The sequence below is a fragment of the Cinclus cinclus genome, chromosome 10, assembly GCF_963662255.1.
Source record: "Cinclus cinclus chromosome 10, bCinCin1.1, whole genome shotgun sequence".
Taxonomy (NCBI): Eukaryota; Metazoa; Chordata; class Aves; order Passeriformes; family Cinclidae; genus Cinclus; species Cinclus cinclus.
The window spans coordinates 4,316,701-4,387,897 of NC_085055.1; the positions used below are offsets into that span (position 1 = coordinate 4,316,701).

General features: G+C 45.5%; 2 protein-coding genes across 2 annotated transcripts; one reads left to right on the forward strand and one right to left on the reverse strand.

The window, feature by feature from the left end:
• Positions 1 to 5,444: 5,444 nt before the first annotated feature.
• On the forward strand, positions 5,445 to 14,721 carry CLDN11 (claudin 11). The gene is made up of 3 exons (XM_062499398.1): positions 5,445 to 5,670; positions 8,403 to 8,567; positions 14,489 to 14,721. The coding sequence occupies exons 1-3, from the start codon at positions 5,445 to 5,447 to the stop codon at positions 14,719 to 14,721; spliced, it is 624 nt and encodes a 207-aa protein (XP_062355382.1).
• Positions 14,722 to 21,999: 7,278 nt separating this feature from the next.
• SLC7A14 (solute carrier family 7 member 14) lies at positions 22,000 to 35,065 on the reverse strand. The gene is made up of 7 exons (XM_062499091.1): positions 34,762 to 35,065; positions 29,599 to 29,835; positions 28,643 to 28,860; positions 26,620 to 26,766; positions 25,494 to 25,702; positions 24,095 to 24,972; positions 22,000 to 22,322 (listed from the first exon to the last, which is right to left on the reverse strand). Exons 1-7 carry the CDS (start codon positions 35,063 to 35,065, stop codon positions 22,000 to 22,002), a joined length of 2,316 nt encoding a protein of 771 aa, XP_062355075.1.
• Between the last annotated feature and the right edge of the window lie 36,132 nt (positions 35,066 to 71,197).

A 71,197-nucleotide genomic window follows, 5' to 3' on the forward strand; every position in this document is an offset into this window, starting at 1 on the left:
GGAAGTTGCCTAGTGCACCTTTTGGAATAAGTAGGATTCGAGGTGAATACCTAATTTGCTCCTATACTTTTATAAAAGAGATCTTTAACAGGCTTTGTACACTTTAATCAATAAAATAGGAGAGCTTAGAGGGTAAAACTCTTGTAATTTTGGCAGTCTGGAAACACCCTCACTCGTAGTGTAACCGGGTGTTCCTCAACAAAAAAAGATTTTTATCTAAGTCTCCTAACTTAGTTAAGTGTGTGATTTAGTTTTTGTACAGCATATAATTCAGTTTGAGTATTTAGATGAATGTAGTTATGTTTCACATTCTTAAACTAATTTTATTCTATATTTAATATATTGATAGCTTAGGTGTAAAACCATCTGTACATAGTAAAGGCATAATGCAATTAGTGATGTAGGAAAAGTTGGGTGGGAGCATAAGGCTACTGGTGGCCTGAAAACAAATAAGTCTTGGCCCATATTTTAGAAGTCACAATGTTTTATTCATACATTCTTGTTTTGTACTGGGGGAGGGGATAGCTAGAATGTGTTATGAAATTTTTGGAAACCTTTCCTAGCATTAGTTGGGAAGTTGGCCTTGAAACGCTGTCGTGGTCAGCTTCCTAAGATTCACTTGTTTGTAGAGTATATATTTTGATTGTCAGTAAAGATAACAACTTTGTATTTTTTCTGCACTTAATTCGTGTAATTAATCCACACAACAGAGTTTTCTATAACATGGTGAAGTCGACAAAAGACGTAATTTCTCCTACCTATTACTCTGTGCTTGCAATATTTTGGTAATTTTATTTAAGCCATTGATAGTAAGCAGCAGAAAGCTGCAAATTTTAATTTTCTTTTTGCTCATTGCATTTGTAGTGTGAGTGTTCATTGGTTTTCTTTACAGAAAGCTCGTAGAATTTTTGCTGCATATATCTATTTAAAAAATACAGTCATATTTTAGCTTTTTTGAAAGCAGTTACTGCTTACAAATTGCACGAAGATTTTATAGTGTGTCTCCATTACTTAGCAAATTGCTTTTTTCAGGGTTAGTGGTTCAGTTGGAAAATGCTTGAAAAATGAGTTTTAAGCACTTCATCAAGCACAGCAAACACAGTTTAAAATTTTGCTATTTGAAAATTAATTAAGTGTAACAATATCAATTGAATTTTTTTTCTTCCAAGAGATACCTCACTTAAAGGAAAGCACAGCTGTACTGTATTTAAACGAATTCTAGGGAATAATAAAAAGTTGGTCTGAAATATTTCGTTGCCATCACGTTGCTTTCTGTGATTGACAGAACATTTTTTGTGTTTTCATCCTCACTCTCTAAAGTATTTATTGCTGTTGATATGCCAGTATAATTCTCTCAAATGACAGAAAGTAGCTGCAAAACAACCAAGTCCATGTTAGCTCAAGGCAACAGATTGAGTGACTGTTCTAAAACCATAGGAAAAGCCTGTGAAAAAGGATCAGTGCATTCAACAATTTTTAGTACTTTGCCAATGATGTACAGTCTTATTATCAGCATTGCTGTGGTTGCATTACATGACACACAAAACTGTCCTCTACCTCACGTGAGATTTAACAGATATTTTATATGGTTTTAGTAGACAAGATGCATCTATCTGGTCACTTAGTTTACAAATTTTGAATTATATTTATTGAAACATGACATACTGTGCTCTTAGCTTATACCTCAATTGTATTTTGTGCTGTTATCCATTTCCATGCCTTGTAAATACCTGTATAGATCGTGGACTCAAAAACAAATAAAAAACTGTAATGTCAGAACCCTTGTTTCTGTTGTATTTTTGAACGCTGACTTCTAAACTTGGCTCTTTGAAGGTGTTTAACTCTGTGCTTTTCTAAGGGGGACAGAGCCTTCCTTACTTTGATTACAGTAAATTAAAATCTGATTAGACCAAAACTTGTTAGCAGAACTCCCATGGCCTGCAGCAGGTCCCCAGTTCTCTAAAATGTATTTTAAGCAAAATCTACAAGGTCAAAGCCATCCCTCCCCATGGATCTACTTTCTAAAGCTCTTAAGATTCTGTAAAGCTTTCTGTGTATCTTGGCACAAATTTGGTGTTTATACCTGAAAATAGAACTCCTTGCATACTTGGCAAGTTCTCTGGTGCCCAGCTTTGCTGCTGCTCGACTGCTCAAGCAATGTGTGAGTTGTTCACAACTCTTCCATTAGCTCAATAATAAATGAGATTGAAAACACACATTACCAGATAAAGTGCTGAGATTTTTTTAGAAGTTAAAACTGCAAATGAGAATTTTAATCTATTTGCTGAAAAAATAGTTAAAGGCTGATGGTGAGTGACTCTCAGGAGTTCTTAGTTTTTGTAAACCATGTGATTGTATTACCTTAACATTTTTGCGTAGCATCAGGGAGCTTAAATGGCAGAAAAATCAGAGTAGGAGAGGGAAGGGCAATGGAGGAGAAAAGGGAGCGGTTTCTCTAAGTTTCATGTTCTTCCACAAGTCTCATTTACACTGAATTTCCACCACTTACAACAATCAACTGTTTTGTTGGTCACTTAAACACCCCCTATATGTAGTAAAATATAACTTCTGCTATGTTGGAGATTTTCTGGAGGATTTTATTCATACTGAGAAGTTTTTCTTGATGCACAAGAAAGCACATTCACAGACATTCTGGTGTCTTTTTCTTCCCCTCAAATCAGTGCAAAAATACTTTGTCCTTGTATTAAGGAGCTGCTCTCCCATACAGGAGATCCTGATGATGTTTCAGATAATTGCAAACCCTGAATGCTACCATGGGGTTGCCTGTGTTTTACAGATAAAGAGAAAAAGAAAGCAGTGTGAACCAGAATAAAGATGAAAATTACAATGATGAGCTCAGCCTGCAGTATAGAACAAAATTAAGAAATTATTGTAGCACTTAAACTTGTTTATTTCTGCATGCCATCTTGCTTTTTTTATACTGCTGTATTTCCAAACAGGGAAGAAACAATGAGGCTGAAAATGTAAAGAAAAAGTTCAAGGTGAGTCATTTGGATGAGAAAGCCCTGGGGTGTTGATAGCTTGGGTAGCTATGACTAATTGCAATGCCTGTCTTTTGTCAGAGAGAACAATGCAGATCAAGGAAAAACTGGGAGTGAAGGGTAAGAAGATTGATTATTTTTAAGCAGCTCACACTGTTGCTGCAATAAATGACTATGTAGCACTTGCTTTTAATAAGGCAGTTTTTAAGACTCGCACAAAGTGTATCTGTTTATTTGGCATATAGCTGGCAAGTTGTCCTTGTTCCTTATTTTATTGGTCTTGTAAATCATTGTCCACTTGCCTCATACAAATTTATATTCACTTAACTGTTGGTGGTGTGATTTGTAACACTGACAAAATGGTAAATGTCTCCTGTCTCTATTGACATTAATGAAATAATTCACACTGTGCCCTGTGGGCACCACCTCGAGTTCTGTTGAACAGTGCTGGTTACCAAAGTGTCAAATTTACTCCTTGCTCCTGCACAATCCTTGATAAATACAATTAGGAAGGAAAACATGGAGTTAAGAAGATTTTGTGGTTAAGGAAACCGAAAATATAGGAGACTGAATTACAGAAGGATGTGTATGCCAATTAATACCTTGCAGCATTTTAAAAATACTAACATTGTGCATTAGATGTGGCTGCAGTATCACTGTAAAATTATTCCAAACCTCAGCTTTGGGATGAAATCTGTCATCTCCTTTTGAATTCAGGAGGTGACACATGATCTGTTCAATGCAATTGCTCAGTCCAAGAAGTGGAACAACATCATTTTCACTCAAGAGATGACAAGTTTATCTCCTGAATAATAAATAAGCAGGAATATATTTTAGGGGAAGATTAAATCCATCTAGAATTGAGCCCTAGACAATGTAAATTTGTGTTTGGTTATCAGTAACAGCACATTCCACCTGTGGTGGGTGCAGTGGAAGGATAAGCCATGCAGGAAGATGGAATCACATCAGGAAATTTCATGGAAGGCCAGCAGGCAGCTTGGCTTCACAGAAATACCACAAACCAGGTGTAGAAAAAACCCAGGAATAAACAACAATATCAAACAAATGTGAAAACAGCTATTAAATTTATATTTATTATAAAAAAGCTTCTCTTGAAAAAAAAAAAAATACAGCTATACTGGTAGCGCTCCAGTGTTCACATCAAGCTGACAGAAAACTGTGACCTCACGTCCTTGAATTTTGGATGTAAGGAGCAGGTGACAAATGAAGCTCGGGATGCTTTCGTTCGTGTTTTTCGTTTTATTTGTTAAAGAATGGCAGAAAATACCCTTGGATGAGGAGTAGGATATATTTCCAGTATTTCTTTCTCACTGACAGCTCTAGGGGTGAAAGAAATTCATTGTTGTGTCACTTTCTTGTCCCTTTTCCCTTCCCGTGCACCGCAGACAGCTCTCCACTAGTGGTCTCTCCAGGCACGCAGCATCCACATCGTCCTAAACCTTCTCTTCGCAAAACCAGCAGCGCTGGAGGAGGACACACAGCCGTGAGACACCCTCAGGGATGTGTCGGCACACGAGAACATACATATGTGCTGCGGGAAAAAAAACCAAATATATATATTAGCGAAGTTAGGAAATTGTCCCACCCGCCCGTTTCTCCTGATGCAGAACAGGAAGATGTGGAATTTCTCCACCTCTGGTGTTTTAAAGTGGGCCGTTCGTGCTTTATCAAGTGTACTAAAATTCGCATAGTAAATTTACTCAGGCTAAAAGGCTGAGTTTAAAGCTGCTTACTTTAATTTGAGGATTCGAATGTGGTACTATGGTGCTGTTAAATACGTATTTAAGACTCAGTGAGTGCTAATTAATACTCCTGAAAGCCCAGGCACAGCAGAGATAAAAGCAGTGACGGGTCTTTTATACTTTTACAATTACTAGAAACATCAGGAAAGACCCAAGAGTGATTTTGTCCCTTTACTGCAGCTGTGCTGATGGCTTTGATGAGGTGATCAATTCCACCTCTCGATTAACTCTGCCCATCCCATTTCTCCCCTTATCTTTCCATGAGAAAGTACCAGTGTGACTATTAAAGTTCAGCCCACAAACACAGCCTTAATTCTTCTCCCTCTATCCTAAATTTCGGATAGTCGGTCTCTTTGCATTTGAATAAACCCCTCTGACTTGTTCTCAAGCGCGGTTGGGTGTGATCGCCATCTCCCCCTGTCCCCACCCTCCTTCCTCTGGGATGCTCCGGCAGATGTTGGGGCTCCCCCCTTGCTCCTCCCATGCGCTGTGGGGCTGGAGGCAGCTCTGACCCCTCCCAGGGAGGGAGCTGGGCAGAGACAGCCGAGTTCTTGCAGCAGAGCCTGAGCAGGGACCTCGTCCTGCCAAACCCCATCCCTCCTGCTCCAGCAGCCGGGAATCTCACCGGGCTGACCCCGCGGGCACTGTCCTGTCCAGCCCTCCCCACCAAAGGACAGAGATGGTGGCCACCTGCCTGCACCTGGCTGGATTTGTCTGCAGTTTTGTAGGGTGGATCGGGGTGGTTGTGGCCACGGCCACCAACGACTGGGTGGTGACTTGCGGCTACACCATTACCACCTGCAGGAAAATGGATGAGCTGGGATCCAAGGGGCTGTGGGCAGACTGTGTCATGGCAACAGGTCTCTATCACTGCAAGCCCCTCGTGGACATCCTCATACTGCCAGGTGAGTGTGTCCCGTCCTCCCCTTCCACCCCGACGGAGAGCTGAAGCCTTGCCCAGAGCAGCACAGGTGCTGCTGCAGCAGGAGGGGATGGTGAAGCTTCCTCAGCACAGGAGATGGTTCATTAAATGCGCTAAAGAAGGTGAATGACCGCTCTTCACATGATTCTCGTTGATTTACACCTGGTTTTAATCGTACCCAGGTCTTGAGTTTTCTGTGGCTGACTAAAATCCAGTTAATGTTTAATCATTGCTCATAGTAAAATCTCACTGCTCCTTTCACATCGTGTCTCTGGATCGCACTGCAAAATATACAGAGCACACTGAGGTGTAATAGAGCATTTCAAGGGGGTGGAGAACTATTACAAATGTTAAGGCTTGGTTCCTTAAAGTGATTAGGAGCATAATGAATCTTTCAGCATCTGTTATGAATGTAGGAATGGCTTTTAATCTTTCAGAAGATCCTCATTAGTTTTGATGGTCTTGTGCTTCCCACAGGTTCAGAGGCTAGACAGAACTTTTACACAGCAAACTGATTTAACTATATTTAACTTGATGTTTTTAAATGATATTGTAACTTTCATCTAGTTTACTGCAAAGCAAAAATTAAGCAAGGTGTTTAATCAGTCTTAATATATTGTTTGAGCTAAAGTCTTGTGAGGTCTGGTCCCTGTAAGTTTGGTTTGTGAGATTGCCAGTTTCAATCACTGTTCACTCTGTAGCACTCCATTCTGCTGTGTTTTAGATTGCAGCTCCTCTACCATGTCAAAGGTGCCTCTCTCAAAGCTGGCAGGGCAGAAATGACCATTCCTTGTCATTTTCTTTCATGTTTCCTTATTTACTGGCTTAAATTGTTGTGAAAATAATTTCACAAGAGGTTAAAAAGATAATTCCTGAATTTCTCTCTGTTACAGAGCTTGGTCTGTGTCACACAGCACTTAGCAATGTTGGGTCTCTCATTCTCCCTTTCTCTGTGTGTGCTTACTTTTATTTTAGTTAATTTGCGTTCCTTACGGCTACTGTTGTTAAATCTGATCCAGCAGAGAAGACAGAGGAAAGTTTTACCCCAAAGAAACAATGCAACTTAATAAATAAGTGAATGGGTCTTGCAGTACCAGAGACCAAAACTTCCCTCAAGCAGAAGCAAATCACAAACCAGGATGTTTCTGCTTGTAGCCTGCTTGATACCCACAGTTTGGCATGAGAGGGAAATTTATCCTGGTGTGACCAATAGCTGAAATATATTCAGAACCTTTCATTGTCTGAGTAAAGTCCTTTAAATTAATTATTTGTACTGTCATTTACTTGGGATTGATTGCACAGAATTCACACTGGGTGCAGCAATCTCCTCTGTTTGGGGTCTCTTTTTATGCCCAGAACTCATCAAGTAAAAACAAATAAAAAAATTACATTTCCTCTTGAAAAAATAAAGCTAATATTCAATACACGCAGTGTCTGCATTTCCAGAAACAGTAAAATCCTTATTCCTGGTGTTGTACCTGTGTGTCAGTGGGATGTGCTTGAGGCCCCTCTTTGCTGATGCTGGTTGAAGCATCTCGAAATTCCAGGTCTGCATCTGACAGCTTCTTTTTGTCAATAAGAGGGGACAGAGAGCCAGCATACTCACTGTGCTGACACTGTCCTGAAAACTGGGGGAGGTCACCAGTCACTGGGGCAAATCTAACATTTGTCCTTTTCATTTTGCCTGCTAGTAATGACCTGGTATAATTTACTTATATGTAATTTTTGTGTAGTACATATACATTGCATATGAAATATATATTGCAAAATTTAGATATACATATTTATATAAATGTTTTTAAAATCATATATTATGATACAGACACACTCCCAGAGTGGCAGAAATGTGATGGTCCTGCCCAGCACCCCCACAGCCCCTGGTGCCTGTTGTTTCCTGTTGCCTTGTGCACAGGGACAGGTAGGAGAGGAATGGGAGCTGATGAAGTGCCAGGGGATCCTGTGATGTCCATAGGGATCCAGAGGGATAACGTGGCCCTTGGTCATGGCAGCTCAAGCAGCTGTGCAAGGTACAGTCTTCTCCCTAAGGAAGGGCTGTGCCAGTACTCAGCTCAAGCCATGGATTTCCTCTGAGACCCCTCAGCCAGGCTGAGCTCCTGGGATGGAGTGCTGAGGTGTAGCTGTGGGTGAGCAGTGTCCCTCCTTCTCCTCCTTCTCTTCCTCCTCCTTCCAGGTCACCAGTGCTCATTGCCTTGGGGCAGCTGCTGGCAGCATCCCATGGACCTGCACTGTCTGTAGTGGGTCTTCAGTTATTCAACCTTCTAAATGATGGGAGAGTCTTTGAGACTTTAAATTACTGTACTTTAATTTCAAAGATTTAAAATTCTTGCTCTTCAATCAAACTCTCACTATGAAAACATATAGGGAAATCCCTTCCTAGAGAAAATTTCTCCTACTTTCCCTTCCCATATTTTCCAGCCCCATGATTTCTCAGGGTTCCTCTGGGAAGAGCTTGTTTTCCAGGCAGTGCTGTTTGTTTGTTGGAAAACTGAGCCTGCACATCCCATGTTCACACACTCCCCACTGCACTGCAACCTCACTGCCTTATGCCTGGTGCAGACTGAATGTTTACGCAGGGATTAACCCATTTCCCGTACTCCGTGCAAGTCTTGGGTTCTAATCAAACGGGAGCTTTTGTCCAAAGTCTCCTCTTCTTGTGCCAAATAATGAAATCCTCATCCCTTGCCTTGCCCACAGGGTATGTCCAAGCCTGTCGAGCACTGATGATCGCCGCCTCCGTGCTGGGCCTTCCTGCCATCTTCCTGCTGATAACAGTCCTGCCCTGCATCCGCATGGGCCACGAGCCCGGGGCAGCCAAGTACCGGCGGTCCCAGCTGGGAGGGATCCTCATCATCCTCCTGGGTAAGGCACCAGGGAGGGCTGGAGCCCATCCCCTGGCCCTGGACGGTGCAGGCGGGTCGAGCGCGTTCTCCTGGAAGGATCTGTGCAGCCTGGGCAGGCCCTGGAGCTCTCCAGCATTGCTGCAGCCTGTGGGTGGACAAAAGGCGTGGACAGGAGTGGGAAGACAAGGACAGGAGGCAGGGGGTGAAGCAAGGTTGGAGGGAAGGCTGTGAATCCTTCTGGTATGCCTTGTGGAGTCCTCAGGCACGGCTCCTCTCGGAAGGCCCTCGCACACGGGCAGTGCCTGGATCGTGCTGGTTCACTGTGAAAGTGAATTTTGGGAAAGGGTCTAAACTTCCAAGCTACTTATAGGGAAGGCAGAGCCTCCGAATTTTCCCTGGACATGGAGGGAAAATAAGCTGAGGCATGTGGGAAGGGAAGCCCTTACTGAATGGGCCTGTGCAGGGAAGGAGCATGGAGGTGGCACAGACATGGGAAGAGGGATGGCGCTGGCACGGGAAGAGGACTGGCAATGCCCTCTGTGCCTCCCAGCTCCCTCTGCCAGCCTTGCCCTTGGCCTCTGAGCTCTCCTGGGAATTTCTTCCCGTCCTCAGTGCTTGTGGAGGAGATTGTTTTGAGCAGCACAGACTGTGGAGCTCATTGTCCCCCATGCAGCACCTGCATGTTCTTGAGGCCTCGTCATCTCAGAACAGCCTGCGGGGCCTTGTTTTCACCCGTCTGTGGCAGAGGAGGAGGGGAGAGGCAAAGTGGCCTCTTTGTGTGGCTCTGCTGCTTGCTGGCAGCCAGCACTGACATCATGCCCATCTTCTTTCTTCTTCTTCTTTTTTTTCAAGTGGGCACTGAATATAGCTGCACACTTGGAAGGGTTGTCCTCTGGGTGCTCCTTCCATGCAAGTCGTCCCTCCTCCATCAGCTTGTGGTTAGCACAAGTCCATACATTCCAAATCTGAAGGGGTGAGTCCAAGGGGCCCTATTGGTGCCTGCGGAGTTTAAGAACACAACTGGAAGTCCTAATATCAGCTTTATAGTGCCTGTCTAGGGCATCCCAATCGTGAACAGCCATGTTGGAATGTGATCTTCACCCCTGCCCTAGAACAGGGATCTTGAGTCATGTATTTGGGCTTGGAGAAGTGAAAAAAAAAGTGGAAGTTTTCTGTCTGTGAATGAAATTTTAGTGCCAGAGAAGTCTGCTCTGATGGGTTTGCCCTGCCCAGGATGGGGAGGCCCAGCAGAGCTGCACTTTGCCGCAAAAGCCACAAGATTTTGGTTCCAGTCAAGGAGAATTATGCTGCAGGTCAGCCCTGCTTGCATAGCTGCAGATGTGGAGGCAGGAAGACTGTCCCCAAAAATCCCAAAGTGCAAGAGGATGATAGGATCAGCTCACATATGGCAAATTGCAGTGATAGTGTTGGGTACTGTATTAGAACAAGTGAAATCCTTTATGTTGCAAAGTACCACCAGGGGTTGGTGTCCTGTGTGCCACCATCCCATCCCAGTCATGCTGCAGTGAGACATCAGGGAGAACAGATGTGAGGGGAGGATGGAGAGCTGTGGTGCTCCATAAACCAGGTTCCCCTCTGCCTCAGAACATGGTTTCCCAACTAGGTAGATCATGTGAGGAAAGGAAATGGGAGAGATCATGTCTCTCACATTCGTATCACAGAGACATTGGCAGACAAATGCTCTTTGGGTCAGATTTGGACCAGATCTTATTGATTTTTCTCCCGTGTGATCTCTGAGCACCTACAGGTGAATAATTTACTGGTGTTGCTGATGTTGCCCTGAATGATCTGGGCTGGGATCAGCAGCCTGGTCACAATGTTTTAGTCACAATTACAATAATGCTCTTTTTGTCAGATCATAAATGAAGAATAAATAAGCTTCTTTCCTCCTAGGTTGCTTTAAAAAAACTAACAAAAAAAAAAAAAAACAACCCAACAACAACAGAAAAAACAAAACTAAGAGTAAACCAACCCAGATTTACACTTACAAAGCTTATTTTTTTTCAGGCTCATCAGCAAGACAGTCCCTTTGGAAGAAGAGTAATGTAGAGAATTTAGGATTTTGACATTATTTACGCTGATTAATGATCTGTTAGTTGCAAGATGAGGTGCCACCATTCCAGAGCATTTAACAAGCATGGATCAGGCCCTGAAAGATACAATACTGAGTTCAAATCCATTATATTCTAGAAATAACATGTCCTGTCATGTTTTTATTCACCCTCTGGCCACTGAACTCTCACTCATGGTTTTCACAACCTCACAGGCTCCAGCTTTTCTTCTTAGGGAAGAGCAACACCCAGAGCTCTGGTTAAAAGAAAATGACCCCCCCAAAACACTCCCTAATGCAGCAGAAATAGGGTGTGTGGCTGCAAAAAGGGGAGCTGGCCTCATGGCAACCTTCACTTGCTGCTCAGTGAAGGGATGGCAGTTTTTCACTGAAATTTGTTATAAGGGAAAGCAGGAATTGAAACACAGCACAGAGCCAAAAAAAATTATATATATAAAAAGCTGAAAAGTTGCCAGGAAAACAATGGGCTCAGATATTCCATTGATTTTTCTGTTCACTGATAATCACAGGCTGCCAGAGTGTAACCTGTGTGCACGCCCTGCTATTCTGCTGCTGATGTGTTTATGGCTTTGCTTGATCCTATCTGACCAGAGAATTGATTTATGGCTGAAAGCAACCATCAGCAGAGGTTTGCTTTGGGCTGGTATGAAAACATTTCACACTTTGGTGTTGATGGAAAAACCCAGGCCCAGCCTGTGTTGTTGATACTGATTTGGAGGACCCCTTGCTGGTAACCAAGGGGACATTTTTCCCATGGAGGAGAAGGACTCAGACACTGGAAAATAGATTAAATACATGTTAGTGGGAATTGCTACTACAAAATAAGCCATCATGTACTAAATAAAGGATGCTAATGAGTTTTTCTGGGGACTGCATGAGGTTTAGTTGTAAAACCATAGATATCAAGATTAAAAGATTGCCTTGAACCCAGAAAAAAATATGGTATCTATTCTTTTCAACTAAATGCTTTGAAAGAGAAAATCCGTGTGACTTTGAGTCAGCAATTCGGAATAGTTAAATTTAGATGTGAAAGAAAAGTATTCTTTCTTCTGCAGAAAGCCTTTAACTTACTGTTAAGGAATTTGGCAGGGACTCACTGTCCCTTGAGTTAGAACAATCCTGTTCCCTCTCCCCCAGCTCCCCAAGTACCTTCTGTGCTTCTTGTCTCTGTGCATGTCCTTCTGACTCCAACACATCTCTAATGTTGAGTATTAAGGGTTTCAGCTCAGCAGACGTAGCTACTGCAAATCCACAATTAAAAAGACTTGGAAACACTGGGAGCTGGGATATATCCCTGTGGATTCACAGCAATCTGATGGAGCAAGGACGTTCATGCCATGCATGAATGCTGAGAGGATATTTTAGGTAGAGGCAGTGGTTTTACAAGATTGCCTACTCCAGCTGCAAAAAGCAGGCAGGATTACCATGTGTGTCCCAAAACAGGTCTGTTTTCCCAACTAAATTTGTTGCTCTAATATAAAATAATCCTTCTCTTTGCAGACCTTCCTTTATTTTTCTGCTAGACTGTATTGGATACAGCAGGTCTACTGTCAGAAAATTTCTTGTTTAGAGAGAGGTAAAGGGTGTCTCAACACTAGCACAAGAGAAGGGATAACAGCTTCTATCTACACTTCTTTTCCACGTAGGCAGCCATTTTAGAACTTGAAATTTGCCCTAAAACTCCTTTACCAATCTCTTTGTGTTTCTTGTCAAATCACCTTTTTTTCCCCAACCTTTCCCTATGGTACAAGCAGAATAAAATTTGAGCCCACTGAGAGATATTGCAGTTGCTGACTGTCCTTTTCCCATCTCCTCGGAGGATTTACAGCCCAACCTAATCTGTGCAGAGCGATGAAACCCAGTCCTGTCCCAGGGCATTCCTCTTGCTCAGCAAGAGTCACTGGTGACTGATGGCAGCTGGTGGCCTCCGAGGACAGAGAGGTCAAGTGAACCCATGCAAAGTCCTTGGCTTGTGTTTCGCAGCTTTCTGGTATTGTCAGCATTAAAATAAGGTGGTTTTACATGTAGTGGGGCCACATGCACAAGAGATGCCATTGTGTGAGCATCCCTGAGAGCTCTTCTCACCCCAGTGCAAGTGTTTTCTTCGGTCCTGTCTTGTGGGGGAGGGTCTGGAGAGATAAGGCTCTTACAGTCTATAGACAAATATATATATATATATATATATATATATATTTACTGCTGACTGAAAAAGAAAAGATGATTGTATTTTTTTGGACAACAAAGCTACTTTGTTCCCACAGCCCATCAGAATGCTTTGTGGATTCACAACTGATACATTTTTGTTTTAAAGCTTTGGAGGTTCATGAGCAGTTTGCAGGACTACTCCACACGCAGGAGAAATTCTCTTCTCTCATTCCTGCCCTCTCCAAAATTCCTTCCAAAGCTGCGGGGCCCTTCCTTTGAGGAGGCCCAAAATTATTTCTGGCTTTATAAGCATCCTTCAAATGTTCTTCTCTTTTCCATAAGAAAATATTTTCTTTCACAATAACTGCAGCTTTGGGGATGGGTTTTTTGCTGTACCGGCCAGGAGCTGCAGTTTATTCTCTGCTTTAACTAAACAATTTTACCTTTAATCTCACCCCTTTCTTTTTCCCTCTTGCAACCTTAACTTTCTGACACTGCCTCCAGATACCTTTTAACACGGTCGGTGGAAATCTGTAACGCTGCCACGGTCCTGTTATTGTTTTGCTCTGATTCTCTGATAGCCACAAGGATGGAGTTCTGCACAGCTTGTCCCGGAGGCAAGTAAATATTGACAGATTAATTCTTCTCAGATGTACAGGCCATCAAGAAGTATTGTTTTAGGACCTGCTCCTGGGAGGTGATTAACACCATCAACTCCCGTTGCCCTCAGTGCATGTGAGGACTCTTTGGGGACTGTCTCCCTCACATGTCACCTCACAGCACCACTGCAGCTGCCTTCTGGATTTTTGTGGAAAAAAATCCCTATGGAATATCAAGTAAAATGTGAAGCCTACAGTCATTTTTTTGACCCACTGTACTCTCTAGGTAGGATCCTGTTTTTGCTTCTGCAGACTCTTCAGGTCCCATTTTTATGCAATTCAGTAAATATCTGGAGAGCCTTGCTGGGTTTGTCCCCATTTCTTGATAGAAATTTTCCACAGGGAAGTAGAATTTGTTTTCCAGAGCTGAGAGACATTTCCTTTTCCATGAAAAAACTCCAGCAATGCCTAACTGCTGCTTATTTGGTCCCTGCTCATTTTCTGTTCGTATTTCATAAACCCCACGCTGTGTTAGAATGCTGGGATGTTTTAGTAATGTTTATGTGACCACTCAGTAGAAGAGTGACACGGCCTGAGGACACAGAACATAAGTCCATGTGGAAATGGCAATTTAAACCAGTTCACACTGGTCCACAGGTTTATTCTCTCACTGATCCATATGGTTTACATGGCCTTGCTTCATACCTAATCTATTCCTAATTCTACAGGTCTTCAGAACATCAGTTTCAGGGATGACTCTCATTTTTCCCTCTTAAAGGTATTTCTAGGGAACAAATCTGTTTCCCTTCTAAGAAATATATTGTACTGTGTCAGGCAGCAGATGTTTTTCCTCCTTGTTGGTTCCTGAGAGAGATGGCCGTTCTCTCTCCATCTCTCACCCCTGAGGCTCCCATGTTGCCTCCTGCATGAGATCTCTTGGACCCAGCCCCGATGCCGCTGCTTCTGGGTGCCACCATGGGACGGGAAGGGAGGAGGGATGGCTTTCCTCTCTGTCCCCAGACGCGTGTGTCCCACGGCGGGGTGACACTGGCGTCACTCCCTCCAGTTCAGAGCCCTAACACTGTCCTTTCCCTCTGTCCCCAGCCATGTGCGGTGTCGTGGCCACCATCTGGTTCCCGGTGTGCGCCCACCGCGAGACCACCATCATGAGCTTCGGCTACTCGCTGTACACGGGCTGGATCGGCTCTGCCCTCTGCCTCTTTGGTGGCTGTGTCATTGTGTGCTGCTCGGGAGACGCGCAGACCTTCGGCGAGAACCGCTTCTACTACGGCTCGGGGTCCAGCTCGCCCACCCATGCCAAGAGCGCTCACGTGTAGACGCCCCAGGGATGCCCTGCTGCTGCTGTCGGATGCTTTGGCTGGTGGGTTCATGTGCCCTGGCTTTGCTTCTGCTGTCAGGCTCCCAGGGGGAGATTTAAAAAAGCAGCACAAAAGTCTGGTAGTTTGAAGCGTTATTCTCCCCGTCTCTTCCCCTCCTTTCTCTAGAAAGACAGCTCCAGCCAGCCCTACCTCTTGGTCCTCACAATTTTGTCCCAACCACCTGCCCCATCTTCTTGCAGCCGGGATGGTTTGGGGTTGCGGTGTGTGTTTTAGGGATTTTAGTCTATCTTCTAGCTCCCCTGATTGTAGGAGAGTTTAAAGCAATAAAACAGAAATGAGAGATACTTTCCCATTGTTAGGAGGACTCTGACAGCTTCTTCCCCATCCTCACTGTTTGATTTCCCCCGCTCAAGGTCACAGCTCTGGCGGGGCTGGGGAGAGAGGATAGGGAGGACGGCTATCCTCTCCCACTGGGCAAATGTTTCTCTTTTGGAACAAGAGGAGGGGATTTTTCTGCCTTTCTCTGTAAATACTTTTGTATGAGTCTGATCATTTCAGTAACAGTATTTCCCCCACCCCCACAGTCATCAGTATGAAGGAAACTGAACCCAAAGGTCCTAATGACATGGTAGATAACAGTGCCTTTTAAAATAGTTATAAATGACTTTGGGGGCTCTAATCCCTGCCCTCTGGTTTAGTTTATTTCTTTTTTTTTTTTTTCTTTTGTACAGATCAGCTACTAAAAATGTATTTTTACATTTTTTTTAAACTTTTTTTTTCTTCCTCTAAGTTTGTGTTCCATCTTGCCTCGTAAAAGCAGCACATTTTAACATGTAGTATAATGTACCTGTTACAATACACTTCTGGTGAGTACTGATGATGCCTTTGTACTTTCAGTGAAATACTGTACAATAAATAACAGAGTACCTGCAAACCTTGACCTTTTTTTTCCCCCTTCTTTTCTGTATGTTTCCATGGCCAGTTTTTCCATTATGGGGATTTGCCAATGATTTTGAAGATTTTCTTTTCTACAGCAGTTCAGGATGAACAATTCTGCTCTGCTGTAGCACTAAATGAAGGATATTTAAAACATGAGTAATCTTCCTGCATGGGACTGTCCATTATCTTATCCTTTGGTTCTTTCAATGGTCCTAGTAGCAGCTTGTACCCGTGGTAGCCACTTGTGGGTTTCTTTATATTGGGAAGAATTAGAAAGCCCCTGAAGTGGTGGAAATGACCCTGAGCACTGTGCAGTTGAGACCTCATGTTGCTGAAAGTTCTCTCAACTAAAGCAGGAGTCTGATCTGGGATCATAGCTCTGATTAAAACTGTGTAAGATCAAGATCTAACTCAGATCTTACCAGAGGCTGTAGCAATTTAATTACACTTACACAAAATCCCATCCGTTCCCAGAGATGATAACTCAGTTCAAACAATTTGTGTGAGCCAAGAGAAGGACAAGAGGAATAGCTGCTGCTCAGACATGGGCAGAAGAAGAGCCCCAGTGGAAGGGCAGGAGAAGGGTCTGAGCAACCAAATTTTTTTGGGTGATGAATAATGGGAAATCAAGGCTGTTGGTCAAGCCTCGTGCATACTGGACTGTCCTTGGTCTGCTTCAGCTGGCAAAACCCAACTGAGAGACTCGGCCACGGGCAAGGATGCTGCAGCTCCCACCTCTCCCCTCCTGCACGTGGGAAGCTGGAGCATTTGCAAGGAGCCAGAGGGAGGCTGGCTGTGCTCCACGAGGTCCCTTTGCCTGCCTGGCTCAGGGATGGGCAGCAGCCCGAGCATCTGCCTTTCACACCGAGCAGCCTTGAACGCGGCTCTGTTGTGGGAGCTGTGCATCGCTGCGCAATGTCCCCAGGGCGGGCGGCGGGCGGTGGCAGGACACTTGTGCCCATGACATCACAGGCAGGGCACAGACAGTTGTTGTACAGCCGGAGGACGCTGTCAGTGCTGCCATTGATGTGCGGGTGCCCCGGGCGGAGGGGGGCACAGACGTGCCAGCTTGTGCAGGCTGCCCGGGGATTGTGGATTGTGCCCGCGGGTTTACCCTCCTAACCCCGGCACCGACTGCGGCGTGGGACACCTCGGAGCAGAAATCTGATGGAATGCTGCCTGCAAGCAGCCCTGGAGCAAACTGGGAGGGAAAAGCGCAGGAACGCCTGTGTCGGATGCCCGGAGGAGAGTTTTGGTGCTGCGGGAGGTGCATGACCTGACTGGGAACGAGCCCTGCCAGGAAGCGCTTAGGAGATTTTTTTATGCCCACACCTTTAGGATGCACCTTGTCCCTTCCAATCTCACCCATTCCGTGATCCTCATGTACGTGGTGCTGGGGACCCTTGGCAGGGGATGGTGCTGGGGCTCTGTGTGCTCTGCCCATAGCCACAGGTTATCAGTATCCGACCCCAAATCCAGCTCTTAAAAGGTCCTGAGGGTACTGCTTAGAGGAAGGAAGGAGTTTTATTTCAAGGAGGAAAATTAAAAACCAAACAAAGCAAAGGAACCCCGCAGCAGCTGCAGGGAAAAATGTACATCTGCAACTATGGGGTGAGAGGAGCTGGGGGGGTCAAGAATGTGATGGGGTATTAGCGCTGGCACCACAGAGCGGAAGTATTCTGAGGAAACACAAAGAACATTAAATTCTTCTAGTTGTTAAAGGTTCAGAGCTGAAACACCTGCTTTGTCCCCCGCCAAAACACCCTGCTCCCCTGTGGGGCTCTCTTGGTCTGGATTTGCCATGGCGCTGTTGGCTCATGAAAGCTTTTAGTGCTCATTTGCTGACCCAAAGCCTCAAAATAGAATCAAATATAACAAAAAACTGTTCCACACCTTTCCTAACACCAAGCATGGAGAGGTGGCTGTGAGCCATGGTGGTCACCCCAGGGTGGAGGTGATGGTCCCTGATGCCCAGCAGAGCTCTCCCCAGCTCCCCCAGCACCAGCTGGAGCTCTTCATCCCATCCCCATGATGGGATGAGTACATGGCAGGCTCCCCACTCCCCAGATAACAGGGAAAGCAGGAAGGAGCCTTTGGGGGCCACACTGGTGGCCATGAGCACCCCAAAAGGGACAGGCAGCTGTGTCTGCCTCTCCACAGCCCTGCTGTCCACTCAGGGAGGGGACAGTGCTGTGACACCCCAGTTCCCCCAAGGAAAGGTGAGTGCCAGCAGATGGGATGGCACTGGTGCACCCCAGGTCTTTGCACTACAATAGTCAACCTGTGGTCATTAGCTTTAGGTTTTTTCCTTCCTTTTTTTTTTTTTATTGTGTAAACAGATAACCATTTTCTCTCGCAACACTGCAAGTAAATAACAAATTCAGCCCGCTGAAATGGATCTTCTAAAATAGAATTTTTGAATCACTAAAAGCAAGGTTTTGTTAATCTCTAGCTTCAATTTAGCACTGAAAAAATATCAGAACTTCAGGTACTGATTGGCTTAACAAAATTTACACGGGATTCTTTTTATTATTACTTTTTGGTTTAGTCTTTCATTTAAAAGATTTACATTACTATGGAAACTAATTCTAAGACACATTTGTCTCTGGCTCTCTTTACAAATCCCTTAGTTCCTCTTTGATTTTTAAATGTAAAGGCACACAATAAAGCTTTATGCATTTATTAAAATATACAGATTTTGGTAAATTTAGATTTTCTTTTCTTAATATCTTGATTATATATATGTATTATATGTATAGTTGTCAACAACACAGTCATTTGAAAATAAAAAATCACTCCATAACATATCTGCATATTTTTTTTCTTTCTCATGACACATTACAAGACCCCATTGTACAATGCACCAATGGGTTTCTGGAAACCACCAAAAAAAAAAAAAAAGATGGATAGAACAAACAGCTTTTAACAAATACACCAACTTCATATCAGAACTGCAGAGAATTGTTACACCAGAAAGTACCATCTGTAAAAAAAAAAAAAAAAAAAAAAAGCAACATATACATCAGTAAGACCAAACAAAACAAAATGAAGGTCATTTACAAGCTGAATTTACAACATCCCATGTTGTTGGGGTGCAATTTTGCTGCCATGTGGAGGATGCCAAAGTGCTGGGCCTCGGACCAAGGGGTCGTGACCATGTAGAGTGAATTTGTGGAGGGGCTGAGATCTTACAGAGTCGGCCTGGAAGGTTTGAGGTATTTATGCTCCATCTTTGCAATGTATTTGGTGCCTCAGGGCATGTGCCCCGTGGAGGGCAGGCAGGCATGGAGGGGCTTTGTGCCTCTCACCAGAGATGGGAGCAGGATGGTCCCAGTCTGCCATGTCCCCCTGACGGCTCAGGAATGTGAAAACCTCCCTCAGGGCACTCTGGGAAAAGCTGGAGTTGGGGTTACAGCAAAACAAGCACTTGCACCCCTTCCCAGACCCCTGGCCACAATGCCCAGAGGTGATGGACACACCTGGACATTTTGCCTTCTCAACATTTGCTCATGCTCACTGAAGAGCTCAGTGCTCTTACAAGAGACATCACATGAGTTCCCAGAGGCTGAATCCACAACTCTCCCAGGAACTACCACCCAGAAGAGGGAGCAGGGGTCCTGTAAACCAGCCCTTGGCCACTGGCAAACCCCCAAGACCTGTGGCTTGGTCACCTTCTCCTTAAACACCTCTGTTGGGTGGGATGTGGTTGGCTCAGGAGGAGGGTACAGCTCCCACTCCCATCACACGAGGGCTGGCAGCAGCCCATCCACATCCAACAGTGCCATGGCACCAAACGCTGTTCCCTGGTGGTCCAGAATGGGGCACAACCATCCTGCCCCAGCACTTCCCCAGGAAGAGGAAGGAGGATGGGTGAATGGGAATGAGGGCAGCCAAAAGGCTGCTCAGACCCAATGAAGAAGTTTCTATGGACACCAAAGAGCAAGGGGTCAAGCCCTTGTCAAATTATAGAGCATGACTAGAGCGGACATGACAATAGACACTGGTACTGGTAACTGCTCCATAGCAAGAGATTAAGGCTGCAAGAAGAACGGGCTTCAACTCAGCAGGATGCTTGGGCATGAGTTTGTGGCTGGGCAGATGCCCAAATACCGTGTGGAAGCAGGACGAAAACGACTGCCTTGAATATGGTATAGTACAAGAGCTGGTAGGAAGATAGCATCAGTCTTTCTCCCCGGAAACATAAAGCCAGACCTGCAAGGTGCCATCTGTCCTGGGCACTTCTAAGGCATCAAGGAGGAGAGCAGCCAAGCATGGGTGAGTAGTGACCGTCACAAGAAGAGCTCAGCACCGCCGCAGAGATTTCCTGAGCTGGCCCGTGAGCGGTACACGTTGCAACAGCTTTTCAGTGGGACACACTCAGGATTTCTGCTTGTAGTAGCCTGGTAGGGGTGGACAGCAGGAGCTGATGCCAGAGCAAAGCTTGTAAGTCCTTTAGCCAAATCCTCACTTCCACCCTGAAGCTGCTGCAGAGGCCAAACTTCCCTTGGCTTGCCTGGAGAAGTCCAGGTTCAGATCTGCAGAACTGGATGCTCTTTTCCACAGGGAAAATGACTGTAGTTTATCACTGTTTGGGACAGGAGCTGGAGGGAAACCTTTTCAGCCCCAGGCAGAACATCTCCATCAAGCGCTTTCATCCCAGGAGCAATAGAGAAGAGCACAGGTCCTGGCACCCTTTGCACACTCTACTTGCCCACAGAGGGTGCCAGCCAGGTGTTTCAGGAGCCTGAGCCTCATCCAGTGAACCAAAGCATTAATGGTTCTATATATCCACAAGGATATTTCCATATCGGAAATCCTGCCCCTGTTGATGTTAAATTGTCCCCTGGGATGCCAGCAGCAACCCATGGTACTGGGGGTTGGCCTGGGCTGTACTGGAGCCCCTTGGATGGATCCATCTGCAGCCTTCGGCAGCTGAGAGGAGGATGGGATTTGCTGTCTGATGGGTTTTGGTTACTGTTTATTCAAAAAGATGTTCACCACAGTGTTTTACACAAAGCATGATGGGCTCCACAACTGGACCTGCTGATAATCACTGACCAAACCCCGTCACTGCTGACTGACAGTTCTGTGGGGACACTGGCAGCAGGGAGTCTGGTGGCACTTCTGGGGGTCATGGCCATGTTCAGGGGGTTTAACATCCGCCTGCTGACCACCTCTGCCTGCGAGCCACCAGCTCTGTTTGGTTTCAGACCAAAATATGGACACTTACAGAATGAGCAGCATTTCAGTGTTTTTCATACAGCACCCCCCAAACCAAGGTCAAAACCAAAGAGTATTGTACAAGGTGCAGATGGCAGTAGGGACACAGATTTCAGCCTCCAAGTCCTCTCTATTTGCTACCCATGGCTCAGCCCCACCAAGATGTGGCTGACCCATTGATGCTGCTGTTTTGTGAGGGCATGGGTGGGTGTCTGGAGCACTGAGGGCAGAGTGAGCACTGGAAGGTGCCCAGCACAGTGAGGGAATGACAGCACAGTCATTTTTGTAACAGACACAAGGTGGTGGAAGCAGTGCCCAACCTCAGACCGGTGATGCTCAGAGGAATGTGTGTACATTTGTACAAAGAGGGTTGAGCCAAGAGTGGGTCACAGACTGCACTGTGACCAGGAATGGGATGAGGCTCCCAGCCATAGATTTAGGGTGTTGGGCCATGCCATGACTTAAAGGTCGGACTGAGACATGGAGTAATTTTGAATTATAATATCAGGGTTTGGGGATGGACGTGGGGGAAGCACTGCTGTGTGCAGCACGCCAGAACAGGCCATGGAAACACTGTGTGATGGAACCAACTATGCACCTTTGAGCTACTCCCAGGGAAGAGTGTGTCCATCTCCATTTTATACCTACCCACCTTGCTGTGCCTCTGACTCAACTATCACTTCTAGGTGGTTCAAAGGAAAAAAACACACATGCCAAGAAAGTCCCAAAAACTTTAGAGTGGCATCCCACCCTCTGTGGCCATTGGGTGGACATTCCCCAGGGACAATTTGACTTGTCCCCTCATGCGGCTCCTTCCACCACTCAACACCCTTCTGGTTTGGCACATCTCCCACTCCTCTGCCTCCACTGTGCAGCTGGTGCTGGGAGATCAGCCGGTGCTGGGGGATCAGCCAGCATTCACCAGAGTGAGACCCAAATGGTGGAGCTGGGGCGGGCCACGGGTGGTTTTAGTTCAGGGTCAACAGCAATCGCAGAGCGCATCCCAGAGGTGAGCAGGGTGGTGGTAGAGGACCCAGGGAGGATAGGGCAGGATGGGGGAGCCATGGGGACCCTTCCTCATCGCCTGGGTGGCGCAGTGCCCTGCTGCCTGTCCTGCTACTCGGGTGAGTAGTCCAACTCGTCGTTGGCAATCAGAGCATCTGACGGTGGTTTGTGCCGGCCTTTGCTTTTTGACCTGCTACTTGTCCGATGGCCTTCCTTGGCGCCTGCCATTTGCTGGTATGAGAAGCTCTTGTCCTCAGAAGGACCCCAAGCTGGGTAGCTCTCGCCCTCAGGGGCGAAGGAGAAACCATCATCCACGGAGAAGGGGTCGACGTCCACATCATAGCGCTGGTAGGTGCTCTGGTGCAGGGCCTCCTCCCGGGCGCTGATCTCCAGCGTGCTGTTCCACATCCCATAGCCAAAGTAGATGAGCAGACCTGGGATGGGCAAGAGAGAGTGTTGGGCCCTATTGAAAGTGGTTAACTTATTTTCTTCTACCTTCACTCAGAGTTAGGATTAAAACACGAAGGAGACGGATTTCTCGTTCGGATTTGGTTGCTTATTAAATCTTATCTAGAGTACAGAATTTTTTAGTACTTTTAGCTACAAAGCTAAAAGTGAGAAAATGGAGGTTAATCTAGCTAGTTACAAGGTGTTTTAAAGCCTAACTATCCGATTAAGAGCTAACATCTATATTATTTATAACCAATAACGAAACACCTGTGACCCACATTACGTTTTTCTAATCCAAACAAAAACTGCTACCTAAAATTATGAAGAAGAAAGAACAAGAAGGAAAAAAGAGACAATGCCCAAGAATGTCCATACCTATTACTGTATTCTAAAACCCCAAATTCAAAACTCTTCACCATGTGAAATTACACACTTCTATTCTAACTACTCACCCGTGATTCTAACTCCATCACTCAAATTTGGAAGCCTTCTCCAAGGCCCCAAGTCAAAAACAGTGTTTCTCTGGGGGTCAGTGTCAAAAACCACAGAAAGTTCAAAACTCCCAGGCTTCTGGGAGTTCTAACAGGACCCGAACTACCCACTTGTCCCACTAGCCCTACCTGATGCCATTTTCCTGCACAAATGCTTTCACTGGCAGCAGCTATATCCAGAGATCTGATTTCCAGTGGATCATGGAATTAACTTACCCCAGATATCTGCACAGAGAAATCCAGACTCCGTATGCTGTGGACAAGCCATAGGGGACTGATGTGAGGTTAAATCAGGATCACACATGTCTGCCAGAAAAACCAATGGGATGTCCCATCCCAAATAGCCATGGATGGGCTGCCGGAGCTCATCACACCTAATGCAGTGGTTTAATTGACTTGTTGCTATTGGTGGCAGCTCAAGAGGTATTAGTTGTGCCCACAGGGCAAAGCACTTAATTACAGCAGATTAAATTGATGCTTTGGAGTCATCTTTTCTTCCAGGTAGAAGGCCTTTCCCTGGATATGCATGTATTGCCTTCAAGGGCCAAAAAAGCACTAAGTATGTCTTCTCCAGCCCAAAAATTCATATGGCAGCTCCTGCCCAATTGCTCCGCTTGGAGGAACTATGAGAGCTGCTTTATTTCCCTTCAGTTTGTAGATTAAGTGGGTTAGAATGTAAAGCACTATGAATAGGCTGGGCTCTCGATTTTGTGTCAGAAACCTTAAATTTGGGGGGAAAAGGGTCCACAAGTCTGTGAGTCCTAAGATGTCCTGACGCTGAAGTTAAGAACCTGGGCTAAAAGGGGATACAGTCTACAGATCTGACTTTCCCAGGGCTTCTGGGATTGGGCAACTCTGGGCTTTGGAAAAGCAGTGCTGAAATACTGGTGTGGGCTGCTGAAGAGCTCAAGTGGGTGACATAGCAAGAAATCAGGCTTATTTCTATACAAAACCTGCCTGTGAGGCAATTTTCAGAGCCCACCTACTTTGCATCAAAAAAGCGATCAAAATAGTCACCTTTGCATGGAGCCATTCTCTTCCATGAAACTGATGTTTTCTGGAGGTGTAATTTTCCATTTAGCTGTGGTTCAGGGGCTGGATAAAATGAGATTTCTAAAAACTTCAGGATGGCAAGGGGCTGGTTAGAAGGACTTGGTGTGTCCCAGGCATCAGCCTGTGCACTTTAATTAGGGAAGCTGTTATTATCAACACCCTTCCAAAAGAGTGTCAGTGAAAAAGTTAAAATAAATGAACCTGGGACTCACCTACAAAACACCAGACAGCAAATCGGATCCATGTGACTGTGGAGAGCTTCAGCATGAGATAGATATTCACCAGCATGGCAAAGGCAGGGACAAAGGGCAGACACGGAGCCATGTAGGGTAGCTTCTTGGGGTTTTCTGGCTGCTGCAAGATCACAAACACCAGCACAGCGATGAGCAGGACCATCAGCACGACCAGGAGGACAGCCCACCAGCTCTTCTCAGAGATGTAGTCTGACCCAAAAATGATGAAGGAGCAGAAGATGAACATCAGGACAAAGAGCAGGAGCACACAGGTGGTAACTGTGTGGCCGGTGGCTGCTGTTGGGCGATCCATTTTACCCGGCAGCCCGAGGTGGATCCGCATCGTGTAGTACCGGGGGCCAATCAGCTTCTTCAGCTTGATGAGATAGATGTTCTCAGACTCATCTGCCTCTATCCCGGAGGTCATGTCGACGGTGCCATAGTTGGGGTGATTCACATTGTAGGCAGATTTATCAGATTTCCCAATTAGCATCTCGTTATCTCCTAGCGACGGCAGATTTTTTGCCCCGCACGTGTTGGTCGGTGGGCCGGAGAACTCCTCTCCTTCACTCCCAGGGGAGCAAGCTTCCTTCTCACAGTCAGCCAGGATGCCCTCTTTCTTCTTGGTGTGCTCCTCGGAGAGAAATTTGACGAAGCCATCGATGTCGCTCTCGGGCTGGTACCGGAGGAGCAGGACACAGACGGACACCAGCGTGTAGGCGAGCAGGGTACCAATGGACATCATTTCAATCAGATCCCTCAGGCTGACCAGCAAGGAGAGCAGAGCTGCCAGGAACCCAGACACGATACAAGCCACAACAGGTGTTTCCGTATAAGAACTGACATGGGACAAAAACCTGGAGCGCAGAACAGCCACAGAAAGTTAAAATCACAGAAGTTCCCTGTTGCAATAACCCTTCCCTGATTGCAGGGGACACTCGGGGATCCCTTCAGCTCTTGTTGCTTTTTTGAACTTTGATTTCAGGTGGGGACTGGCAACACTACTGAAGTTGAATCTGGAGTTAGATCTGGGTCTGGCCTGCTCTTCAGTGAGCACTTGAATACTTGCAAATAAGTACCCAGATTTTATCCCTGTAAACTCTTATCCTTTGCAGGTAGCTCTTGAATTAAACACTCATCCTCACGTAACCAGAATCTCTAGCACCAGCACCAAATGAGAAACTGTAGGGTAGGCTTTTCCTGATATTTTCCCCCCAGGATATTGCATTTGCTTGTGCCCTGTTCTGTACCCACCATGTCTGTGTGTGCTCCCTGCAGTGACAGCACTGTCGGGGTGTTAGAAGTCCCAAAACCCCAGCAAAATTCCCCCTCAGATCCCAAGAGGCCAAAAATAAACGTCAGCATGGGCATGACTGACCTGAAGAGCAACCCATCACCAGCCATGGCATAAATGACTCTGGGCATTGGGAAGAGGGAGCCCAGCAAGCTGACAGTGAGGCCGGCCACGGACCCGATGGCAACGATGAATTTGGCTGCATAGAAGCCATGGACTACAAACATTTCCATCAGTGGGGACTCGGTGTCAATGGCATCGTAGGGCACCATCAGTGTGAGGATCATGCTCACCTGGGCAAGGAGAGAGGAGCAGGACAGGGGTGTCAGCATCAGCACTGGGGGCTGCTGGGGATTCTCAGGGTGGAGGGGATATACAATGGTGGTTAGGTCTGTTTGCACTTTTCTGTAGTGTGGTTAATCCAGAAAACTTTGGGGTCTTAATATCTGCTACCCAAAGACAAGAAGGGGATGCTTGAACCTTGATTCCAGGGTAATGCAGGAGTCAAGAGGGACTGGTGAGACTGGTGAGGCTGGTGGAACTGGCAAGGTTAGTAACACTCACTTTGGCTGTATTCCTGTGTGAGAGATAATGCTGGGGTAGAACCCAAATCCTGATTACATTGCTTGGAGCAACACTCTGGCCCTATTTGAGCAGAATAATTTGTTTTCATGAGAAGCCCACTCCCATGCAGGAGAGATAGTAGGTGAGTTTCTTTGAAATGATCCGGACAGTGTTTTTTCTCCTTCATAACTATTTTTTTGCTCTTTTGCAAGGAAAATCTATGAGCACAGGCATGCTTTTCTTGGGGTGCAGAGCAGTGCAATCTTACACAGCCATCCCTGCCTATACTTCCCCTCACTTGTATCCTCTCCCATATCTCCAGCAGAGGCAGTGCTGCTTTTCCCAGAAACACTGAGAAAGGATGCTGCATGCTGCTATTGCATTCTCCTTCTTCTTTGCTTCTCTCCTGGTTGAAAAAAATAGGTGTGGATGGGGATGAGAAAAAACTGCCTGCCACCACATGCCTGCAGCTGGCAGAGGGGTCTTCTCAGGTGACAGGAGCCTGGGGACAGATGGAGAGGAGCCTTGGCAGGCACTGTGCAGGTGCCCAGAAGGGACTCACATGGTACATATATATATATATATATATATATATATGGATACATACATATTTATCTACATTCACACCTGTATAGGGACTACTTACAGACACATAAGCTGTCAGACATGTGACAAGCGAGGCTGTGATGGCGTAGGGGATGGAGGTGTTGGGATTCTTCGCCTCTTCTCCCGTGGTAGCAATGATGTCAAAGCCAATGAAGGCATAGAAACAGGTCGCAGCCCCCTTGAGCACCTGTGGGGAGGATCAAACATCTGGGTGCCAGGAGGGAGGCTGGCACCCAACCAAGGAGAGGGAGCTGAGCAAAAATGAAGCAGCCCTGTTGTGCCTTGTCTGAGCTAAAGGGTGAGTAACCACCGGTCAGGGGGTGTACATGTAGCTCTGGGGACTGACCCTGGGAGCACCCCTAAACCACCAATCTGATATGGGGAAAAGATTTCAACATGTGACCTGAGTCATTAGAGGCATCAACCTACAAACCTGCTCCCGCGCAGTGCCTGAATCCGCTGGGAGATCCTGCCAGCGACAGAGGAGACAATCAACAAATTTCAGGTTTGCTTTCACAATCCTCCATCCCAAATCCGTTTTTATTAGTAGGGATCTGGAACATGTTTACACGTTCTGCCTTAGCAAGATGTCTCATGTGGCAGCAAGACCCGCTTGCAGAGGAAGCAGGAGAGAGCAGCCGCTGTCAGATGTGAGCCGCTTCCCAAACAACCTCTGTTTTGCTTGGAAGCTGCAGACAGGTTAGGAGCACACATCAGAGTGCTTGGATGAGGAATTATTTGTACTGTTTAGTTATTTTTTTTAAATGTGGTTTTTTAAAATATACAGTATTAATGAGGACATTTATAGGAAAGGAATGCTGGAGCAGAGCAAAGACTGCCTGGCTGTCAGTGAGCTGATCTTGAGCTGTGAAACCCTTGCATTTTCCTGGGTACCACCTGTCCATCACACCTCTGTCATCTCTGAGCACAGTAAAACTCACCTCTTTCAGGGACTGTCTGTAATTATTCTTTTAAAGTATGCCCTTCACTCCTGGGGATCTCACACTTGTGCTTGGTGGTGGATTTACTTTTACAGACAACTTGTGAGACAACAAAAAGGATGAGATCACTCTACTGAGTTTTTTGTGTTTTGGGTATGCATCTATCTTTTAACACAACTTTTTTTGTGTGTGTATGCCAAGAGATATTTAGTGCATTGAATTGGAGCAAAGCAGATATTTTCTGTTTTCTCTTTTTCACTCCTATTGTATGGTATAACAATCCAAGCACAACCCAAAGCACAAACCTCTTTTCTCAAGTGAGCCTCAGTGCTTTTCTCCTCACTGTTGCTCTCTGGCAAAGAGGCATTGATTTACTGGAGGAAGGTGCAGGGACTCTATGGCAGTTTGGGACATTTTCAATAATCAAGATCCTTGGTTTACTTTACTTTCTTGCTTATTTTTCTGCACAAAACCCCAATGGAGTTGAGCAGTGTAAATCTGAGAAATTATCTTGGACATAGGCCAGCTTAGATATTTTCAGTCTCTGTTAATCTTTGGATAAAAACCAGTGCAAGCAAGCTAAAAAAGCCAAATATGTCCAAATTCTCAGTAAGCTTTGAGGGAACATCCATAAAATAAGTACTGGCAGGTGGCATTATGAAATGCTCAAAACAAATGCTTGAGAACATTGTTGTTGAAAACCCGCCAACAAAAGTACCTCCCCGCTCCGCAGAGGCTGAGCCAGCTCTCCGGAGCACCCAGTCTCAGATAGCCACAGCATTTTGCTCCATTGCCTGGCAATTAGTGGCATTTCCTTGGGGACACTTCCATGTGGAGTTTGGCTTTGCAGAAGGATGTTTTGGAAAAGTTCTGGGTGTATGCTAAGAGGAATTAGTAGATAAGGGCAAAGCATTACCCTACTCTTTGGGTTTGGTGGAAAGAGCAGCTCTGGATCCAAGCCTGCACTCCTGGGATTTGGAGGTGCCTGGCCAAAGCATAGGTTGATTTAGCAGGGCTGGGATCTGGAGGGTGCAACAGAATTGGGATGTATATACCATGAGCAAAGCTGAATGTGTGGCAGCACTTAGGTGCTGTGTGTCCCTCTGTGCTCCCAGGACTTACCCCTGGCCATCCGAATGGTAAGAATTGCCCTTCAGCCCAGTTGTCACTTTTGATGTAGAACAGACCAGCAATCATGATGAAGATCCAAACTGCCAAGTTAATGACATTGAGCACGTTGTTCAATCCCACCGAGTTCTTCACCCCCATGGCCACAATGATGGTGACAACAACAGCAATGACCAGAGCAAGAAGGTCAGGGTACGACTCCTCTCCTTTCCCTAGGTGAGAGAAAAGAGTTGTGTTACTCTCCATCCACAGAATATCCAGGAATCCTGTAGGGGAGTTTTAAACACTTTTCAGACCTTGAAGTTTTGGTCTCATTGCAAAAGTGGTCTCCAGAGGCTCATGCCTCCACTAGCAAAGTTGTTTAATTAAGGTGATAAATCTTGATGTCTCAAGACACCGTTCGAATTTTTGGGAGAGCAGCAAACCAATGACTGTGTCCCAATTTGCATAACATGTATCTGCCAAGTACTCATTAAAAATCAATCAGCCATGAAGTTTTCATGACATAGGGACAGGACAGCTGGCTGGTTTGTTTACTGGTGGGATTCATGTTGCTGGAACTGCTGGTCATAGAGGACCACCACAGCCCCCAGTCCCCAGACGTACAGCAGACACCAGCTTGTGCTCTCTAACAAAATTCTGTGTGTGTCCAAGAGGACCAAGCAGAGTGTTTGCACTGGGTGAAGTGTTTCTGCGCCACCCTTACCCTTTGATATTCAACTATTTCTGTGCATGTATTCTAAATGCCAGCTGATCCCAAAGGTGTTCAAAGTATCACATATCCCATCCCCTCCAATCCTGCCTCTGCGCCAGGCTGCTGAGGCAAAGTACCAGAGCCAGACAGACAGTAAATAATGAATGAAGCCTAATATCCATGTCTGACTTCTGACGAGCTTCCAGTTACTTTTCAGGCCCTAATTAACGGAGCCATCTCAGCACCCAGGACACACCCAGGCCGTTCAGCGTGCCAACGCTGTTGATCATCCAGCGGCTGATGGTGTGGTTGGCCAGCGAGTCGAACATGCTGCTGAGGGCGCTGGCACCCGCGGCCGTCCCGATCAGGTACTCCAGGATGAGGTTCCAGCCAATGAAGAACGCCACGAACTCCCCCACGGTCACATAGCTGTAGGTGTAGGCAGAGCCCGTGGTCTTGGGGACCCGGACGCCAAACTCAGCGTAGCAAACACCTGTTCAGAAAAACGGGGAGTGGCATAAGGAAAACGCGGTTGGGAAATGGAAAAAGTAAAACTGACTTGGTGCCACGTTCCTGGAGGTGCTAGGAGGTGTCAGGACTGCAGTCAACCTCAGGGACACAGAGACATTGCACGGCAACCCTCCTTCCCCAGTTTCTTGGCTTAAAAACTGGAAACATTTCCACTAAAATCAAGTTATGATGGGTTTTTCTTTTTGAGAAGATGCAGTTCAAAGCAGCCCAGCATTTACATGGGGTCCTGCACCAGTGCTGCACAGCCTCATCCCAGAGGAAGATGCCACAGGAGGGCTTAGAGAAGGCTACTCCCTCTCCCTGCCCCAAACTTCCAATCCCCAAACACTCATCCTGCATTATTGCTCTGCAGATCCAGGCATGGCCACGGTAATGATCATCCCTGCTCTTGTTCATACCCAGGCAAGAGGAGTTTGAAAACATCTTACATAGAGAACATAACTTATTTTAATACTCAAAACTCATTATATGTAAGTCTCCTAAAGAATATTTGTGAAACTAATTGTGCAGAAGAAGAAAAGAAAAGCAAAAAGAAGTATTTAACTATAAACATTTGGGAGGGCAATTCATCACACTTTAATACTTTCTGAACTCCTTGTGTGCTTTCTATGTCCAGATAATTTTTAATAAAAACCTGACCCTGACACGTTGATGTATTAAAACAACCATTAGTTTTTTAAAAAACTTAATGGATGTATTTTGTCTCAAATTCCCCAAATATTATTCAGGACAAGTGCTGGAAGGGTCCTGCATGTTTAACATTGATTAAGCCCCTGGCCCAAAGAGCCTGGTAAAGTTCATATGTGTGAATTGGTTAAAGCTGTTACTACCATTGAGTAAACACGTAGTAATTATTGAGCTCTCTATCAACTGATATTCTCTATTTGGAAGATAATAATTGCTTAAAATTTTCAATCAGTTTAGTACAGAGAGGGGAATGAATAATTTATAAAAATGTTATGAGGTGGCTGCTCCTGCTTTAAGTGCCATTTTTACACTGTACAAACACAGAGTTGTTGAATCTCTTAAGCTGAATTTGGTGGTGTTTCTTTTCTTGCTTTTGGAGGATTTTTATATTCCGTTCACTGCTTAACTTGAATGTGGGTTGCTTTGCAATGGAACTCTTCAAAATTTGATTTCTGTAAAGCAGTCCAACAGAAGCCACAAGACGTTTTCATCATCCATCCAGCCCTACCAACAGTTATTATTCAAAGCTGATGAAAAATGCATGCACTCGGCAAAGGTACGGTGTTCACAGATAACTACAGGCCTGAATGATTCATGAAACTGGTGCTCTGATGGAGACAAGCATCTAGTTTCTCTCTCTGATGGCCTTAAATATATATATATATATATATACACACACATATACACTCTTTCTTGTAGGCAGCTTTCATTTTAGGCAATGACAAGATAATGATTGAAGAGGATGGTTATCAATAAACAATGATAATGCCAAAGCAAAGAAATGAATATGTATAAAATATTGGAGTTTTTGATTATTCCACCAGGATCCCAAAATAGAAGAGTAGTTTTTCACTATGTACAGCAATAGGTTGAGAGTATCAGCATTAAGTGTCAGCATGTATTACACACACACACACACACACACACACACGTATATATAATATATACTAATGTCTGCTGTATTATTACTATTATTATTTGTTGTTGTTGTTGTTATTATTATTATTAATAGCAATATTATTATTTACAATATAACTGCACAATAAACCTGTATCACTCAGTTACTCCTTGGCAGCTCAAGCTATTTAGCACCTTGCTCCCCTGAATCCAGAGGGATGCAGCTCTCCCAGTGTTCCTGCACAGACAGCCCAGCTCTGGGACTGCAGAGAGAGGCTGGGTACATCCTCCCTGTTACAACAGTTTAATCAGGAGACAGATTTCTATTCCTCCCCCCAGTCAAGAGTGTTTGCAATTTCTGAAGAAAACAAGACAACACAGTGTTTTTTTGAAAGGGCAAGCATTCTACAGAGGACAATTTCTTTTCCTCGAATATCTGCTACACTTGTGCTGTTGGTGTGACAGTCATTAAACTGATGTAATTATACAGTTATTGACATTGTTCAGCAGGACATAAACACAGCTGAGTGGTCTTGGTCCTTCCAAGATCCCATTCACAGGACAGCCACTGGGAAGCACCACTGGTGGCCTGAGGAACTGGTGCTTTTAGTGTGCTGCCATGGTGGTGGCTGTGATGTGGATGCTGACCCTGCCACTGATACTCAGCACAAGGCTACACAGGAACCATGAGACATGTCACAGGGCACTGGCATGATGACAGTGATGTTTCAGGTGAAAAAATGGCTTCTGAGAGGGGCCTTTCAACTACTCTGGAGGTAACTCCAAATAATTCATGCTACCATACAAGAAATCCAGAGGGACCAACCAAGAGCAGCCAGCTTATTGAGGAAGGCATATTATTTTCATCAAGCCACTGAGTCTGTCCATTGCATTTCATGATCACCATGTGCTGATATATAAAAGGCAGCTCCATAAAGAAAGTTCCCACAGAGCAAGGACTCCCACCTCTCCAGCTCCACCCAGGCAGCTGCAGGTGCAGCCCCTCAGCCTAGCCCTCATCCTGTAACCAGGCAGAACCTGAAGCATGTCCTCAGCTCCCTCCTGTCCCTGTACCAGTATCAGGTAAGAGTGTGACACTGCTGCAAACCTCAAAAAAGGTTATTGCTTTAGGAGAGAAGATCACTAAAGGGATAAGAAGTGGCTGGTGGAAAAGGCTGTGGAGGGAGGAATTGGGGTGGGTGAGATGCAAACTGCTGATTTTTGCTAAGAAAGTGTTTTGGATAAACAGGGGTAAAAGTGGGGAATTCTGGCAGTCACAGGTGATGGCAGGAGCCTGTAATGCACTGGAGGCTTTGCAGAGGGAAGCTGGGCAAGCATTTCTACTTGAGAGATGAATGAAAGGCCTCCTAGTGACAAAAAAAAAAAAAGTGGTTGATTTAATCTATCAGTTTAATCAATTACAGTGTGTTTGTAAGTACCCTGATGGATTATGTGTTGCTTAAAATTATGGAAGGCATAAGTGTAGTTTGTTGAGTAGATGAAATTGGAAAAGTCCCTTTCTGAAACCAGGCTTAATAGTATAAAGAGGCTTCCAAAAGGCAGGGCTTTCCTATGGCTGTCTCACAGGTTGTTTGGTTTTCTTTTAAATCTAAGACCCTTCTGGGGTCAGTTTTGCAAGCAGTGGGGTTTGGCTTAGCGATCTGTGATGGACAAAGCAAAAGTTCCTTAAAATCCATTCATGCACACTGCCCAAACTCAGTGCCTGGCACACTAGGCATGACCACGATGGGAGAGCTGAAATCACATCCCCAAGGAGTCCAGCCCATCCAGCTCCTGAATTCTTACTTGGCTTTACTTGCCAAAAAAGTGTTGCTGTTACAAACAAGAGCAGCGTTAATGATGAAGCGAGGAAGCAGCCAAGGAGACTATCAAAACACTGCATCCCTCACCAAACACTTTCCCAGGGCTATAAAAGCAAGGGGAGATGAAAGCGGAGCAGGCTCCTGTGGGCGAAGGCGGGAGGAGCTCCTGCTGTGGGGCAAGGCTCATGTCTGGGGTGAAAAAACCCCTTTTGGAGGACAGTGTGTTTTTGTTAGCACAGACCCACCCAAACTCCATTTGCTCTTGGTTTGCATCATGGCCAACAAAACCTTTGCAGAGGAGAGAAAGCAGGCAGTGGGAAAGGAGAGACACAGATGCTATCTACTGCCTTGGATAAAAATCAGGCATTTTGGTTAATTTCTTGCGCTGGAAACTCAGATAAGCATTGGATTTCATTGCAAGCTCTTGGCTCCTGTTGTGGGCTTTGGAGAGACCCTGAGGCTCATCCCTGGGCTGTTCCAGGGCTGTGCCTCTGGGCTGCAGGGACATCCAGGATTCAAACTCTCACTCGTTTTGGTGGGCTCTCCATGCAGCAGCACTGCAAACTCCAGGAAAAGACCATGATGTGCTTCCACCTCTATATGTCAAAAATCCAGAGTTTTGAAAAGCTGATCTGGGTCACTTTGCTGTGTTGGCTTTTCCTGTCTTCTATCAAAGCCCTTTGCCATTTGCTCAGGTTTCCTTATCCAACCCACAGACAAAAGCTGGATGCCAGACTGACACAGCATGCAATGTCCTCTGAGCAGAGAGAGCAGGAACATCACATCATCATGTTAGCATTGATCTGGAAAGGACAAATGCCAGCAGTACTGGCTTCATGTAGAAACTGCAGCTCGAGCCATATGCTCAGCTGGGTTCCTATGGAGGAGATAGAATTCACTGTGTTTTCAGTAAAATACATAATTTCTCTTTCCCTGAGCATTTGTTTTTGCTGCTTTTTTTATTCTTTGGAAATTCAAAGATTGACCCTGCATGAAGGGGAGCCAATGAAATCAACTCCAGAACTAATTGAGGAATTTTTTAACTGTTAACCATGTCAACAAAAGAAGCCTGGCTCTGGTACTGCCCAAGCCACTGACATCCTTCCTGTTGGAACTGAGCTTCCCACAGGCTCTCACTCCAGTGCTGTGGCTTGGCCATGCTCTCAGCCTGGGACACACTCTGCAAAACTCTCAAATGTCTCAAAAATATTGCCCACAGGCTCCATCCTTGTAGAAGCCGTTGGCAGCTCATCAGGATAATTGTGCTTGCCCTGCTGGCTCCCAGTACAAGGTTTGGTCAGACATTTGGGCAATGAGGGACAGTGCCACCCCATGAGCTGTGTGGGACCTGTAGGAAATGGTTTTTAGTTGGTGGGGAAGGTGCTACCTCCTTGTAGTTTGTAGTGCTGAGCAGGTGTCCACCCATGAACGGAGAGGATGCAGGACATGGCACATCACTCAAAACCCCACACAAAACTCACCTGACAAGATGGATGCGACGGCAGCGATGATGAAGGACACGATGACCCCGGGCCCCGCCATCTCCTTGGCCACCAGGCCCGACACCACGTACATGCCGGTGCCCACACAGCTCCCAACACCCAGGGAGATGAGGTCAAGCGTGGTGAGGACCTTGGCCAGCCGGGCTCCCTGGGTGGCCGCAGCCCCGGTGCCCTCCAGCATGGACTCCACGGGCTTGGTGCGCAGCACACGGGTGCGCAGGGCATGGCCCGCGGCCCCCCAGGGCACCCGCCGCGGGTCCAGCCGGGAGAAGAAACTACTCATGGTGCTGGGCTGGGCAAAGGTGGGTCACAGACAGTGTCAGCAGCACCCACTCAAGGCTGTGGCTGTGTCTCCATCCGGCACTTGCAGCCCTGCAAGAGAGAGGAACAGAGTTTTTGACTGAAAGAGCAAAGAAAGAAGGAAGAATCAAAAGGGTCCCCTAAGCTGGTTTCTGATGGGCTCTGGTGCTGGCAGAGCTTTGCTTTAACCAATGCTTCTGCTGTGGAGAAATCTCCCTTCCCCACCCTTGGTTGTTTTGTACAGTAGTGATGCACTGCCCTCCTTCGTGTTCACATGGGTTCATTCATTACTACAGCACTGCAAACAGCAGGAACCTGATTTCCTCATGAAATCATTCATTTCCTGAAAATTCTCATTACGTGGCTTAATTGCTACCAGAAGTGATGGCCACATGTAACTGAGGAGCTGGTGGCCACTGGGGCACACTGGGCGCTGGTGAGGACAGAGTGTGTCTCCAAGCCTGGCAGCACTGCAGTTCCAGCAGCAAGGATGCTCCTGGTGGCACCGTGTGTCAGCCCACGAGCACCACGGCAGACTGTGCAGGGACATTCTGTGGGACACCTTCCCTGGAGACAGGCTGAGAGAGTGGGGGCCGTCCAGGCTGGAGACAAGAAGGCTCCAGGGAGACTCAAGAGTCCCTTCCAGTACCTAAAGGGAGCTCCAAGAGAGTCGGAGAAGAATTTGGGCAAGGACATGGAGTCAATGAAATGGAGAATATTTGGACTAGACAGGAGGAATAAATTCTTCCCTGTGAGGAGGGTGATGCCCTGGCACAGGGTGCCCAGAGAAGTTGTGGATGCCCCATCCCTGGAAGTGTTCGAGGCCACATTGTATGTGGCTTGGAGCAGCCCAGTCTGATGGGTGCAACCTTGCACATGGCTGGAATGAGGATCTTGAATAGAATGAGGAATGGAATGGAATCTGGAATGAGGCCCTTCCAACTCCAACCTGTGGTTCTGTGACCATTCTGCTCTACCTGTACTGCAATAAAAGTGGGGTCTGGGACTGTAGCTTTGCTCTTTTATCCAGCACGTTGAGACCAACGCCCGCCTGTGCCAGGCTGGAGCTGTCTCTGGGGCTGGATCACCACAATCTGGTCCTTACAAGGACAGGTGATTTATTTTGGGGATTTTTTTTTTTGGTGCTACGTAAGTTCACTCTTGCTGCTCTCAGGATGTTTGTGGGTTTTGAGTGGTACCATCATCCTGATGAAACCTGAGGGGGAAAGTTTTAAAAGGTGATGCTAAAAGGTTCCCATGAATCATAAAGTTAAAAAGAGTTCTTGGTGTGGTTTCTTCACTTTTTTCTTGTAATTATTCAAATATTGTGTAAGGAATACTTTTTTAATTTGAAAGATGTGTTTTTGCTGGTTTAACTGCAATATCTTTTGGGGTCTGGCTTCCCTGTAGTTAAGGAAAACTGTGAAAGAAGCTTGGCAGGAACAGTGTGGGCTCCACTGGCCACTGGAGAGTGAGTGATCAACAGCATGGCCAGCTACAGCCATTTTTAATCCTTTTAAATTATCTTGCCTGAACCCAGCTGCTCTAAGTTTCAGAAATCATGGCTTTATCTTGGTTTTCTCTTTTCTGTGCTTTTTTCATCTCCAGTCATATTTTCAAGAACAATTCAGCAACTGCCATCCCCCCCTCCCTTCCTCCCTACTTTTTTGCTGTTCTTCAGCAAACCATGTAGTTCTTGTAGTACCAGCAGCAGTGACTTCCAAGTGACACGTGATGACTTTTTGACTTTGAGCAATCCAAGAAAAATTTACAAGCTGCAAACTTGTCCTAAACAAGCCAACAGGAAAAAATAGGTTTTTTAATATGATATTTTGCCTGGCAGCTCCTTTCCTGTCTATACAGAAATATTCTTTTATTTTAATTGCCTTGAAGACAAAACAATTTTTTTTTTCCATTTTTTGCATCCCAAACAAATTGTGTTGTGTCCACAAGGCAGCCGTGTGTTGCTGAAGTTTATTAAATGAAACACAACATTCATTTCATGTTTTGGTTGATCACTGTTCAAATTGTGCTGATTTTTTACCTCAAGCAACCACAGGCTGAAAGGCTGCATGTTCTAGCTAGGAATAATAATGAGAAATTATTACTTCTCCTGAGAAAGTGTAGTTCTTTGGGTTAAGAATAAAACCTGGATTTGGCTTTTGGGTTGCACAAGGAGTCAGCTGGCTGTGGGATGGGCTGGCTCACAGGTGAGGTTTTACCTTCTGGTTTAAAGGAAGGTTTGTGTTGGAAAAGGGCAGCTGAGCCAGTGCTCAGTGGGTCTGCACCAGACAGGGTGAAGCAGTCCTCACAGAACCATGGAATTGTTCACCTTTGGAAAGACCTCTGAGATTATCGAGTCCCACCATGAACCCACACTCCCAGGCGCCTAATCTTTGCATCTGTTAAATCCCCCCAAGGGTGGGACTCCACCAATTTCCTGGGCAGCATGTTCCAGTGCTTGACATCCCTTTCCATGAAAGGGAGATTTTTCATAATATCCAGTCTAAACCTCCCCTAGCATAACCTGAGGCCATTTCCTCTTGTCCTGTCACTTGTTACATGGGAGAAGAGACTGACTCTCACCTGGTTCCAACATCCTTTTGGTTGTAGAGATTAAAAAGGTCCCCTCTGAACCTCTTTTCTCCTCAGGGCAATGTGCTCCTGTCCTGGCACCTCCACTCTGGCTCTGCTTTGGCAGGAATGTCTTTTAGCCAGGTGGAAAACAACAACTCTAAGAAAAAACACCCAAAATTCATCCTTCTTTTATCGAAAGCATGGCACCTCTGGAGTGTGGGTTGGAAAGTAGGTCTTTCTGTGCTTCCCACTTCCTACCCTTTGTTTTCTTATTTTCCTTGAAAAAAATGTGGAAATTTCCTTGTGGCTTCTTTTAGTTGAGTTTGAACAACTTGGATTGCTATGCTAGGGTTTGCACTAAATTGACTTAAACTAGTCAAGAATTTGGGTCTTCAGAAGAGGTAGGATGGTGTGGGATGATGGCACCAAAGCTTCAGGCTGGTCCTTGTTGCCATCACCAGCTCACACTCTGGCATGGGAAGACCTGGCCTGTGTTTTAAGGGGGATGGGGACCCCAGTTTTTCATCATAGGGTCTCTGATGAAGGCTTTGGGAAGGGTGACATATGCTCCTTACCAGAGCATTAATTTTTCCACACTGGAAAAATTAGTGTATTCCTCAAACTGAAGAGACATGACTGATTTGGACAGCCCAGTTCACTCTCAAGCCACATCATGGTGGCTTGGAATTAATACAAATTACTTTCTCACCAGCAAACCCTAAGGGAAGTTACGGCAGTCTTGTCCTGGAAAAATCTTAGCTGCTAAAATTATGAAAAAAGCCCTTAAATATTTTAAATGGTTTAAATTTAAAGCAGGAACTGTCTGATGGATCAGTGATGCACCCAGATTTAGGCTGCTGAGCTGCTCCTGCTGCCTGGGGCTGGGCTGTGACCAGGTCCTCCTGCATGGCAGCCCAACAGGTCCCTGCAATTCATGGGGTTTAGTCTTCTCCTATAAGTCATCAAGGAAAAAAACAACCCTTTCAAAACCTCTGAAATAAAGTAACTCTATAATTGCTGCTATACTCAATTAAAGCAGTCATTCAGAACTATTCCGGACATTTAAGTGAGACCAGCATATTGCTGCTTTGCAGCTTGGAAAACATCCTTTCAGTCCATTTGAAACCATGACTAAACATGTCATGGATGGCAACCACCTCCATGGGGCTCAGGCAGCTCACTTCTGCTCTCCTCTACTAACCCTGCCTGTATAGAAGCAGACAGTGAGAAACAAAAGGAATTTTTACTTGTTTTGTTTTAATCTTCTCACCATAAACCCAGGAAGGTGAAGGGAATTGTGGCTCAGTGGGGACAAGCTCTAACTGGATTTTGGAGCTGCTCAACTCTCCACCATCAGGCTGCTGGGGTTGGTTTTCCTCACTGGCTGGCACTTGCTGCTGCCACCATGTGCTTGTCAGCACCACTGTTTGTACCAAAACACTCCTCTTCATCAGGGTAAATTGACTAAAACTGCAATCAAGCCAGAAGGAGAGGCATAGGTGTTTGAAGGCATGGATCTTCCTTAGTGTCTGGGTTGATGCTGAATTATTCCTCATGTAAAACTCATTCTGCTGGGGAGATGCAGCACAGTGCCCCCCCCCCCCCATCCCCCACCAGCATCTCCCATCCTCACCACCCCCCATAGCTCTAGCTTATCCAGAAAATTGTCCCCAAACCACACCTGTGCTTTGAGATGGCTTTTGATTTTTCTGTTAATGACTCTCCTCTGTCCAAAAGTCTGTAGGGGTATCCATGAGCAAAGTCTCTATTAAAATCTGCTAGGATACAACAAGGAACAGAGTATCGATGGTGGTAAATGGAACAAAGAGAGCTCCTGTTGTTGTATTGATGGAAAACCAGGCAGGGGCACTCATTAAGAAAAGGTTGGGTTTTCCCTGGCTTTCCACGGCTCACAGAGTAATTACTGCAGAGGAAAGATTGCTGCTGCCTCCAGCAGCTGGATCAGCATGCATCTGGCCCTGGCACGCTGGACACCAATGCCTGGTTTGCTGCAGGGGTTTTTAGGAGGAAAGTCCCTTTCTCCTTGCCCAGGGGAGCTGTGCTTTAGAAATCTGGGATTGAAGCCGGTTCCTATCAACCCTCAAGGCAGTGCCTGCTGTGGATCCCAGGAATTCTGGTGTTTATCGTGCAGGAACATCAGCCCTCAGACCCGCTCCAGTAGGGACCCTGTGCCGAGCATCACCCCTGGACAAACAGAGCCCCGAAGGCTCAAAGGGATGCTGGAGGTAGCTCAAGATGATGGAAAAGACAGCTCCAGGCAGCAAACCCCGCTGCAATCCCAGAAAAAAAAAAAAAAAAAAAAAAAAAAAAAACGAGAGAAAGAGAAACAAACGTGTTAGGCTGAGCTCACTGATAACCCGTCCCTGTTGCCTGTAACTGTGAGCTCGGTGTCGGGGAGGCGGGTTAGCCTGGAGAGCACCGGGGCTGGATTTCATTCCGGCTCCTCCAGCGGGAAGGAGAGGTTGACGTCAGGCGGGCGATGCGGGAGCCGGGCAGCAGCTCCGAGCGCAGGGACGCCTTCTGCCGGGGCTGCTCGCCTCCGAAATGTTTTCATTACCAGTGCGATTTGATTTGGAGCTTTATGTGCTTGTTTTTACAGTGCTGGTCCCCAGCTGGGCTGCCACTGTAAAAGGTGGCTCTGTCTCCACCATCAGCCCTCCTTAAGGAGATTTTAAAGCCAGGCACAGAGCCGAGAGCGAGGGCTGGTCTCTGCCGATCCCGGCGCCGCTCACGTGGGTCCAGCTTCAGCAATCTGGCCTTGTGCCTTTGCTGGTAATTTTAGGCTTTTCTTATTTTTAATCTTTCCATTTTTACCTCTGCTTGAGCAGTTCAAGTGGAGCTGTGGTTAGTTTAAACTACAGTAGTCGCTAAATTAAACCACTGATAACACTGCAGGTTTGAGACCAACTTTCTCTGTGCATCAACTGAGAAAATGGGATATTTTCTGTGTGTCTTCATGGCAAAATGGAAGTGGAGAGGTTGAACGGCACTTTTCTATGGTACTTCCAACAGCGTTACTCTGAACGCTTTGTCGGTGTTAGCACTGCTCTAAGATGACTAAACATCATTATCTTCTTTTGACAAACAAGCAAAATAAAAGAGCAAATGTTTAATTTGACCAAGGACGTAAGGCAAGGGTGCCAAGCACCCAGAGGCAGTTCCCAAGAATTCCTAAACTTTGTATTCTAATCTATAGTGCAAGTATTAGAAGAGCATAAATGTATAATCCAGTGATATAATTAGCATGTACATAGAGATAACCTTTCCTCCTCTTTCCAGCCTTCGGGGGTTATACAGTGTGATGGTTTAGCTGCTGTCCTTGCTGGGGAAAGACTGGACTGCCTGGATAATCAGGAGAAAGGCAGAGGGAAGGATGGGAGTGATGTTACAGCTTCTTTGTGTCCTGCAGCTGGTGTTTCCCTTTTCCTGAGTAAATAGCAAATCAATATTTGAGCACTGATCTGTGCCCATGCAGGTGAGCAATGAGAAGGTTTTGGTAGCTGAGGGCTCATCTTTCTGCCTGGATGAGGTGGGAGATGAGGTGACACATTCAGAGGTGAAATTGGAGCGTGTCACAAGGAAGGCCAGCAGATCCCTTGATATTGAGCTGTTCTAAACTTTGCCAGGATTAATTACATGCCAACTTCACAAGCAGGGTCCAGGTTCCTTTGGGATGCTCTGGAGCACCGGGCTAGTGAGAAACAGCTCTGGGACTGAAAGGAGCAGTATTTTCCTCCTTCCTAGGCATTGGATGCACATGGAGCATATGCATGGGGAGCATTTAGAGTTCTTAGAGCCTGAATGGGATGGAAGCTGAAATGTTCCTTTTGCAGAGGCTCATGCACATCCCTCCCCTTGGTAAATCCACTTGGCCCTGTCCAGTGTCTGGCATTTTGTTTTTCCACTTGTTTTCTGCCCTTTTTGCATGGGTACCAATCAATTCCATGGTGCAGAATAGTGTAGGAATGGATGCAGGGTATGACAGATACAAGAGTCTGTGCATGCCAAGCTGTAAATAATGCAATATGCATGAAGTGCTCTGTTTGGGTTTGGAACAAAGCTATTTAACCACCAGAAAGGAATAAAATAAATAAATAAGAGAACTACAGAGAAAGAGGTATAATCAATTTGCACATTTGCAAAAAGGCTCGTTTCTCACTGCTGTCTTGAGGCGAGAAGGTAAAAGCCTTAAAAACTGCATCAGTGCAGGGAAATGGCAAATCAATAGATGGGTGAGCTGGGCAGGAGATGGGGAACCAGGAACATCCTGGAGCTGTTCTGACAGGCTCTCTCTAGGAGAGTAGTGAAACCACATGAAATTAGTAAAATTTGTTGCTCCACCAGTAAAATGGAGAAATTCACTGCCTTAAAGAAGGGCATGGTGGCTAATCTATCTGGGTTTTCAACAGAAGCAGACAAGAAACAATGCTAAAAATGATTAATGCTCCCCTAGACATGCCTTGTTGAAGTCAATATGGTTTTGTACCTGCATGTGCTCATCTACAGAAGGACCCTAGAGGCTCTGTGCACTTTCAAATGCTCATTTATGGTGCTGTGTGATTTTGCATTCCAAGTTCAGATATTGATACCAATTATTTGAATACACCCTCCCCCACCTTTCTGCAGTCACAAACCACAGTGATGCTGAACACATGAAACTCCTAAAGGAAGTTTGGGCTCACAGGTCTGGGTGCCCAGGCTTTCAGGGGCCAACGTATTGACCACTGATGTTCAGGCATTTTAAACATCATGGGAGGGGTGCCCAGGAATGCAGATTTATCTCACACTGACTCATAGATTCATGGAATGGTTTGGGTTGGACAGTATCCTAAAGATCATCTCATTCCAACCCAACCTGCCACGTGCAGGGACACCTTGCACTAGACCAGCTTGCCCAGGGCTCCATCCAACCTGGTCTTGCAAATATGCTGTCACATCCTTCTGCAACCTCAGCTTTTGGGAGCAGCAGTGGCAGACCCCGAGCTGTCACAAGAGGAGAAGCATCTTCTAATTTTTCTGGAAAATAGTGAGTTGCCTATTTGCAATGCTGGGCATAGATTCCTCTAGCAGTACAACTGCCAGAAGCATCAGTGGAATGGCTGCAGCCTTGGGTCTGTGACTGCAAGCTTTTCCCCATTTTTAGGTAGTAGCTAATTTTAGTAATTACCACTCTTTGATGAAATAATACATCTTCTGCACCACATCTCACAGTGAGAGTGGACAACACCTGCCTTTGTATCACTGAAACTGTAGACCTGGGCCATCAGACAGTCTCTTCTAGAATTATACTCCTTTAAAAACTGTCTTTGCTTTAACAACACACAAGAGGAAGTCTCTGTAATTACTGGGCTGTGTTTTCTTTTTCTTTCCACAGTGGATCCATACTTTTGCATCTCAGAATGAAAGTCATTATGGTTTTCTGCAAGCCAGACAGGAGAGCTTTTTTCATTTGACATAATTCACAGAATGGGTTATTTATTAATGTGTGAGTCTCTCTAAACAAAATGGATTTTTACTCTTGCAAGAGTCTGGCTGATACATCATTATGACAACTTATTTCATTTCTGGGTAGCATTTTGAACCCAGTGACAAAAACACAAATCCTTCAGTAGAGAACTGATTTAACACTAAGGCTTCTTCTTCCAAACCAGGAAAAAAATTCCCCTGTATATCAAATACAGGACCTAAAAATCCACTATTTTTAAACCCCTAGTTTTATTTTGAAGATTGTTGGTTTTACAGAGATTCCTTTATTCCCCACTAAGGAACTGCTGGGCTTTTTCCTCTCAATGCTGACTGTCACTCACCAGCAGTCTTTCCACCTTTCTTTAATGATTCAGTAGGAGTCTGAACTGGCCTTTTACACAGTAAGCACATCAAGCTTACAAACACCATTCAGCTCTTGCAGAGTTTCAGATGCATTTATCTTTTGTATGTGCACATGGTCTCATTAATTACTTATCGTGTTCTATCAGCAGTTATACAAATGTAATTGATTATGCCTCGCTGCCCCACTTCCACTATTTTGACTATCAGCTAATTAATGCAGGAGAGGCTCTCAAACAACTGCTTTCCTCAGAAGAAGCTAGAAAAATGCATTCTTCAATCCCAAGCCTACTAAAAGTTCCAGAAGAAACAGTAGTAGCATATGCAAATCAATGGGAGCTTTTTGCATATGTAAATAGGAGCCTTGAGCTAGCGGGAATTTGGCTGGTTGTAACCTCTGTCTCTAAATTCCTCAACAGAAGCCTGAGGTAGGTTCAATGCACTTCCAAGGAAGTGAATAGCAGCTCCTGCTGATTTTATTACATTTTGCTGCTTATTCTTTTTATTCACTAGGACAAAAACCCTTGGCTTACATGAGTAATTCGGCTGCGTTTCAGCACAACTGGTTATGTGAGTAATGTGATCACAAGTGGATCAAAGATGATGATTTAGAATAGAGTTCATGTGTTTAGTCATTTATCATCATCAGTCAGGCAAAGGCACTGCAACACCTAAGTGATGTGTAGCGTGAGTAATACCTGGTGCTGCAGCAGGAGGGCTTTTTGATGTTTCCCAGTGAGTTACAAACTCACATCTAACACTAAATCAGTCTTTAGGATGGTACTAGAGAAGCAGAATTAAATGAAGAATTGTGTGTTCTTAAAACTGATAACAGCATAAAAGTTAAGAGTATTATAATATTCCTGAGCGATGCATACACACTGCCCGGAGATGTCCTCATGTAGCAAGGGAATCAGTGTGAACCAACATGATTACCTTAATTTAAAGTAGCTAATTGCACCCCTGCTCTTAACCTCCCGTAGCGTCAAGACCCCAAAACCCAACCTCTTTCCCTGAGACTTTTGTCTCCCAGCTACAATCAGTAGAGTGTCCCCATGGTGTGCTGCCCTGCCTGGCAAGCATAATTCCACTGGTGTGCCTGCAAACAAGTAAGAGAAGAGCTGCTGAAATATTATTGCTGTAGTTCCTGTTCGTGCCAGAGCTCTCAACCAAAGGAACTTGACATATTGCTTCTTTCTGTCTTAATTTCCTTCGAGCAGAGCTGGTGACCCTGGTTATTAATTGCACATCCCCAAGTCCCTGTTGCTTCCCAGCTGGTTGTTTAATGAGTGGAACATACCTGCTGGTGCCCAGGTGTCTTAGAGAAGGCTCTGGAGAATCCAGATGTTTTTAGAGTGCATTGCTCTGGGGCTGGAGTGGTCCAAGACCTGTGCCCAGTGCTTCCTGTCTGTCCCCACCTGAGAGTAAAGGACAGCCAGGAGAGGCAGACGTTTCCTCACTAGCAGACCAGGGTGCCCAAATCCTACCTGGAGCCACCCTGGCATTGCTGAGCTCCATGGGGTAGTGGCTCATCTAGCACAGCTGAACAGGTCCATTGTTAAGATCTGGTTCACTAATGTTCAGGCACATGTTTAAAGCTAGCTTTTAATTGTACTGCTGCAGGTGGAATGTGCCCAGGTGTGGAAGTGATGCACAAAGGGGTGTCTCCATCCTCCAAAGCTTAAAAAAACTTTGTTGAGGAAAACTCGGCCTGCACTCAGGGAGCTGAGGATGTGCAGGAGGAATGGGCCAAACCTCTAACTGAGGTCATGGTCACCAATAAACAAGAGCCAATGGCTGCTGAGAGGGGCTGCCCTGAGCCCACATGTGTGGTTTTATAGATGTTTACTAAAGTTTTGACACAGATACACCCATAGACAGTTGTAGAATGGCAACAGAAACCCATTTCCCTGTAGGCAGCAAGTCGCTTTGATCCTGTCCTCTTAGAATTAGGATGTGGTGCTGGAAACACATGTGCTGCTAAAGCTCTTCTTCTGTTCACCTGCCAGGTAGATTTAATTTATGGTATCATGCCTTTCAATGAATTATTGATACAGTGACTGTGCAGAGGAACAGAAACAATAGAGTCATGTGCTGTGTGGCTCCATCTCGTTGGGTTTGTTTCATAAGTGCCTGGGCTTACTCTCTGACAGTTTTATTGTGGGAAAAAATAGTTTTCTCTTAGAGATGTTCCAGCCTGGTGACAGCAAGGGATGGGCTGTGGTGGGAGCATAAATGCTTTCCAGAGCACCCAGTCCCCTGAAGATGACTGTGTTGTCTGGAAGCAGGACTGCTGTTCAATGAGCCAAGAAAACTCAAGAGAATTTTTCTCAATATACAAGAGAAAAATCACAGTTTCCAGTTCTTTCAATTTTGGCATTTTCCCATTGACAACCACAGCTTAACTACATCTAATTCCTTGTAAACGAGAAATGTCTTAGGAATCTCTGTGGATCTGAGTCTGCTCCCATTTACTCATGGGTGGTTTAATGAGTGAGTTCAGCAGACTCACCCTGGACTGAGGTGAGACTCTGGACAGGTTTTCATATCCATAGGAAGCAGCTGAAAAATTCCTGCTATATTTCTGGGCTCTGGATACTTTGCATACCTAGACCTACTATCTCTCACAAACTGACATGTTTGGACCCAACCATGGCTTTATATATAATAGAGGGCACAAATCTGGGAGTGATTTGGGGGTTTAATTTTTTTTTAAAATTAATGTGAGAGTCACAAATGCTGCCCCTCTGCTAATGTTGCTTTTGTGTGACATACAGATCCCACTGCCACACACAGCTGAAGAAGTATTTGCTTTGTTTTTACATTCTTATTTTTAAAATGTCTTAATAGTCCAAGCAGCAATATATTGCTTTAACATTGTGATAATTTCAATAGCTCAGGTACTCTGAAATAAAAGTTTTGATTATTTGGGGACTAAGAAGTCAATTACAGACTGCTCTGTTATCGTCTTTTTTGCTTGGCTTCATGAAGAGCCTAGGATTGTGTTTATGTTTGTGCAAGCTCTTGCCATCCTATTTGCTTGAATAGGATTGCAGAGCTGCAGAGAAAAACCATTAGTTTAGCCATTAGGAGGTTTTCCTGTTCTCATTGAATTTTCTAGAAAAATCTCCTGTTGCCTTTAAGGGAACGTGGAAGAAATTTTATTACATGTGCATGAATTCAGAACTGAGAAAACAGACTGTCTTCAGAAAGAAGTAGTGTCAAATCAGCCTACAAATATATCCTTTAAATTATTTTGGCTGGATTCCTTTTTGATGTGATCCCATCTGAGACTCTGAAGTTACACAAAGAATGAATTTTCATCATTTTCGTATAATCCGAAAAAAAATAGAGAAGGATAAGATATGTCTTGACTTGAGAGTCATGAATAACTCCCAGAGGAGAATGATTTATGTTTTAAAATGCTTCCCTTTACTGCAACATGCACAAAGAAAGAGCTTATTTTTGGGGAGAGGTAATTAATGAAACCTGTTGGAAAATTGGAGGATTCAAAATAGATGTTGGTAACTCATTCGTCCTGCTCTTGACATGTGGTTAAAAATCCCATGCACTGGGGGTTTGTATTTATCCAAGAGGGGTGACTGGGGCACCTGGAAGTAAAATTATAACATCTCTGTGCCTTAATTGGGGAATTAAGGACCAAAGGTACCATAAAGTCCTCTGAGTTAATTCTGTATGAGTCTCAGGCCATTAGTTTCCAGGCAATTACTCCGGCAGGGAGCCCAATGACTTGCTTTGGCTAAGTTGCATATTCTGGGAGGACATCAAATTTTGACATAAACAGATGGAGAAACCAGCATGTTTTCTGATGGCTCCTTCATCAGGTCATCAGCACTCCTCTCTTCAAAAATGTGATCCCTCCCTTAAATTGGAATGTTTTGGCTTTAACATCTCAACACTTGTTCATCTTGTGCCTCTCTTTGGCAGACAGAGGAATAACTCAGTGCCTGGTAATTTCTTTCTGTAGAGGCTCTCAGATTCAAGGATTCACATCACCTCCCACCCTGCTTTTTAATGAAGTGAATTCTCAGGTACTGCAATTCCTCCTCTGTAAGGGCCTTTCTCCAGTCCTTGACAGGCTTCAGCTTTCCTTTCCTTTTTTTTTTCCTTACTTCCAATTCTGTTGTCATTTTTGTTGATGTCTGCTGTACTCTAGCAGTCTGTTTTCAAGGGCTGAGGCAAAACTTCCTTCCTACATCTCCACTTACTGAAGAGCAACTAAACAAGCCTTTTTTTCTCCTTGTTCAATGACTTGTTTTATCCCAGTTATTGCATCCATGCTGTCTTCTCAGATATGTACTGCACATTAGAGTTCATGTCAAGAGGACCCAAGATTCTTTGTTGACACTATTTACTACTCATCAGGAACTGTTTGGTTGGAAAATTTTGCCACCTTTAATGGATGAAAATGGGAAATCAGACCTTGGACCTCTGCAAGACCCCCTAATTCTCTGTTTGCATGCCACAGAGATTCCCCATGGACCAGTACATTTTAAGAACAGATACTGAGTTTAATCTAGGTAACTTTTCTCTCTAGTGTTGTTTTTGGCTCATTTGAGGGTTTTTGTTTGTTTACCATATGTTTTTCAACTCTGGTAAATCACATGCCTTAGCAATGTGTACCAATAAAACAAACACATGTAAACATCTTTAGCAATCAGACTTTCAGTCTCATGACAGTTTTTGGGCAGTTAAACAAATGCCTTGGCATGATAAAATGTATTTGCCTGCTTCTCAGGGACACTGGGAGAATTAATTACTTAATACGCTAGATTAAATCAGACACGGCCCTTTTAAAACAAAAATCGTCTCTGGGGTCAGCCAGACATGGCTTCCCCCTCCTCTCCAGAGCCAGTGCCACTTTCTGTGTTAGAGAACTCTCGGCACAGCCTGTGACAGGAGGGCAATAAGTCGATCTGTATAAACTGTCATTTAATAGGCCACAAAACCCGGGCTGCAGAGCAGTTGTGAGAGCAGATTAGGCTTTTCCACAGTGCTGCTGGAGCACACCTCACCGGGCCCGAGGCGGGCAGGCGGCTGGCACCAGGCAGCTCCAAAATACCCGTGTGGAATCAACAAACAGCACCGAGTCGGGGTGACGTAAAGAGGAAGCCAACTCCATTACCGGCCTCTAAGTCGCTGGGAGTTTTGCAGGCGCCGGGGGTGGGTACGGTGCCGTAACCGGGGCCAGTGTGCGGGGAGCGGCGGGGTCGTGGCGGGGCCGGGACCGCCCCGTCGGGGCTTCAGCACCACGGACAGCGCCCGCCGCCGCTGCACGAGGAACCGGCCCGGGTGTCACCGGTCCCGGGTGTCACCGGTCCCGAGTGTCACCGGTCCCGAGTGTGCCACCGGCCCCGCGAGCATCGCTGCTCGCTCCCTCCTCCCTCGCTCTTTCCCTTCTGCTCGATTCTGTTCCCCTCACTGCCCCCCTCCCGCAGCGTCCCGACCTTCCCGCGGCATGTTCCGCGCGGTCACCTGTAGCGAGAGCTGTCGCTTGGCTCAGGCCACCCGGTATCCCTCCTGTCACTCCGTTTTTCCCCGTTTCCAATCAATCCCGCGCCGTCAGCTCCGGCGCCCCCGCCTCCTCCCCGCCGCGGAGTGCCCCGACACTCCGTAAACACGGGGCCGCGCCGGGCCGGGGCAAGGGCACGCTGAAGCGGGCTGGGGTCCCCCGGTGCCGGTGCCCCGTGGCCCGGAGGAGCCGGCGCGCTCCCTTTGCCGAGCGGGGCACAAAAGCGGCTCCGTCTGCGTGGCGGGGGGGCCGCGGCCGCGCTCCCTGCTGGGGCGCCGAGCAAATCTCCCCCGAGCTCGCCGCTCCTTCCCCGCACCCCGAGGGGCTCCGAGGGGCTCCGAGCCGCTCCCTGCACCCCGTTCCCTCCCTTCCCCGCGGAGCGGGCACTCACCGCGGGCGCGGAGGGCAGCGGGCGGCGCTGCGGGGGCGGCTGCGCTGCTGCAGCCGGCGGGGCGGGGGGGCTGCGCCGGCACCGCCGACCCCGGCTCCCGGCCGCGCACGCAGGGCGGAGGGAGGGGGGAGGGATGGATGGAGGGAGGGAGGGAGGGAGAGAGAGGGATGGAAGGAGGAGGGAGGGAGGGAGGGAGGGAGGGAAGGAGGGAGGAGGGCGCTGCAGCTCCTCAATTATTCAGCTCTTCCCCTCCCCGCCTGCCGCATGTGACCGCCGGCAATACCCGCGGGCCGTGCTGGCCCCGGGAGAGCTCCCTGCAAGGGGCTGTCACCCCCATGGCCACCTCCCCTCCCTGCTAGTCCTCTCTGCCTGTCCAAGTGTCCTGAGGGCTGCGGGTGGCCTCCCCCAAAGTGTCTGACTGCTGAAAAATAACTCTCCTGGCTGCGTCCTCCAGCGCAGGGCTTTCTTCACCCCAGGGGCAGAGCGTAGGGAATCTCGTTTTTGTTTTCTCCTTGAGCTGCACTGTGAGATTTGGGTGTTAATGCTGTAATCCCGGAACAGGCAGAATTAGGACTAAATAATGCCTCATGCATTGCAGCATGCTGTGCTGTCCAGCCCTCTGCACAGCCCGGCTGGGAGGAGTTAGGTATCAGGTGTAGGATATATTTAATATTTTATATCCGTAGCTACTTTAGAGGCTAGCTGGACTTCATGATCAAGATTATTCCCTTTTGCAGTTTTGTTTCTCAATTTCTGCTGTTTGCTTTGCTCTAGAAACACTCCCTGACTGTATCTGTATTGTACCATTTTGACATCAAATCCAAAGCGGGTTCATCTCCAGTGATGCCTGGTGAGGATCTGGTTTCAGTCTCTGATGAAGTTTCATTTTATAGCTTCTAACAGGACCTATTACCGATGAGGGCTGTGTCTCCAGAGGAGAGAGACCTTTAATCCTCCAAAAACTGAAATAAATGTCTGCTGATAAAAGTTAAAGATGGTATCCTTCAGTGCAACCAGTTCAATTCACAAGCCAATGCTTGCCTAATGTGAGTGACCCTGACAGAGCTGCATCAATGGCAGTGACCTTCTGGGGGCATGCAGACAGTGACATCACACAGATAAACACAGACAGGATGGTGGTTGGACTAGGTGACTTTTATCCTTCCAACCCAAACTATTCTATGATTCTATATCCATGATCCTGTCTTTGGCCAGGAGAGTGGACCATGTCATCTCCAATTTCCTTTCCAGCCTTGACTTCCGTGGCAGTTTTTGTGTCTTTCCAGAGGAGTGCCATAATCTTCCCAGTTTCTCACCAGTCTCCTTCCTCTCTCCAGAATAGCTTTACCTTGCTCTCTTCCCTCCCTCACAGAAGTCTCCTTGCAGTCCCTCTCTTCCAAAACAGGCACAGAAAAGACCTCTCCCAGGGTCTGGCCAGCAGAAGGTGTCATCACAGGATGACAGGATGCTGCTCCCTTCCTGCTACTCTGGCCAGCACACATCACATCATAGAGCACAGAGCCAAAGTGCAGTCAGCTGATTGCCCTCCTCAAAACCAGCAGTTTTGAAACCCTGTTTTTATTCTTTTCCTTATTCTTTAATTGCCTGGAAGCAGCACTCAGAGCTGCAGCAGCTCTCCTGTCCTTGTATGTGCTCCCCATGATTCCCATTTGGTTGCTGTTTCTCTTCACATCTACTGGCTTCCCCCAGTGGCTTTACTACGCCCCTGGATGCTGGATAGAGATGTGGATGGCTGATACCAGGAGCTTCCCTCGGACTACATCTGTGCAAAAGAGAAAACCTTCTCCATTTGTTGTTCCTTCTTGTTTTGCATCACTTTTGAGACCATGGTGAACTCTGGCTGACAGCACCACCGGACCTTTGTGCTCGCACCCAACTCCTTGGTGCTTGTAGAGTGTGTGAGAAAAAGGACACAAGCTGGTGTGTTTCTGAAAGGATTGGCAGAGGACCCAAATTTTAGGGGGATTTGTCTATGTGTGTGGGTTCAGAATAATTTGATTCATATTTATTAATTGGGGCTGGTGTACCAGAGCACAGGCAGTTTTGTTGGTAGCAGCCAAGTGGGGCTTGTGTGTCCTCTTAACAATCATTGTGCAGTACCATGATACCACCCCCACCTTCCACCTTCCCTCTATGGCTCAGAGATCTTTCTTCAGAGGACTTTGCTGTTTAGTAGCTTTCCAGACCCTGTTTTATCCCAGCCTTAATCTCCTTTTTATAAGTTTTCTTCTGTTTTATCCAGTGGCACCTGCTGTTAGCTATGCACAACAACCTGCCGCCACCTTGAGTAATAAATGTCGCAAATATTTTGTCAGAGGATCACCTAAGCTCTTTCACAATAATCTTTACCCTGCTCTCATGAGTTTTGTAAATTCCAATCTTGCAGGAATTGAATCTTGAATTTTTACAGCTACCCCTCTAATGTTTCACTCCAGGTTGATCAAATGTAGATGAGGAACTGAATGAAGACAAGTTGCTCTCTCAACAGGTCCCATCAGTGAGGTCACCCTCAGATTAAGGTGAAATTTTCCACAGTAGCCAAGGACATGATGGTACATTTGTTGTGGAATTTCCTCTGTCCCCATGCACTGTCCAATTTCTAGACCAATCCAATTTCTGCCCACTTTTCTGTAGTAAGTGGCCATCTGACTGGTAGTTTAAATACTTAATACTATTTGAATTTGACCAAGGCTTTGGCCTCAATAACACCTTGTAGCAGGGATTTCCACCAGCTGCAGTCTCATTATCTTGGCTATTTTTCTTCTCAGCATCAAATTTGGCCATTCCAATTTTGTGGGACATAATTTTCTTTTTTTCTTACTCTAAATACAGAGAGAAGAAGCCAGCAAAGCTGCCTTATTGACTTTCTTTCTTATGTTATTAACATGTTTGTTTACCTCTCATAATCCCCTCATACTTGTCTCATCCATGACTAATTAATCATGCCATTTAAATACCACAGTTCCTGCTTTTCTGGGTTATCTCTTTGCACAGCTTTATATTAAAATAGTCAGTATCTCTTGGCCTACTGACCCCTAGATTCTTCTAGGGCTTCCAGCATCCTCACCTTATGGGGCCCTCTCTCCCTCCATGAAATCTCCTCAGGGAGGAAAGCCTCATCTCCAATTCCATTAGTTTGATTTTTCCTCAGTGCTGTTTCTCAGCATGTTTTGACATCATCAGAAATGACTAACGGAATGTTCAAGACAAACAGCTTGGGTTCCCCTTGTATTTACATCAGGATCCCAATGTGTGTGCTTGGTCACCCCAAAAAAAATGTTTGTTGGTCTTACAAAAGTACACTGATTTGAATTAATTTTCCAAAGAAAAAAAAAACCTATTTGAAACTAAGAGGGAGAAGCTGCAGCACCTTTCTTGTGCCATTTGTGTGTCCATGTGTGCTGGCTGCCATCCCTCCAGCAGCTTCTGTTAGATGAGCGGACCTGAGGGCACAGCACATCACACTCCTGTCATTTAGTGAAGGTGCTTGGAGAGTGTCAGCTCTCTGTTAGGAGCCACTGATATTTCATAGAAAAGCACTTCTACAAGCAACAGGCTGCAGAGGGATATCATAGAAAACAGCCACTGGGATGTAGTGGTGGAAGCTGGTTACCCTCCATCTGCTTGCTCTGCATGTCCAATGGCTCATGTCCATGGCTCTGACAAGTGTTCTCTCTTTGATTTGGTCTGTAGCATCACAAGGCATCTCCCAGAACAGTAGTATCTCTCAGACCTCCACTGCAAAGTTCAGCTGACAGTGCCTCTGAGCAGAGACCAGGTGGAGCCCTGCAGAGGTACTGTTTTGGTTTTTTTTCTTTTTTACAAACATTGCCAGGATTTTTGGCCTTTCTTTTTCTTCCTTTTGCATCGGTTGGAACCTCAGTGAGTTCCTATAGGGGTCAGAGTGATGGAGGCATCCATGTAGGAGGATAAGAAGAAGGATTAATCTTTCTGTCTCATCTGATAACTAGTGCCATGATGAATACCAGCATGAGGAAGGGCAGCCCTGTTATTAAAGCCCTGACTTGAGACTTATAAAACCTCACTTGAGTTACTGGCTCTGGGAAAGAAGTCCTGGGTGAGTTTCAGAGGTCTTAGTATCCCAGTCATCTGAAATTACATTGGAAGTATTGCCCAGTCTCAGGGAGTGAGTTGGCTGCACAGGCTGTAATTTCTTTTGGTAAGGGATTGTCTCTTCTTCTTTTATGAGACCTCAGTGGGGCAGTTCAGCTGGGGAAATTCACTTGCAATTAGCTGAACACGTGAAAGAAAGTGCCTGGAGTGGTGAGCTGGGCCTCCATGAGCTCTCTTACCCTGATGCACAGGGACTGCAGCCCTGACACTGCTGGACAGGGGATGAGCCCAGCATTCACAGTGCACCCTCTTCGTTATTTGAATTACTTGTCTGTAGTGGAACTGGCCATGGGTTTAATTTATGCTTAGGGCAATGGAAAGCATTATTCTGAGGTTATTCTGCATTCCTAAGGGGCATCTTGGACAGCTTGAAAGAAAACATCCACATGGATGTTTCTCATAAACCCATATCAGGTGCTTCCCTCTGCATCAGTGGTGCGTGGGCATAAACAGAAATGGGTAAAATCCCAGCAGAGTAAACCCTGGGAGTGCTTTGCTGTTTGATGTTATCCAGCTAACATTTCTCCCAGCCCCTTTATTTCTTGCTCTGTGTCATCCATGCCAGATTGAGCAGAGAAGATGGGTAATGCATCCATCAGACGCATTTGCTGTTCAGAGACACATGGGGTGATGGAGCATTAAATAAATCCCTTTCAAATCCCCATGCAAACACACAGTCCAAGCCTAGCTCCAGCATGAGCTGTGGCCTCTTCCCTGGTTGCAGGCTGTCACTGGTGCATGCAAAAGAAGTTTTTGGTTGTGCCACCACCATCCCCCAAGGGGAACATCGAGACAGAAGGCTTGATCCCAGCCACAGACACATGAAGAATTGTGTGATGGGGCTGGGGCCTGTTTGGTTTGGGCACACCTCACCTTTGGGAGCTGCAGTCCCCAGTGGGGCTGCCCTTCCTGCACTGGTATGGGGGCTGCAGACCAGACATTTCCCGGGGGAAGGCTGGGATAAAGCAGCTGCTAGCGAGAGGGGATTAAATGAGTCAGTGTTTGGAGGCTGCTGCCTTATTTAAAGGACCACACACTATTTTTTTTCTTATTCAGAGAAGTCTGCTTTTAACAACCAAACCAGACAGAAGTCTTATTTTTGTTGCCTTCTCAGCTTCTTCATCTCATGGGTTAATATGAATGTTTTGGGCCGGTGTGTCGCTGCTAAGTAGGACGCATCCTCCCAGGTCTTACCATGTATGCTTTGATGATTATGGATTAATCAAGTAGTACTTGATCAGTTCCTGCTGTCCTGCAAGTGGGTTTAGCTCATCTAGATTTTGATTAAAGTCACAGGGTGAAGCTGATGGCAGGATTTGGTCTTAGTTGTCTGTTCTGAGAGTAACAGAAAAAGTAATAACAGCACAAAGATTATACCAGTGCAGAGACATTTAGTGGATCTGTCTGGAGATCACACACAGGTTGTGAGTCTGGATATTGAGTTGTCACAGGGCAACATCTCTGTGTTAGGCATGAGTGTGGCTCCTCTTGGATGCTCCCCAGAAGAGCAGCACTTTCTTGATGCCTTTCAGCCCCCCAAAGCCTATCAACCATGCTGAGTTTGATGTGATGTGCCACAAGGAGCCTGCGTCTGCTGACACTGACTTGTCTGGTGGTTCAGTGGTCAGTCCAGAGTGGTGGGTCCTGGTGTTTGCCACCTGCCATATGCCCTGTAAAGAGGTGCCTCTGAAGATGAGAGCATTGCTTGGCTTAGCTGGTTACTCATCTCAGTAAAGCTGAGGTTCAGGCAGGAGCCACACTGGCTGCTTTTAGGTAGAAAATCACTCTTATCAGTAAAGGGCTTGGAGATAATTTTTTTAAAAAATTGCTGTAGGGGCAGATGCTGTAAATGGTTTTGTTAACAGCGTGGGACAAGGCTTTGGCAAGGGGACACGCAGCCTGGTTCACCTGCAATGAGCAGGGGGCAAGGAAGACGTGTTGCCACAGGGCTTATTCACAGAATCACAGAATAGTTTGGGTTAGAAGGGACTTTAAACACCATCTCGTTCCAACCCCATGCCATGGGCAGGAGCATCTTCCACCAGAACAGGTTGCTCCTAGCCCCATCCAGGCCTTGAACAATTCAAGAGAGTTCTGGGAGGCTGCTGAGGGCTGACTTGCTCTGCTGTGGTGCTGCACACACCAGACTGTTTTTAGTCACAGGTTTCCCCTGCTGCCTCTCATGGCATCTACCTTGGACTCATTTCAGTTCCCCATCACCTGTACCTTGTTTTAAATGGCTGGGAGAGCCAGGCTCTGGGTGGGCAGTGCTGCATCAAGGGCTGGGGAACACCCATGAGCTGCTTGTCCCCAGTGTAACACACTGTGATGACAGGTCCAGCTTAGTCTCTGCTGGGCTGTCCACACACAGGAGAAGCTGTTTGTGATGTCCTCAGTACCAGCAGCGTTACCCACAGTATTTGTTTTGGGATCATACACAAAAGGTCGCTCGCTACTGCTGAGAACGCCAAGTTAAATCAGTGGTCTGCAGAGTATTTTAGCATTTACTTGCCAGGTTTGACCCAGAGACTGGATTGTTTCTGTTTGGATAAAAAATAAAACATTTTTTTTTTCTGGGGAAGGAAAATAGAAAGATATGTGAATGCTTCCTGGGCATCATAGCTGGCTGTGTGATTTATCCCTCTTGCTAATAATAACAGACAGGGCTTTGCCCATCCCAGGGTTTGATGAGAGGCTGCTGTTCACGTGAGTGCATTTGCTTTGCATGCAAATAAGAGGGTTTATTGTCTGTTGTTTGTTTTTCACAGAAATGTAGCTTTTTGTGTGTTCAGAATAACTGCTGCTGTCCCAGGAGCAGGCCTCGCAGGAAAGGGAAGGTTTATAAACATCCCAGGGTTTGAAGCTCAGCAGCATCAGCCGTTGAGCAGGAGAGCACTGCACATCTGCTCTGAAACCAACAGCACTGCAGAACAAGAGGATGGTATTGATCTGATAGTTTGCTGTCATTGACATTTCTATTGATCTACTCTTCCCCAATGATTTTTTACTGCTAAAGCCAAAGGCCAGTGCTGGGAAGGGTCAGCACCGAAGGCAAAAGCCTTATCCAGATGTGCACCTTAGTGCAGTTTTCCTTGGACTAAACACAGCTTCTCAGTTGAAGCTCAGCCAAGATATTTCAGCTGGGCCATTCCAGGTCTATTCAACCTGATTTTGCGTGTCAGCTGAAGGACGAGGAGCCAAAGACTACACCTCTGAAGTCACTGTGGATTTAATATCCTAATGCAGCCTTGGCTGAGTGCTGCTTGAAAGAGCAGAGCGGCATGGATTGAATTACCTGCAGCATATTAGTTGAAATCTCCTATTCAAGACCTGCAGGGGCTGGTGCAGCTCATCTTTTCGGGGGGGGGGGGGGGGGGGGGGGGAAATAGAGTTTGATAAGATCATAGCCTGGAGTAGCATAATTTTAGGTTTTATTCGGCATTCATTGTATCATTATCAGGGATCAGGGTCCTGGTTCACTTAGGAGCTGCTAATGGGATCCCAGCTGTGGCTGCCCCCATCCCCTGGCTTTGGTGCAATGACTTGTCATGTGTCAGGTCCCTGGCACAGGTCCCGTGACCTGGACAGACATCCCTTATTGACTTTTGTTGATACACGGGGAGGTGCTGTCCATACCCCAAAGAAGCTTTAAAACCAACGCAAAAGAGGGAATGGGAGCCAGATGGCTTCTCTAGGAAACAAATATTGGACTTTCAATAGTTTGTGTATCTTCTACTAACTTAAAATAGCTCCTTTCTGTTTGTTGAGGCAAACAAGACAAGACATTAATATGCGCATCCCAGCAGTAAATGTATTTCAAGCAAGCTTCTGTAGAGCTGGAGGAGGATATTAGGACAGCGTGTTTTTCATCATTGATGTGCCAGCTAGCATGCAAAAGACTCATAGTGCAGGAAAAGGACTGGAAAATTGAGGAAAAAACAAGTTTTTCACAGGAAAAAAACCTATCTAGAATGCAAAGCAAATACTGTTTTCTTTTCTGGTTCTGTGAGATCTAATGCTAAAAGTATGTATTTTGATGAATTGATTCTGAAGTGGGCCAGGTATAGACATGCTGTAGCTCTTGAAATCAGGTGGAATGTAAATAAATAAAATGCTGCTTGCATTGACCTGTTCAGCTGCTTTCTTTTTTTAAAATTTATTGTTATTTTCCTGGCCCTTGATGTTGTGCATTTATAAAGGCAAGCTTTTAGAAATTACATCTCATGGAAAAATCCACTAGGCTTTTCCACTGAGGATTTAATGGCTTTTATGAAAAGATTTACCTAATGTGAGGTGATGTTTTCAGTCTCATGAAACCAGCAGTGAGCAGAGCTGGAAATGAGAGCTGAAGCAGGAGTTGGTGCCATCTCTTCCATGCAGGGCACAAGGGAAAATGAAAAGGTTTGCTTTGTTTCATGATTTTGGGTACAGTAAAGTAGATTTCAGTAAAAAAACAGGAGGAGTGAATGAACAATTTCTTAATGTATCCAGTCAGCAAAAGAGAAACAACCACATCAATTAGACAAACCAGATTAATGCTCAGGGTGTGTCCTCACTGCCCACATAAAGCCTCAACAGCCCAGCTTCTGCTCAAATACACCCTAATAAACCCAGGCAGTGCCTGATCTATATTTACTTCCTTGATTTATGAGAACACAGACCAGCAGGGACTCTGAAGCATATGATTCAGTCATGTTTCTCCTGGTTTATGCAACTCCTGGTTAGGAAAGGCTGCCTGTTGCAGTCAGGGGAGGGGGCAAGGGAAAACCCCCTCCTTCCACCCCCACTCCAGCTCTTCCAGAGGGATGTGAACCTTCAGTGGTCCTCACCACCCAGGGCAGGAGATGGCATTTACATCCTGGATCCACCCTTGTCTCACGTGGGTGCTGTGTTTGACTTACTCTGTGAAAAACACAGCATTTGAGCTGCATTTTGATGGCCTGCATGGAACCACGAGCCAGGGCTGTGGGCTCACTGCCCTGCTGCAGGGCAAGGGGATGTGCCACAGCTCCATGGCCTCTCTGGGCACCACGGGGACTCCAGGTGCTCCAGCCATGCTGGGGGCTTGGCACAGTGGGCAAAGCTAATGAGAAGTAGCTAGTAACCACACAAGAGCATGAGAAAACCAACAAAGAAACCTGAGCAGCAGAGGAATCACAGAGCACTACAAAGGGAAACGGGAGAAACCCTCTGTGCAGAGTTCATCGTTGCTGACTTTCACATTCACAGCATCACAACTAATTAAAAAATGCTAATGCTTCAGTGTTTTCCCACCAGTCTAATAAAAAATGGTTTAAATCCCCATTTTTAATTGCCATTCCATTTGTGCTGGTGCTGGGCTGATGGGTGAAGCACTGAGAAAGAGGAACGGCCTCTGGATCTTTCCCACAGGGCAGGATGGAGCTGAGGGACCAGGGACAAAGCTGCTCTGTGCTTCATGGGAATGGTGACCAGTGGCTGCTGACCCAGAAGCTGCTCCTGTGTGGTGGCACAGGTCACCCCAGGGATCAGAGCACAGGAACAGCCCCACAGCAGGAGGAGCAGGAGCACTGATGGCAGAGGAAGGAATTAGACTCAAGTTCTATGTTTTAAGAAGAAATTTAAATTAGTCTTCTGTTAACAACTTTATTGTGCTGATACAGGATTATTTCTGGTTCGAGGTCTGAATGGAAACTTGGCCACTGATTTTAGCATTACAGATTTTCCTGAGGCGCTTTTATTGCACAAATAGGAGTAAGAAAATTGTGCATAATGAAATTTTGCTGTAGGACAGCACATATTGTAATGTGAAACAGTTATTTAACCACCACCACTCCACATTAATGTATGTATAAATAGGCTTCACCCAGCTTGAATTCCCACTTTCCCATTCATTGGGGAGCATGAGCTGCCTGATGCTCTGTGCCACACACAATGCCTGACACCAGCAGCTCCTTAAATGCATTACAGATGGGCACGCCTGCAGGCAATTTTTATCCTCTTGTGCCCGCACCAAATCACAAAGTCAACTTATCCTGGGGCTTTTATGGAGTTTCAGGTGTTCAAGCATATGGGAGGGGACTCAGGAAGATGTGGTTTGCTGGGTATTCCATTCTTTCCAATGCCCACTCTGGAAATAGCAGTCTAGAAGTGTAATTTCCCTTTTCCTGCTGGGCATTGGTCTGGAAATGTGCTGTGCTTCAACAGAGTTGCTGTGGAGCATCACTGGCCACTGCTGGGTGACTTATCCCTTGTCTCTCTCCACAAGCTGAACTTTGGAAAGGTGGATAATGAACAAGGAGCACTGGCTTTGACAATATGTCTGTTTTCCTTTTTATTTTTCTAAGTAAGAAACCCCAGTGATTTGTTGACACAGAACAAGCAACAGTTCATTTGCAACTCCCTAAATGAAGCTAAATTATCCTGAATAAATTAAACATTAAAACAGCATCTGAGCAGACCCAGTCTCCTGATAGAGTTTAGTCCTGCTTGGAAATGCAGATGTTCAGCCTAATGGCTTCTTCAAAGGTAATCAATGTCAGCCCCTGCCCACCCTCACAATTTCTTATCTGTAAGACTTATCCAAGCCTATTTTTCCCCCCTGGTTTTTCCATGACTTTCAAGATATTATTTCCTGCAGGCAGTTGGATTGTTGGAGTATTTCCCACTCAGAGCATGCTCACAAGTGGAATACCACCAGTGGGTCTCATCACAGAGCAGCATGGCAACTCAGCCCTGGACTGATGAAAACAGGCAAGTGCTTAGATTGAAGAGTTGTTTGACATTGTGCAGTTAATGTTTCTTCCTTATGATAATTAATGATTCTTGAAGGCAGGGGGGAAGCAAGGGATGGGCAGTCCAGGGTGCTGCTGGCCAGGGAGAGGAGTAGGCAGGGGAACACATCGCTGGCTCCTCTCCACAGGAAAAGCAGTGGATATCTGCGGGAAGTCAAAAAATGTTACCCAACACTGAAACTGAAATCTAGAGCCACTTTAGCAACCTAAGGAAATTTGTGATTTTGCCTCGGGTAGGAAGGATCACTGGGTAATACACAGCTGTCAGTAGGTGCCAAGTGGCCAAATCTGGCAGCGGAGACAGTGCTTAAATCAGAGCTGGATTTGCCTGCTTGTTCTGCTTTATTTGTGCCCTTCCCTGACTTTTCCCCCTGTTGAGGTTGTAATTTCTGTCAAAAGGTAACTGCAGAGCTCCGCATTTAAATCCCATGTAATTACAGTCCTCGGGAACTCGGTCATGCCCTGCATCAGCCATCATCCCTGTCCCGGCAGCAGCAGATTGAAGAGCTGTCACAGAAAGCAGGGAAGGGGGGTCCTGTTCCCCTCAGAGGCCTCTCTTGTCCCCCCTATTGGCATTTTCAGAGCTCTGACTCGAGGTTCTCTGCCACAGGGACAACTCCTTCCCCAGCATCCCCTCCTGGGGCAGGGAGGGACGGGAGAGCCACCTTCAAAGCAGCTGTGACTCAGCCCGGGTTCGGGGCTCTTTGTGCGCTCGGAGGAGGATGAGTCACGGGAGGCAGAGCTCAGCTGGCAGGAATCAGCTGATGGCCCCGCAAGCCGGCTCAGCTGGGCTGATTCACGCTGGTGGAGGGTCCTACCCACAGCCATCCCTCCCACCCACCTCCCTGCTGTGCTGGGTAAACACCAGCAGTATGGGGCAGATGATCTGAAGTACAAGTATCAAGGCAATTGTGATGGAGGTAAACGGGGAAAACAAAACAAAACAAAACAAAACAAAACAAAACCCAAAGGTCTTCCCGTTCCATTTAAAGATTTAGGAAAATCGGTTTTCTATTAAGAGTTCTTAGTGTACCCCAATAGGATGCCTGGTGTCCTCTTTGGCCAGCTGTGTGCTAAGAGTGGGCTTGGGAGGGCTTGCAGCAAGTTTCTTCTGTTCTTTGGTTCAAAACATCTTGCATTAGAGGAAGAAAACGCTACCTATAAAACTTATTTTCTTTATAAGGATGAGGGTGGCAGTCAGAATGCAGAGAAAACCAAGTAAAAAACAGTATTCCTGGCAGCAGTTTTGGGGAAGATTCCTGCTTTTATTTGTTTTATCCGTTTGTCACTGTTGCTTTCCATTTTCTTCAATGTGTTTAGTCCACACTCTTCTCAGCTTTCCTTGCTCTTTCAGCTGGATTCTGTGTTTTCCTTCTCATCCTCTAACTCACATCAATTTGCTGCGTCCCATGGATAATGCAGCTCAGATTCGATAATCCTCTCCTGGAGAAATTGCTTCTGATAGGCTGGAGACCCGACCGAACTAAAGACACCTACAGAGAGGTGTATTTTCCTCTGGGCTTATGGCACCTCCCTGTACTGGAGATGGGCTGTGACTCAGAAGGCAGCTCTTAGATGAGCTACCACCACTTAAAAATGCTTTCCTCCCCCATTTAATTAATATAGAAGCAGAATTTCCTTTTTCCTTTGTGTCAGGTTGGTTGTCAAATGTGGTGTTCGGTGCTGATGGGAAACAGTCTCAGTCCTGCTGCCCTCCTGAACTGAAAAAAAAGATTCTTACATGAAGGAAATACAAGGACAGAGTGGAACCATTGAAAAATATCAGTATGGATTCAACAGGTTGCAACTGTCTTTTAATACGGGATACAAAATGTCTTCATATATATCTTCTACTAGTGGTAACTCTTGTCACCCATCTACCCAAAGAATCTTTTCTAAAAACTATGTTATTACAGAGCAGACTGCAAAAGGGCACCTCTTTAAATCAGAATAGGCCACTTTGTCATGGTGATAAGCATTCCTGTTTGGTTGTGTGGACAGTAGATGTGCACCAACCCAAACTTTTTCACAGAACAATACTAAAGATGGAAAATAATGTTTCAGATGAGATACGAATTTCAGCTGTTACTCAGGTTTTCGTTGACGACTTTTTTTGGTAACCACAGAAGACCTCACAAAAGAATATTGCAAGCACAACTGTTGGCTTTTTGAACGAGGACAGAAGTTTAAAATACATGGCAGAGAATGAATAAAAACAAACCAAGGGTGGTCCTGCTGTCACGTGTCCATTGCACACCAGAGAGAGCCCATGGCAAATGCAGAACTTTGCTGGCAGAGTGCTCTTGTCGGGTCTGGACATTCTTGTCCAAAGCTCAGAAAAATCAAGCAGCCTGTATTGAGTTCCTTGACCTTGGGGTTAGGCAGGATGTAAAATAAGGAAGACATGGACAGCGATAACTTGTTTTGAAAAAGTTATGCAAATTCTGTTAAAATAGACAATTTAAAATATTAGTTCTGGCAGAGAGATTGTTGGAGTTTCAGTCAAGGGGAGCAAATATTCAATAAATTAAAAAGTCAGGAGCTGGCTCTGTAACAATTGCTTTGTAAGCAAATGTTGGCTTTTTGTGGTCGGTGTGAAATGGGCTGGGGAAGGGATCCAGCTCTTTCTCTGGGTAGACATTGCCATCATCAAATCTATCTGAAAAAATGGCTCAAGTTTGCTGTTTTGTTGGCACTCGGGAACCTCACAAAGATTTACCAACCCTTTTTATAATTTTCTTTAGAGATGGGGGTTTTCCAGGAAGAGAGTTGTGGTTCATTTGTAAATGTAGGAGAAAAACTGAGCAGAGCCCAGAGCCCCTTCCATGCCAGTCCAGCACCATCATGAGCAAGAGTTAACTTGTATTTTTTAAAATTAAAAGTCATGTCTAGTCACTTAATGCTTTCAAGGCAAACTCTAGAGTATATATTTTGGTATTTATCTGGTAAATCTGCAGTGCTATTATTCACCATGGCTTTGTCTCCTCAGGAAAAAGGAGATTTTAGACTACCCAGGAGGAGCTGGCAAAGAGAAATCAGTTTTTGGCAGTGCAAATCCTTAATAGCAAGGAGAAATTTATAAAATTAAAAAAATAAAAGATGGCTAGACAGTGGTAATTTCTTCTTTATGGAAAGGCAGTGTTGTTTTGGTTTTAATTCTCCTCCCAATTTCAACATTTCCAGAATATTGAACAGTTTCTTTTATTTTCTTAAAACTAATGGTATTCCTGGTTTCCCACCTGGGTACCCAGTGGATGAGCTAAAAGGAGAGCTCTAAACAGTGAGGGTGAGGTATATCCTAGAAATGTGTGAAGTGCTTTTTGGGCATGCAAAATCATGACCTGGATCTGGATGCATGTTTTCCACTGCCTCAGTGGAGGCTGATCCATGGAAGTAATGTGATTCAGATGGATTAAACTTCAGCCAAAGAGTGAGCAGAAATGAAGGAAAAAGAAACAATAAGTACAGATTGGAATGAAAAATATGAACTTCTGGGTTTGGGTTTGTTTATTCAATTATCACAGTGATGGATGAATCCGATAAAGTGACATTTTGACATCTGTGCTTGCTTTTTCCCCCAGAGTGAACATACCTGTTCCCTGCCTGCAGCTGCCAAGGAGCTCCAGGCCTTCTCCAGTAGTCAAAGCAATCAGAGCTTTCATTCCATCAAGATGAGCCAGGAAAAAGTGATTGGCCAAAACTTTGCCCTGGGGATGGCACCACACTTCTGAGGTCTGAACCTGACCCCAGACCTTCAGGTCTGTGCCACCATCTTCATAATGACCCACTTTCATGATGAGCTTTTTACTTAGGGGGCTTTGGAGATGATCTCAGGAATGCTTGTGGAGGGATACTGATACACTGAGGTCCTCTGGCCCTTAAAACAGCTACAAGAAAAGCAAATTAGACATTAAAAGTTTTACTTCTCTTTTCAAATTATTGAGATGACATTGGAGTGGGAGGCATTAGTCTTACACTGCTGAAGAACATCTAATTTGATTAGTCCCTGCTCTGCTTTTTTTTTTCCTCAGAAAATATCTATTTCTCTTGCAGAAACATTTTATTTGCAGTGTGTAATAGCAGAGCAGTGGGATGTGCTCTGTCCCCATTTTCAGTTTTTCTATTATGGAGAAAAACTTTGTTGCTTTTACTTGTCTGGATATTTAGCATTCACCTTCCCCTGTGATTTTTGCCAGCTGAACATTTCTCATTTCTCTGTTTTTCAGCAGAACATTTCTCATTTTACACAGGCAGATAGTGATAGGACAAAGGGGAATGGTTTTAAACTGAAAGAGGAGAGATTTAGCTTAAATGTTAGGAAGAAATTCTTTATTCAGAGGAGGGTGAGGCCCTGGCAGAGGTTTCTCAGAGAAGTTGAGGAGGGGCTGGGGAGACACTGGCATATCCCAGTCTGATTGCACAGCCTGCTGTGAATCCCCAAGTGGATTTACCCTGTTCCTTCCCAAAAGGTCAGGGAGAGTGGGAATCAAGACAAAGCCAGCTTGGTGGGAGTCTGCTCTGTTTAACTGTGGGAAGATGTGGAGGAGAAGAGCTCGTCCATCACTGCTCTCAAGAGCAAAATATAATGATACAAAATTTCTTCTGGAGATATTGCTATGCTGAGAACCCATCACTCACCCACAGTCTCTCCCTGCAGTTATTTTTCTTCTATGGAGTGCACAAAAAAAAACCAAAAAAAAACCAAACAAACAAAAAAAAAAAAAAAAAACAAAGAAAAAAAAAGGTCTTTCTTTTCTAATGCAATTGCTTTATTCCCACCCCGTCCAGTTGTTCAGTCCTGTGCTCAGAGAATCCCTCAGGTTGTCAGGGCTGTGCTGAGAGTCCCCTCTTGTAGGTGAAGGGGCCCTGCTGGGTAGCACTGGAGATGAAGTCTCGTATATAACCACAGGTTGGGAACAGGAGGGCTGCGTGATGTTTTTCCAGGATGACTTTGAGTAAAATGTCTATGTTCTTCTCATAATCTTCATAAAAGTAACAAAATGTAGAAGGACTGTAGGGCAGTGGAAACCAAGAAACATTTATGGAGTGGCTGGAAGCAAGGTAGAAGGTTTGCGGATGGGAAGCTACCATTGATACCTGAGTACTGGAAAGTGGCACAGGACTGGCACATGGCAGAAGACATTTTGCAAAACACTTTGCTGTCCTAATCACTCTCTCTGCAGTCTATTGGACTCCAGTCAGAGACACCTTTGGGGCATGGACTTAACATTTTGAAATAATAATACAAAGTTAGTGATAGCAAGAGTGTTGTCCGAAATAGCTACCACTTTCCTTTTGAGCTGTTAGGATGGACTATTTGACCGCTTTGCTGTTTTCTCCTGCAGTTATGTTTTTTCCTGACAGTTCAGTTATTTATTTCCTATATTTCTCTTTTTCTATTTTACATTGTAAAAGACCTGACTGATTTCAATTCAGAATATTCCAGGCCTTGCAAGCTCTGATGATGCTTTGGAGGACCAGCCTGCACCAGCCCCTGGCCCACTTGGTGCACACACAAAGCTGTTGTTGAGTGCTTGTAACAACACCATTCTGTGCTGTGCTAGGAGTGTTCTGGAGGTTGGTAAAATAGCTCCGAGTTTCTGTGAGAGGAATGAAGAACTCGAAAGCATTTTAAACAGCAAAGGAGGAGAGAATGAACCTTTTCCTTGTAACTAACAACCTCGACATGGGGTCAGGAATTACTACTCATGGTTCACCCAGCCCACTCTTCCATAATGTCTTTTCCTCTTTTTTCCCCTCTAAGTTTGAAAAGAGCTAGGTGTAGATGAGATTCTTGTTTTAATGCTGAAGTTGCAGCACACACTGTGTGATCCTGCGGTGGTGCCTGGGGGTGAGGGATTGAACTGCTTCTCTTCATGGCATGGAGCTGCCATTGCTGCTGAGAATGCGTGGGGAAACAGCATGTCAGCTTTGGAAAATTGGGGTATTGGGCTCCTTGGATTACCACGGATATTTCCCTGTCTCCATATTCTGTGCTGCTGGCCACCTTTTACATTTTCTTTTGTCAGCCTTCCCAGCCCCTATGGGATGTGCAGTGCAGTGCCATGCACAAGGCACATCCCACGGGCTGTGTGGGAGGGCAGTGAACACATGTGAGGCCATGGATGAGCATTTAGTGCATCTGCACACAATTTCCAACTTCTCTGCTCTGGCTGCTGCAGCCATGTTTCCAGGTTAAATATCTACAGGAACTGGGAAACAGCTCAGTATCCAAGAAAAATTCAATTGACTGTACAGTAGCCTGGAAATTGTTCTTTGATCAAGTAGCACTTTCATATCACCATAAACAGTGTAGAAACAAAAACTAGGTTACAGGATGGCTTTTTTTCCCCATTGTTCTATTTAATATGATAGCCTTTCCCTGGGTGTGTAAGTGCTTCCTGCCTCTCTCTCCCTGAATGTGAAACACAGATGGTGCAGTACTGCCTGTATTACACAGACAATAAAATGAATTTACTTTTTTTTTTTTTAATTCATTGAAGCAATAGAGAAGAAAAAGCATCCTCAACATTTCTGAGACATCTTTAAGCCTAAGGTTTGGCCTGAAGAAAGGAAGGACTGGACAGAGAGGATAAGCACCAGAGGAACAGTGCTAAATGGAGGTTACAGTGCAGAACGCAGCTCAGGTTCCATATTTAGGGTTTCCCTTGGGTTTGTTGTGAGACTTCTGGACCAAGCAGCAAAAACTTTGAAATAATTGACTTGAATAAGGAGTGCTCCCTTGAAGAGGACAGTGGTGCCCTTGAGGGAGGGTGACTCCTGAGTCATGAGCACTAAGCTGGTGGTGAGCCCAAGAGTCCCCCTGGCTCTGGCTTTGGCTGCCCTTCCCCTCCTTTCAGAGCAGGTTCTCTCTGTTCAGACTCCAATATAAATTTCCATTGCAATATAAACAATACAAAACCATACTAAGGAAATTGAATATGGCATTAGCCATTCCCTAGGCAAGAGCCCTGCCTGAGGAGGAGGAGAAAAGCAGAGAAAGGCATCACACCATGGTTTCTGTGTAGTGCCAAGGCAGCCAAAGCCCAGACCTCCCTCACTGCTGCTCAGGGGCAGCAATATGTTCAGTACTGAGCATATTTCACAACACTGGTCTGTCAATAGTGTCAATCCCTCCTGTTCTCTTAGTAATTCCTCTCACTCTTATCCATTAGGGATTAAGTGAAGAAATACAGTAATGCGGTGGATTGTTCAAGGATTATCCAGGTTTTCCTATCAACTGTATCAGGAAGGCATTATAACTGGAAAACTCAAGTTCAAGCTTCAAAGATTAACCCAAAGAGTGTCAGGTTTTGCTAAGCTCAGGAGCCTTGGATTGTGTTTTACATTTGAGTTCACTGAGAGTTTTCCATGATAAAAGAGTGTGCAAACCCAGCAAGAAGTGTTGACTCAAGCTGGAGTTTGAGGCTACATTTTGCTCATGTTCAAGGACTCTGGGGTCTCATTTCCTGGTGCGGGAGGTCAGTCCTTGACATCATTCAGTTTTTAGAGATGTCCATGGCACTCCCCAGGCCTGGTGGTGATGGGATGGGTCATGGGATGAGAAGGGATCATGGTGCATCAGGATAGGTCAATGCTTCCCACAGGCAATTTTCACAAAACTTTTTGTCCTGCAGATTGAGAAAGTTAAGCATTATGGACACAAATCATCCTGTGCCAGCTGGCCAGTATGTGAGAGAATGCTCCCAAACCTATTTAAATTATTAGCAGAGATGTAGCCTCATGGAATTGATAGTTTTATTTCTGGGACTGAAACATCTTTCAAGATTTGGTCATTTGGAAGTGATGAATCTTTGTCTCAATAAGGGCTTCTGGATTTGACCCAAAGTAAATTAGTTCAGATGAGTCAAAAAGCCAAGAAAAAAAAAAAAGGTCAGAGGGCCCCATTCAAACCATAAGTTTTGTATGAAGAGTTATGAAGGCAACTTCTTTATTGCCTGTTTTTTTGGTGTTCCAGGGAATACTTTAGGAAGATACCATAGGAATAAAGGAAATATTTTTGTCAACAGAAAATCTTCAGATAGTCTTAAAAGGGTAATTCATTGAGGGTATGTTCTGCCTTGTGCAGAAACTGCTGACTGTTTTGTATGGAGCTTAAATTTGAAGACTTCATGTCTCGTAACTCTAATCACCTCTGAGTGTTAATGTATGTGAATTAGAGACAGGATTTAAATTATTATTGGGAATAAAATGTGTTCTTTCTGTTGAATCATAAAATTAGTTGCCTCTTGGGGAAAGCCCAGTTGAACTGTTGTTTACAGGGGGTTCTTTCATAATTGGGGCATTGATTGCTTTGGTTCAGATTAAATTTAAGAAAAAAAAAGGATAATATTTGTCATATGTTCAGGACCACTGTGTGCTGTTTTGTTTGCTGGCAGGGATGTTGCTTGCTGCAAGATAACACCAAGTTATCCCAGGGTTTCCTATCCACTGTTGCTTAACTTATAATGGATGATTCTTCCCAGGTAGGGAATGGCTTCCCCTACTAGGGAAGATGAGAGATTGTGTGATTCGAAAAATTGAATTTAAGCAAGACAACTGTTGTCCAGGCAGCCTAGAGGAAAGCAGGAACACACATAAACCAGAGGCATGAGAAGCAGGATCGCAAGAACAGACTGGCTGTGCCCAAGGGAAATGCCAAGGCAGAGTAAGAAAACATTGTTTTAACCCCCTGCCTCTGTTCTGTTTGTGTGGGTAAATGAGTCAGGTTTTGTATGCAAGATTGTATGCTGTCACTCCATTTTCTGAAATTAGAGAATCTATAGGGAAGAGTCAAAGCCAGTAAACGATCCTTAGGAAGATGCCTGCTTCATTTCACTCAAATGACCTTCACATCAGATTTTACCAGCTGGGCTATGACCATAACAATCAGTTGAAAGCTGAGTCACAGGTACTTGAATCACTCCATGAGTCATGTCTAACCCAAGATATTTGTGTGAAGATCCCTGGGGTTCCTGAACAGATGATTGGGGCAGGTGAGGTACATTGTCCTCATGACGTGCTTCCCTACCTTGCTGCTGGATGAGATCTCAGGCCAGGCAGGAGCTCTTCAGGCAGCTACCTCTTGTCATGTTATGATGTGAAGGCACCCTGAAGCTGGAGGACTTGGCAGTGTTAGATTTATGTTGGATTCAGTGATCCTAGAATTCCAGCCTAAGGGATTCTGTGAGTCTACATCACTCTTTGCCCAAGCAAAGATTAATCTGGTGGCAGGGCTGGGAGCAACCCTTGGGGCAAACTGAACTGAAAGCCCAAAGACCACCTAGGCAGTGATAAAGTACTGCTGAAGGACCACCAGGGTACAGGCACCTGCCCTTCCAAATTCTCTGACAATGGCACATTTTACAGCTGCTGCTCTCAGAAAGTTCCCAGCTGATCATACTTGTGATCTACAACAGTTCTGTTAATTCCTGCTTTTGGATCTGTGCCATAGCATCAGTGGGCAGTGATTAGGTGTAGCCTGGCAAGAGTGTGTGCCAACAGCATTAGTGGCTGCTGCTTGGCTACAGCAGGGAATGGAGAGTCCTCACAATGGGGTTTGGAACTTTATTCTAAAATTTAATGTCTAGAAAATAAATGGTTTACAATTTTAATCTCAATAAGTGCAAGCAGGTAATGTTTGTGTTGTAAAGATTGGTAAGGCTGAGCCCTCAAGTAGATGAATGTTTTAGGGACAACTAGAAAAGATTCAGAGCCCAGAGGTTGATTAATTTACCATCCAGAGCAGAGACCATCACTTCTGTGAGTGGGTCTGTGAGAATCCTGCACTCAAAGACTGTAGGAATATGTCATTTTGGTCATATCTACTGGTTGGAGCTGCTGGACATTTGCATAACACTGCTGTAGGAAAGTGAAAAGTTGTTAGAGCCTGCTCAGAGGATTTATGGATGAGCCACAGGTCCTACAGCAGTGAGGAAATGAACATCCTCATCATCCCCCAAATGCAGCATTGTGTCCCTTTCTGTCCATTTAGAAATCTTTTATGATTTCAGGTGGTCACCTGAGCCCATGGGCTGCCATCTTTCCACATGAGCCATTTGGTGCTAGATTTAGTCTGCAGCACTCAGAAAAAGGTGATTTCACCACAAAGAGTTCAGCCAGTGCAAACCCAAGGCCCTTGCAAGGAGCTGCTGAGCAGTCCCCTGGGCTACTCTGTGGTGTCAACTTATTAAAACTCCATGGTAGCACCTAAATCTGTTCCAAATAACCCCAAATCAACATTTTCTCAGATGAGTGAAGGGTGTTGGCTGGGCTTACAGCTTTGCTTTATAGGCACTGTCCTGTCTTCCAGTTCTTCATGTTTTTTTTTTTTTTAATCAAGAGTTAACCAGATTATTCAAAGGGTGGAGGAGACTTGCCAGGCACAACAGTACCGGTTTAATTTCCTTCTGTGTAATCACTTCTGTACTCATTTTACATTAAAAATTATTTACATTTCATCTTCTTGAAATCAAATGTATCTTTTGAGGACATGACAGGACAAATAAAAGAACACTGCAAGGGCACAATGATGTCACATATGGGCTTCATGAGCCATTTGCAATGGAAACATCTGAGAGAGCATTAGATTGGCTTTCCAGCAGCTAATTTGGATTTCCAAGGGTTAAACTGCACTTCCAGAGCCTGGTGTAGTTCCAGCTACAAGTCACTATCTTCTGCCTGTCGTCAGAGCAGGTTTTAATTGCAGTTTCATGTCATGCAAGGCTGGACATGGTGTGTAACACCAAATAATGGAACTTAGCTCATCTTTTGTAACTTAAGAAAAAAGCTCCTAGTTATAATGTCTGGCAAAAAAAGCTTGAAATGTGACTCAGTATG

Excerpts from the sequence above, each read along its gene's own strand:
- SLC7A14 (XM_062499091.1), bottom strand. The coding sequence starts at position 35,065 with ATGAGTAGTTTCTTCTCCCGGCTGGACCCGCGGCGGGTGCCCTGGGGG. Across the intron at positions 29,836-34,761 it reads CGTCGCATCCATCTTGTCAG|GTGTTTGCTACGCTGAGTTT; the intron begins GTGAGTTTTGTG and ends TTTTCTGAACAG. Across the intron at positions 22,323-24,094 it reads TGCTGTCTGGTGTTTTGTAG|GTCTGCTCATCTACTTTGGC; the intron begins GTGAGTCCCAGG and ends TGCCCATCCCAG.
- CLDN11 (XM_062499398.1), top strand. The coding sequence starts at position 5,445 with ATGGTGGCCACCTGCCTGCACCTGGCTGGATTTGTCTGCAGTTTTGTA. Across the intron at positions 5,671-8,402 it reads GGACATCCTCATACTGCCAG|GGTATGTCCAAGCCTGTCGA; the intron begins GTGAGTGTGTCC and ends CCTTGCCCACAG. Across the intron at positions 8,568-14,488 it reads GATCCTCATCATCCTCCTGG|CCATGTGCGGTGTCGTGGCC; the intron begins GTAAGGCACCAG and ends CTCTGTCCCCAG.